Raw genomic sequence first — 72089 nt, 5'->3', positions numbered from 1 at the left:
GGTTAAAGGTGAGGGGGAGGTATAAGCGTGACGGTTGTATCCGTATTAGGGTTAGGGTTTGTGTCTTAAGATTTTAAACAAGAAAAAAATGTGTGACATCCCCATTTTCACTGCCAGAAAAGACCGATTTTGTTTATACTTTATAAAAATCAGAGCACCTATTTTAATAAAAATGTTGCGGAATTTGTTCCCAGTAAAACATGATAAATATGTTATCAAAGCATTTTCGAAGAAAATTATTTTTATTCATTGTAAAACATTTGGGATGTCATCGTCAATACAGAAACATAAGCATAAACAGAACTTACATTCATTACCATCGATGATTTATATATCCTTAATCTCTCAGTGTAATTTGACTTCATATCAACACCTGTGATATAAATAAACTTGAGTGGGTCAGGTTGGGAAACCTGGTGAGTACACAGAGTTTTCAACCCACAATAATATAATTATTATGTTTAATCATCAAACAATCAACCCAATTATGCATCCCCATTATCTTCTTTACTGTTAAGGATCTACCCTAAGAATAAGCTATTTCTCATTTATTCATTCCTAAGGAGTATCCAAAGGAATAGGTACAAAGTCCATCATCGCCAATGACACAGTTGTCAAGCACATCTACTAGTTCTATCACTTAGGCACAGCTACCAGAATTGTGACATTCGATGTGAGGTGCAGCTGCAATATGCACAGATAACACATAGTTTATATAAAATACTTCATATCTATGTGTAAGATGAAAGGAACCATGCACTCACCTGATAAGGTGGTGACTCTGAATTTAGACAACACTTCGTTATTCTTAAAACAATTTCTCTCGACAAAACCTAGTATCATTACCATAATAAAAGCTATATTAAAAAATAGCGTAGGCGTAGTTCACTTACAACGAGTTTTTCTCAAAACTGGGCTCCATTGAAGCAGAGTTTCTAAGTTGAAGGCTCTTCTTTTCGGAGCCATCAAGTGCTCTGGGGCTTCCGCCTCGTGCTAGGGAGTTACCCTAGGCTTTTTTTTTTGGGGGGGGGGGGGGGGGGTAGAGAGATGTTTTATAGAGAGAAAGAATTAGTTAAAGGTGTGAGGAAAAGAGGCAGCCCCGAGCCTCTATTTATAGGCCTCCAGGAGCGTCACCACATCGTGGTGCCTCTCACCACATCATGGTGTTGCGTAGGCTCCAAGGTTTCGCCTGGTGCTGACACGTGGCGTCGCACACATGGTGGAAATCAACCGATTTTCAAAAATTCATAAATTCCGCATACGAGCTCCGTTGTTGACATTCTTTTTTTCCACGCATAGGTAAAAATAAGATTTACAACTTTCATTTAAATTCCGTCGACTACTTCTTGACCGATCTTAAATTTAACAGTAGGAGGAGATTATAATGTTAAATGTTCACGTAAAATTCATCACTTCTACATACGGACTCCGTTTCATCTGTCTTTTTACCGTTGAGTTCCTATTAATGAGATCTTCAACTCTCATTTAGGTCACATAGGCCAAAAACCGCTCGAACTGAAATTCGAGTTTCGGGTCGTGCACTATTATGCCAAATGTTAGAAAATTCATAACTTCCTCATACGAAGTCAGATTTGGGCGTTCTTTATATGGACGCTCTTAGTTTAACATATTATACGACTTTTGTTTAGATTAATAAGGCTAAAAAGTCCTCTATCGTAAATTCACTATTTATGTCTCCCGGTGTCGTGCCGATTTTGCCGTAAAACTTAGACGGACCATAACTTCTTTGTTATAACTCGGATTTCAGCGTTCTTTATATGTACGAAACCCTTGTAACATATACTACAACATGATTAAGATTATTCCTTCTAAATAATATTCCATCAAAAACTCATCTTTGATGCTTATTGTCTCTAAATTGACTAGCCCGGATATGCGGGCGTTACAAGATGGGAAGTGATGGGTCTTAGTCCCGCCTCCACATATCAAACTTCATGTATTTTAACAATTTCAATCATTCCACCCCCCCTTCTTTTTCGAATGAATTCCATATTTTACTCTTTAGCCCCTGCTTCCAAAAAAAGCATTTAATGCAAGTCCATGTCACCATTTAACCCTTAACATCCAGAAAATATAACTATTAACTCCTGAGGCTAACACTGATAAATTATTATGGTTTTAGGGCTAAAATAAAATAAAACAAAATATTATAAAATATATCTCGGGGTTTTAGTGGTTATTATTTATTTATCTATTTATCATATTTATTTACTTATTTTATTTTATTTATTTTATCTTAGTTGGTTTATTTTATTTATTTAATTTCAAATGGAATGTTACATGAGAAAATGAGGTGATTTACGCCTCCATTTATTGATTGAATTGTAAGTATGCAAGGCGTACCTAACTAGTACGTTGGGCGTACTGCAATATGTTTGGGCGTACTGTAAGCTATGCTAGGCGTACATCGACAGATGTCACCATCCGGTAGCAAGGCATGGGAAGAAAGCAACGGTCCAGATATTGCCACGTTTCATCTTCGGAGCTTAACCCAAAAATTAATTATCTTCTAAATTCTGTAACATTTGCATACGAGCTCTGTTTTTGACGTTCTTTATATCCACGTGTAGGTAGTGATGTGATCCACAACTTTCGTTTAGACCCCGTTGACTAATTTTGAATTATTTTCAAAGTTATATTTTAACAGACTTAGATAAAGTCCGTTAAAAATTCATAACTTTGTCATTTGATGTTCGTTTTTGTCTGTTTTTATATCGTTGAGCTCCTATTAACAAGAACTTCGATTCTTGTTTAGATTGTGTTGGCTAAAAATTGATCGATCTGAAATCGATTTCCTAGCTGCATACTGCAATACCAAATCTTAGAAAAATCATAACTTCCTCTAACGAAATCAGAATTGGACGTTATCTATATGCACGTTCTCGATTTAACGTATAGTACGACTTTCGTTTAGATCGCTAATGCTAAAAAGTATGTTATCGTAAACTCACTTTTTACGATACAGAACGTCATGCCAGTTTTTTCATAAAATTTCGACGAGTCATAATTTCTTCGTTATAAGTCGAATTTCAGCATTCTTTATATATTCGGAATCCTTGTCACTACCACTTCAACTTTCGCCATAGATATTGGGTTCATCTTTTATTTTATTTTTTGATGCATATTATTATTATTATTTTATTACATCGTTATAACCACGTATATTGCACAAAAATACATAATACTCAAATAATTCCTCTTCATTGCTTCGAAATAGGTTAAAATTGTCGTCCATAACTATTAAATCTCTATAATAATGCTTAGCCAAGAAACGTGGGCGTTACAATATATTTCACCCCCTTCGGTATCTATCAACTTGTATCGGGTCTATTTCACCCCTACAGATAGCATATAATCATAACAATAAGAGTCACAGAGATAGCGATCACATAAAAGCATGACGGGAAATCGTCAAAAGGACAACTATCAACCTCTAAACATAATTTGGTTGGCCGGCGTTGGTGCCTTCGACCCATGTGTATATTGAAGGAAACTCACCTCTCGATCAATTATCAACAACTGATGCTCTCACGGTCAACTACACTGGTGCTACCCCACATGTAGATAATTATACAAGGTAAACCTTTAGCCTACCCTTCAAACCAAGAGTTGACCAAAAGTCAACTATGATCAAAAGTCAATGCATAAGGTCAACAGTCAACATTCCCATCAGCTCACCCTTACGTCATGACCTACTCTCGGGTCACGTCTTGAGAATGGACTCGAATCGTGTAACACTCCATTTCTGGTATGTAATTTAAATAAAGTATTTTTCCTTCTTAAGAGGTACTCGACGAGTCTATAGCCCAACTCATCGAGTAGAGGCAAGATTTGCACGCGTCTTTAGTAGGTAACTCGGTAAGTCCGCTAGTCTGGATGAAACCCTAAATCCCAGGGTTTCCACCGTATTTAAACGTCATTATAGCCTCCCACCCCACCCTCCAGCACCTTTAGAGCATTTCTCTTTAAAACCCTAGTCTACATTGTTGAGCTTGAGTGTTTTGTGATAGCTTGGGAGTTGTAAAAGAGAAGGAAGGAATGAGGATCAATAGAAGAGGAAGGAGATCCAAGAAGTAGCTTCCATATGCTTCATATTCTGGTAATAAAGTTATTACCTTGCTTATTCTTCCACTAAACCCTCTTTATTTCTTGTTTATGTCTCTTATGGAGCCTTTTATGATTCAAAATCAAGATTTGAGCTCTCCTTGGGATGGAGACCATAGATATGGATGTTATTGAGCTCTAGAAACTCAATATAGCTACCTTTATGCAAATATAGCCTTGTTTCAAACCCTAAGTGCTTAGTGTTGGATATTTTGGTGTTTTAGCCCCATTCTCGTGTGCATTCACGTAAATTTGGAAACTTTACGTGCAAAACCAGCCCTAGAAGCCTAAATCTATGAATTGGATGCACTGAGATTGACTAGAAGCGACTGTATAGTAGTGGCATGCAGGAGACTCGGCGAGTCCAAGTCGTGACTCGGTGAGTCCAAGGCAATCTTCTTGCCTCAAGAACAGACTTGACGAGTTGTTCATACAACTCAGCAAGTCATAGTCTGGACGTGTTCATATGATGAAGGAGAACTCGACCTAGTTGTTCATACAACTCGGTGAGTCAGATGAAGTTAGATTGGACGTTAGCTCGGAAGAAGAACTCATTGAGTTGTTGCCGAACTCGACGAGTTGAAGCAAGTAGAGGATTAGAAAAGGTGTTAGGGACTCAGCAAGTTGGCGGCCCAACTCGGCGAGTCCGGTCAGCTGAAAGTTGACTTCGACCAGGAGGTTGACTTTGACCAAAGGTAAATTAGTCATTTTACCCAGAGAACAATTATCAGTATCTGATTTAGTATCTATGGAATTTGTAGCCGGGGAGTTCCGAAGCAGCAGTAAGCCAATTTCAGATTTAGCATCTCAGTAGCCAGCATTACGAGGTGAATTTTCCTATCAGTAGGAACGGGTCTACGACCACAATGCTGACCCTTTTAGTTAGCAGTAGTTCCAGAATTTGGTCCGATACAGTTGCTTAGTGTGCTTGATATCTTTGTGATTCAAGCATGTCTTGTATTATGCGTTCCAGGCTTCGATCTGATGCATTATGGCTTATATGTGTTTATGCTAGTAGTTATGTTATGTCATGCTATGTTCAATTAACTTGCGTACTTCGGTTCGATGTAGATGGCAAGGCCCTGGTTAGTTCCGGACTTCGGTCCGATGCCGTTTTTGGACTTGAATCTGATGCAGTGGGCAAGGCCGACCAGTTGCTTTATATGTTATTGAATGGTATGTGGTAGATTGGGGGAGCTCACTAAGCTTTGTGCTTACAGTTTCAGTTTTTTTGGTTTCAGGTACTTCCGCAAGTAAAGGGAAGGGCTCGGGATGATGGCATGGCCCACACCACAGCTTCAGTTTATCCTGGGAGTTTTTATTCGGATGTTTTGATATGTTTGACATCAGTTGATTTGATACATTCAATTTTATATTTGAGACATGTGATTCATGGTTTTATTATATGATGATTAACTTCATGCTTTTAGTAATGTTTAAAAAAAATTGGGTTGTATTTTTGGGATGTTTCAAGTTGGTATTAGAGCCTTGGTTTGAGGGATTCGGGCACACTCTCGGGTGTGTCTGAACTTAAACTAAGGAATTGGTATATGGTTTTCAAAATAAAAACATTTTCAAAAGAAACTTTTGAAAAAGAAATTAAAAAAGAAAAGAGTTTTTGAAAAAGCAAAGAAAAAGGTGTGGTGCATGCGATCAGCCGAGCTCAAGTAAGTACTTGCAAATTACCCGTACAAGTTTATGTTATGATTATCAATTTCAGTTTCAGTAGAACAACATGCTAGAATAGGACTAAGGATCTAGGAGGATGCCTTATATGCCTGCTATATGTGTTTCAGCTTTATGAGGATTTCATGCTAGTATTGAGTAGACAGTAGTAGTGTAGCCTGTTTAGGTTATGCCTGATAGTAGGAGCATAGCATTGAATGCTAGTATAGTTTCTTGTTATGAGGATAGATTTGCTTGATTAGTTTCCATTATCTGAATGCTACTGGCTTTGTGCTTTGTTGGACTCGGAGTGATGGGAGTTAGCTATAAGGTGGATACGTTAAGTCACATGCAATCAACGTTGAATGATCTCAGAGTGTTGGATTTGACCCTATTATGCAGCTCTTGTTTGAGTCCTAACTATTATAGGGAGAAGTCCCATACTCGAAGGATTATCCGAGCCTCATTGCATGTGATGGTATCCATGTGGTGGCTAATTGGCATTACAATGAGGCCTTCAGCAGCTGAGGACTGGTTTTTGGGAGAGTTAGAGATTTCCCTAGGGCAAGCCTAGGATGAGAGTAGCAGAGATTATTAGCAGTAGAAGTGACTTGGCGGAGTCAAGGCAATTCTTGAGGAAAGTACGGATATATGTGGAAGGTAGTATGGGCCCATACTACTGGAAGTAGAGGATCCATACTTGAATCGGGGAAGGATGAGATGAGACCAGGAAACTTGTAGTAGTAGCGATCCCTCGAGATATATCATTGTTTCTAATGTTTTTCATGATGTGTTTTCAGAATGGTGGTTTTACGCCCTAGGCCAGCAGTCGGCAGTTCAGGAGCCGGAGAGGGATCAAGATCAGGCTCGGGGGCCGAGCATCTAGATGAACAGACCAGCGAGTTCCTCTCCTCAGAGGTTACTTGTATCATACTTGAGCAGACTCCTGTGATCTTCAGTTTGATCAAGGAGGGTATTTTGGAGCTGATGGACGAGAGGTTGAGCACATTCCGTGCTGAGGTGGCGACCATGATGGGGTTACATACCCTCACTTTCAGGGAGTTCAGAGCATGTGGAGCTCCAGACTACCATGGGGCGTGGGATTCCATAGCGAGTACTAGGTGGTTGGCAGATGTCGCCAATGCATTCCGCACCAGCAGATGTCCCGAGGGGGACAAGGTCAAACTAGCATCCTGTCCTCTGAAGGACAGGGCACGAGATTGGTGGGAGGAGATCGGGCATGTTATCGGAGATGACACATCTCTTTATGAGATGACCTGGGCTAATTTTACTACCATGTTTAGAGTCAAGTTTGCACCAGTTATTGAGGTGCAGCAGTTAGATAGGGAGTTTCAGGATCTCACTCAAACTACAAAGACAGTGGCGGAGATTACCGCCAAGTTCAGGGAGAGGGCTCTTCTTGTTCCTCAGTACACATCTGATAAGGAAATGAAGAAGGCCCATTATCATGAGATGTAGCGAAGTGATATCCGCCAATTTGTGAGTCGTTCCACTATAAAACATTGGATGATATGATTGCGAGGGCTCGTGAGAGAGAAATAGATTTGGAGATGGAGAAGAAGAGGAAGCTAGAGGCGGCATCTGGCACAAGGAGTTCGGGAAAAAATCCCAAGGTATCAGATCACGGATCTAGAGGACAACAGAGCCACAGTCGGTGGGCAAGTGTGGGAGATTGCACGATGGGGCGTGCAAGGCAAGGAGTCCCGGTTGCTACAAGTGCATCCGGACAGGGCATATGAGCAGAGATTGTACAACTACCACCACCACCACAACAACATCTGATTTGATTTGCTTCCATTGTGTAACACCCAAAATTTTCAAATAATTTTTCAGATTTAAAAACACACTTTCATTCATAATTATAATAAAAATATAAATGTATCACATAATCAATTCATAACATCACATCCCAAGATGAAATATGTAAAAGCTCCTAAAGTGTGTACTGATCAAGACGTCGCCTTCCCACGATCCTCACTAGTACCTGAAACACATAACATAACACTGTAAGCATGAATGGTTAGTGAGTTCCCCCACAATACCACATGCAAACACATATTAGCCACTCGAGGCTATAACTCTATTTGACCCTCTGGTCAATGTGTCTCAGTGGGACCTTCCGGTCCCATAACTTTGATGGGCCCTATGGCCCTAACTCTGTGGACCTTACAGTCCAAACTCTGTAAACTCTGTAACATACATAGCATAAAGCACACAGAAATCTCATCATGCAAAAACATACAAATACTCTATCACATAACTCTAATTACCACTCTAGGTAAAGTATAGTGAAAAGGCTCGCCTCGGGTAACTCGGTAATCTTGAACTCTGTAAAATCTGGTCTAGCCTCTGTCTAATCATATGAAATAAACACTCTAAATCAATACATCTCTCAAGGCTAGACTATTCCCTCTCTTAGTACTCTCAGAAGGGTAAAAGACCATTTTACCCCTCTCATGGCTCCAAGACCCTAAAGTTGACCAAACCCTAAAAGTCAAAAAAAGTCAACTCTACGGGTTACGTTGGGCGTACCCAGTGTCTTCACAGAAACGGGGTGCACGACCCCTTACGGCACGTGTATTGAAATTACGTGTTGCGTAACTCCCAGTTTCAGACTCTAAGCTTTTGGGGTCTTAAACAGTTAAGACCCACATCCAACTTCTATATCTGACCATTTCTAAGCCTCCTAATCCATAAAGTTGGTGACTTTAAGCCTTTGCATGGCTGGAAAAGTCACTATCACCCATAATATTCCATTTCCCAACTCTAGAGAGCTCATAACTCAAGCATGACCTCATATCAACGACCAAGAAGGAAACTTTATGGATCTATAACACAAATACCACTGAAATGGGACAGATCTTGGTCCATGGAGCACATTACACTCATAAAGTCTCCACCTTTGGGACTTTTAACCCTAGAAATGGTCCATGCAACATCAAACCAAATAAAGAGGAAAGTTTTGAACTTTATACCTCTAAATGAAGCTCCTTTCTCTGAAGATCTCAGATCCAACTTTGCACTTTAAGCCCTAGCCTCCACAAGCTCTTCTCCTTCTTCTTCACTAACACACCAAAAAACTCTTAGCTCCAAACACACACACACTCAAGCTATGGACGATGGAAGGCTCTCTCTTAGGGTTTCACTCTCTGATATGGAGGCTGAAAAATTAGCCTTAGCATCCTTTAAATACTGCACAAGCCAAACATTTAGGGTTTGCATCTGGACCCATTACAACCACCGTAACCCTGGGTACACCTAGCGTACCCAGATGAGTCCGCGTCCAAATTAAGCGCATGAGTACGCGCATCGTACCCTCCAGTACGCCCAATGTACTCATTTGCTACAAGAACTCTCTCAAGGGACCAATTTTGACAACTTGAAAAAATGGAAGGGTTTAATAGCTTTAACTGGATTTCAGGATGTTACAATTCTCCACCACTAGAACCAGACTTCGCCCTCGAAGTCTCATGCCGAAAACAGCTCTGGATGCTGCTCCCGCATCTCTGACTCTGTCTCCCAAGTCAGCTCGAACCCATTCCGATGCTACCACTGGATCTGAACCAAAGGCACCTCCTTGTTCCTCAGAACCTTGACCTTCCGGTCCAAGATCGCGATCGGTCTCTCAACATAATTCGGCCCTGAGTACACCTGGATATCCTCTAACGGCACTACCGTTGACTCGTCAGCCATACACTTCCTCAGCTGAGACACGTGGTAGGTATCATGAATCTGGCTCAACTCTGCAGGTAGCTCCAATCGATATGCTACCCTGCCCACCATCGCGATCACCTTGAACGGTCTAATGTATCGGGGCCCCAACTTGCCCCTTTTCCTGAATCGGATCACTCCTTTCCAAGGAGACACTTTCAGAAGTACAAAATCTCTTACCTGAAACTTGAGCTCGGATCATCACCTATCCGCGTAACTCTTCTGGCGACTCTGAGCTATCAACAATCTCTATCTAACCTACTGTATCTGCTCTGTCATCTGAAGTACTAACTCAGTTCTACCCAACACTCGTTTCCCAACCTCTCCCCAACAGATGGGAGTCCAACATCTCAGCCCATACAATAACTCAAAGGGAGGCATACCGATACTCGAATGGTGGCTGTTGTTATAAGAAAACTCAACAAAAGGCAGATACATGTCCCAACTCCCTCCAAAGTCCAACACACATTCCCGAAGCATGTCCTCGAGCGTCTGAATCGTCCGCTCACTCTGTGCATCGTGTGTGGGTGGTAAGCGGTACTGAAATGCAGCTTAGTACCCAACTCCTCATGGAACTTCTTCCAGAACCTGGAAGTGAAACGCACATCTCAATCTGACACAATCGAGATCAGTACACCATGTCGCGATACCACCTCCCTCACATACACCTCTGCCATCCTTTCTGTGGAAGAGCTCTCACTGATAGCAAGAAAATGAGCCCTTTTCGTCATCCGGTCGACGATCCCTCAAATTGCATCGACGCCTCTCGCAGTCCTCGGCAATTTGGTGATAAAATCCATGGAAATCTGTTCCCACTTCCACCGGGTAACCTCAAGTGGCTGCAACTTGCCATGTGGACAATGGCGCTCGGCCTTAACCATGTGACAGGTCAAGCACCTCTCTACAAACCACGCCACATCCCTCTTCATACAGGGCCCCCAATAGTCTCTTTTCAGGTCTAAATACATCTTAGTGGCCCCGGGATGGATTGAAAACCTTAACCTGTGCGCCTCCTCTATCAAAATGGCATGCCGTGCCCTCAAATGGCACCCAAATCCAGCTGTGGAAGGTCATAAGCCCCCAACTATCAGCAATGAACTCAGATATCTGTCCGATCACCCACTCGCACTTGCGGTTTTTTGGTCTCATGGCCTCTACCTGGACCTCTCGAATGCTTTCTAACAACGGGGTCATCACTGTCAACCTCAAACAAACATATCGTAATGGGGCACCCTCTGCCCTACGACTTAAGGCATTGGCTACCACGTTAGCCTTGCCTGGGTGATATAGGATCTCATACTCATAATCCTTTACCACGTCCAACCATCTCCTCTGGCGCATATTCAGATTGGGCTGATCCATCAAATACTTCAAGCTCTTTTTGTCCGTGTATATAATACACCGAACCCCATACAAATAGTGATGCCAGATCTTGAGGGCGAACACTACTTCCCCCAACTGCAGATCATGGGTGGGATACCTCGTCTCATGAAGCTTCAGCTACCTCGAAGCGTATGCTATCACATGCCCTCTTTGCATCAGCACCTCACCTACTCCCGATATCGACACGTCACAATATACCACAAATTCCTCCATTCCCTCTGGAAGGGCCAACACTGGGGCTTCACACAATTTCTGGCGAAGTGTCTCAAACGAGGTGTGCTGCCCTAGACCCCAATTAAATGCTACACCCTTCCGGATCAACTTGGTGAGAGGAATCGCAATCTTGGAGAAATCTTTGATAAATCTCTGATAATATCCGGCCAGCCTGTAACAGCCCGAAATTTCAGGTATTTCTTTAAATTATTTTTGGGGCATATTTAGGAGGGGACTCGGCGAGTTGATGCCTGACTCGCCGAGTAGGACCACAGTCTTGGTCACAGATACGCGACTGGACACGACGAGTCCAATAGGGACTCGGCGAGTCGACGCTGTTCAGCTGAAACCCTAGCCGTTTTGATTCTGAATCGTATATAATGTCTTTAGGGCCGTCATGTCTCGTCTTTTGGCCGATTGAAGATACCTTAGGAGTTTGTGGGCATCTGGAGCAAGGGTGAGGGCTAGAGGAAGCTTGAAGAGGTTGTTAGACAAGGAGAGGCAAGGTGGTGATCAAAGGAGGTCCAAGGGGTCGAGTTCTGAAGGTTGGGGACACAGGGAACACGTTTCCAGGTAATCTTCGGATCATATCTGTAGCTTTTACGTTGTATGCGAATTTAGGGTTTAGGAAACCCATTTAAGGAATTGTTAGATTATAGTGTTGTTACAAGTGTTTAAAACCCCTGTAATAGTATATGTGAAAGTCCTTGAAGCCCCATATCTATATACTACGGAATCATGCGAGATACAGGAGGCAGCGGATTGACTGCATGGCGAGGACTCGCCGAGTCCAATGATCAGACTCGGCGAGTAGCTTGAAGATTCACTAGGACTCGCCGAGTTGTTCTTCAGACTCGGCGAGTAGCTTGAAGACCTACTGGAACTCGTCGAGTCGTTCTTTAGACTCGGCGAGTGGGGTCGGGGTGTCTAGACTCGCCGAGTTGCCTTTGCACTCGACGAGTCCGGTCAAGTTGACCGTCGACCTGTATGTAATTTAGTAGGGTCGGTTGTCTTGTTTGATAAGATCATTAATTAAGGTATGTGGTATTATAGGGAGCCTGCAGATTAGCGGATCGAGTGCGAGTAGCTCGAAGGGTTTATAGCTTGCATACTACGAGGTGAGTCTTCTCACTATACTTCACCCGGAAGGGTTTGACTGTGTGACCGGAAGGTTGTATGTGTTATATTTATGCTATGTCTAGGGAGGTAGATGCTTTGTATGTGATGTATGCTTATATGTGATGTATGCTTATACGGGCCGGAAGGCGTGACTTATGTGATAGAAAGAACGGTATGATGTATGACTTATGTGTTATGTGTGATATGCTATATGTGCTATGTTTATACTGTTATGGGCCGGAAGGCAAAATACTATGGGCCGGAAGGCAATGTAATACGGGCCGGAAGGCGATATGTTATGGGCCGGAAGGCGATTATGTTACGGGCCGGAAGGCAATGTTATGTGGACCGAAAGGTCCGGGCCGGAAGGCGTATGTGGGTAAGTCGTATATTGGGGAACTCACTAAGCATTTATGCTTACTAGTTGTGTTTTATGTTTTCAGGTACTAGCGATGACCGTGGGAAGGCGCCGGCGTGACACGTACACACTGCCATTGTTGAAGAGCTTGAGAATTTATTATTTATACTTTTGAAATAGATTTGAAATAAACTCTTTTGTTGAATAATGATGTTTTATTTAAAATGAAAATTTATTTGAAAATTTGAGCTGTTACAATTGGTATCAGAGCCTTGGTTTGAGGGATTCGGGTGTACTTTCGGGTGCAACTGAACTCAGACTGGGGATTTGAGGAAAAACCTTTTTAAATAATAAGGACACAACATTTCATAAATGGTAAGGCGGTAAAACAAGGATGGAGCAGTGTGTACGATCAGCCAGCGCCCGAACGGTAAAGATCCCCAGAATACCTTACAATGTTATATTATGCACTGAATTATGAATTGTTATGCATGCTAGAAGACTAGGTATACATGATAGGACTAGAATGGCCTGTTTGGTGATGCCTTGTCTAGGGAGATTGCTTATATGGGATGTTTGGTAGCATACAAGTAGATAGTGCATACTAGAGGTAGAGTACTCATTATTCGGGATTTGGGGAGGAAGACTTGGGACGAATACTGATACGGTGTGGTCGGTAGTATTGGGCCCGTACTACCGAAGACACCGGACCAGTGGAAGACCCAAGTAAGAATCCCTGGAAATTGGAGGCTGAGTAGGGCGCATATCGAGTACCATTGTACTTGGTGGAGTCTCTGATGGTTTTATGTTGTATTTCAGAGACATCATGGTCATCACACGCAATGGGGCGAGTTCGAGCGGTGCGAGTGACGAGGAGATTCGTCAGATTATTCAGGAAGAGGTAGCTACGGCGGTTCGGGCTGAGATCCCGGAGATGTTTGGGTCTATTAAGACCACTCTGATGGAGGAGTTTGAGGAGCGGTACGCCGCACTTACTGAAGCTGCAGTTGCTGCCGCTACCGCAGCTGTGGCTGCTGCTAGGCCGCAAGGGGGTGATTCATTACTATTCAGGGAATTCAGCAACACGAAACCCCCTGAATTTGATGGGATGCAGGATCCGATTGCGGCTATGAGGTGGATCGCCGACATCGAGGGGTGCTTCTATACTTGCTCATGCCCGGAGCACTTGAGGGTACGGTTCGCCTTGAACCAGCTCCGTCGGGAGCGAAGGATTGGTGGAAGTTCGTGACGGCGAACTTCACTCAGGCAGAGATTTCAGCGGTGACATGGGAGAGGTTTACAGAGATGTTCAGGGACGAGTACGTTCCCCCGGTGGAGAGGGAGCGATTGATTCAGGAGTTCTTGACCCTTAAGCAGGGTACTGATTCCGTGGCGGTGATCACACAGAAGTTTCATGAGAGGGAATTGTTCTGTCCTGAGCTGGTATCTACAGAGCAGTCGCGGATGAGCCAGTATTTGGGCGTTTTGAAGAGGGAGATCCGGGAGTTTGTGTCAAACTCCACCTATCGTACTTTCACTGAGCTTCAGGCGAACGCCAGGAAGCGCGAGATCGAGTTGGAGACTCAGGCGAGGGAGGAGGCTGAGTCTCGGCAGGTGGATCGACGGCCGGCTCAGTCTCAGCCGGCAGCCAAGCGGACTAAGTTCGCTGATTCGAGAACGGGAGGTCCGAAGGGTCGCACTTGCGCGAAGTGCGGCAGGAGTCACGAGGGGGTGTGTCGAGCTGGTGGTTGTTACAAGTGTGGCAAGGAGGGACATATTGCCAGGGATTGCCCTAAGGGGTTTATGGTTTGCTTTCACTGCAACCAGACAGGCCATCGGAAGGCCGAGTGTCCGCAACTTCGTCAGGGAGCTACACCTACTACCCGGACTACTGAGACCCGACCGGCGAAGGTCGAGGCCCCGAGGGCTCGCGGGAGAGCCTTTCAGCTGACTGCGGAGGAGGTCCGCGCTGCGCCCGATGTTGTGGCAGGTATGTTATCATTCACGTATTTACTTAAAGGTCGAAATGCTATGCTTATGTTAATGTATGTGTAGGTACTTTCCTTGTGAACTCTATGCCTGCTCTAGTGTTATTTGATTCGGGTGCGAGTAGATCGTTTGTATCGTTAGCTTTTAGTCAGCACATCGGCATTAGTCGTGAGCCGTTAAGTCGGCCTTTGAGCGTTTCTATTGCGGCTGAGAGGGTGATTTGTGCTACGGAGGTTCTTCGGGGATGTGTGCTAGAGATCTTCGGGGTCGCGTTTCCGATTGACCTCATTCCTATTGCGATGGGGGATGTCTGTGTCATCGTAGGCATGGACTGGTTGAGCCGATTCAGCGCTGTTATCGACTGCGAGCGTCAGCTGGTGACTATACGAGACCCTAGTGGGGGAGTTCTTACGGTATACGGCGAGGGTACCCGTTCGGGAGCAGCTTTTTGTTCGGCCGCTAGGGCGAGGCAATGCCTACAGCGGGGATGTAACGGTTTTGTGGCGTATGTGATGGATACGCGGGAGAGTTCCGAGAGACCGAAGACACTGAAGGAGGTTCCGGTGGTGCGCGAGTTTCCAGATGTTTTTCCCGAGGATTTGCCGGGAGTACCTCCTGCGAGGCAAGTGGAGTTTGGTATCGATCTAGTTCCAGGGGCTGCGCCTATTGCGAAGGTGCCTTATCGTCTTGCACCTCCAGAGATGCAAGAATTGTCCTCGCAACTTCAAGAGTTGTTGGGGAAGGGATTTATTCGGCCGAGTAGCTCGCCTTGGGGAGCACCGATTCTGTTCGTCAAGAAGAAGGATGGTTCACACCGGATGTGTATCGATTACCGGGAGCTGAACAAGGTGACGGTCAAGAACCGCTATCCGTTACCGAGGATCGATGATCTATTCGATCAGTTGCAAGGGGCATCTTGGTTTTCCAAGATTGATTTGAGATCAGGGTACCATCAGGTAAGAGTGCGGGATGAGGACGTCCAGAAGACAACATTTAGGACGCGGTATGGGCATTACGAGTTCGTGGTGATGCCTTTTGGGCTCACCAATGCCCCAGCAGTGTTCATGGATCTCATGAACAGGGTATGCAGGCCGATGCTGGATCGGTCTGTGATTGTATTCATCGACGACATTCTGGTGTATTCACGGTCTAGGGAGCAGCATGAGGGACATTTGAGGGAGGTCCTTGAGGTACTGAGGTCGGAGAAGCTATATGCAAAATTCTCCAAATGTGACTTCTGGTTACGGGAGGTTCAATTTCTGGGGCACGTTGTAAATCAGGCAGGGATATTGGTCGATCTGGCCAAGGTGGAAGCGGTGATGAGTTGGGAGGCACCGAAGTCACCTTCTGAGATCAGGAGTTTCCTTGGGTTGGCGGGGTACTATCGAAGGTTCATTAGGGACTTCTCCAAGATCGCGGTGCCGCTTACCAAATTGACCCGAAAGGGTGTTACATTTTCATGGGGACCCGAGCAGCAGACCTCCTTCGAGACACTTCGTCAGAGACTGTGCGAAGCACCAGTATTAGCTCTCCCGGAAGGGATGGAGGACTTTGTCGTATATTGTGACGCATCGATTTCAGGACTGGGTGCAGTGTTGATGCAGAGGGGTCATGTGATAGCCTATGCATCGAGGCAGCTGAAGCCTCACGAAGCGAGATATCCCACGCATGACTTAGAGTTGGGGGCAGTAGTGTTCGCCCTCAAAATTTGGCGTCACTACCTGTACGGGGTTCGTTGTACCATATACACGGACCATAAGAGTTTGAAGTATTTGATGGATCAACCCAACCTAAACATGCGTCAGAGGAGATGGTTAGACGTGGTTAAGGATTATGACTGTGAGATCCTATACCACCCAGGCAAGGCTAATGTGGTAGCCGATGCATTGAGTCGTAGGGCGGAGAGCACTCCATTGCGGGACGTATGTTTGAGAGTGACGGTGATGACTCCGGTATTAGATGCTATTCGTGGGGCACAGGCCGAGGTTGTGAAGTCTGGGATGCAGAAACAGGAGCGGGTCGTCGGGTTGATTTCAGAGTTCGTTATGGATGGACGGAGACTTCTGACATTTCAGGGTCGGATCTGGGTACCATTCGTGGGCGGTACGTGTGTTACTTTGATGGAGGAGGCACACAGATCGAAATTCTCGATCCATCCCGGTGCTACGAAAATGTATTTGGATTTGAGAAAGGAGTACTGGTGGCCTTGCATGAAGAGAGACGTTGCCTGGTTCGTTGAGAGGTGTTTGACCTGCCGTAGGGTTAAGGCCGAGCACCAGAGACCGCACGGTAAGTTGCAACCCTTGGAGATTCCTGAGTGGAAGTGGGAACAGATCACGATGGATTTCATCACCAAATTGCCGAAAACTGCCAGGGGAGTCGATGCGATTTGGGTGATAGTGGATAGGCTAACAAAGAGTGCACACTTCCTTGCCATTAGCGAAAGTTCATCAGCAGAGAAGTTGGCAGAGTTATACGTGAGAGAGATAGTATCTCGGCATGGAGTGCCGACCTCGATTGTTTCGGACCGCGATGTACGTTTCACTTCCAGGTTCTGGAAGAAATTCCATGAGGAGTTGGGTACTAAACTGCATTTTAGTACCGCATACCATCCCCAGACCGACGGTCAGAGTGAGCGGACGATTCAGACATTGGAAGACATGCTTAGGGCGTGTGTGTTAGACTTCGGGGGTAGCTGGGATGCGCATCTGCCGTTGGCTGAGTTTTCCTACAACAACAGCCATCATTCGAGCATTGGTATGCCACCTTTTGAGTTGTTGTATGGTAGGAGGTGTCGGACTCCCATTTGCTGGGGAGAAGTGGGACAGAGAGTGATGGGCAGTACAGAGATCGTACTTCAGACGACCGAACAGATTCAACGAGTGAGGCAGAGGTTATTGACCGCCCAGAGCCGACAGAAGAGTTATGCGGACAGACGTCGGTCCGAGCTCGAATTCCAGGTCGGCGACTTCGTTCTCCTAAAGGTTTCTCCTTGGAAAGGGGTAATTCGGTTCAGGAAGAGGGGCAAATTGGGGCCCCGGTTCATAGGTCCATTCCGGGTAATTGCAAGGGTAGGACGGGTGGCTTATCGGTTGGAGTTGCCAGCGGAGCTGAGTCAGATTCACGATACCTTTCACGTATCACAGTTGAGGAAGTGTATAGCCGATGAAGCGGCAGTGGTTCCGTTAGAAGATATTCAGGTAGATGCGAGCCTGAATTACGCCGAGAGACCAGTAGCTATCAGGGATCGGAAGATCAAGGTTCTACGGAACAAGGAGATACCTCTGGTGTTGGTTCAGTGGCAACATCGGAAGGGATCGGAGATGACTTGGGAGCCGGAAAGAGAAATGCGGGAGCAACATCCGGAGTTATTCGCAGAATGAGACTTCGAGGGCGAAGTCTAGTTCTAGTGGGGGAGAGTTGTAACAGCCCGAAATTTCAGGTATTTCTTTAAATTATTTTTGGGGCATATTTAGGAGGGGACTCGGCGAGTTGATGCCTGACTCGCCGAGTAGGACCATAGTCTTGGTCACAGATACGCGACTGGACTCGACGAGTCCAATAGGGACTCGGCGAGTCGACGCTGTTCAGCTGAAACCCTAGCCGTTTTGATTCTGAATCGTATATAATGTCTTTAGGGCCGTCATGTCTCGTCTTTTGGCCGATTGAAGATACCTTAGGAGTTTGTGGGCATCTGGAGCAAGGGTGAGGGCTAGAGGAAGCTTGAAGAGGTTGTTAGACAAGGAGAGGCAAGGTGGTGATCAAAGGAGGTCCAAGGGGTCGAGTTCTGAAGGTTGGGGACACAGGGAACACGTTTCCAGGTAATCTTCGGATCATATCTGTAGCTTTTACGTTGTATGCGAATTTAGGGTTTAGGAAACCCATTTAAGGAATTGTTAGATTATAGTGTTGTTACAAGTGTTTAAAACCCCTGTAATAGTATATGTGAAAGTCCAGGAAGCCCCATATCTATATACTACGGAATCATGCGAGATACAGGAGGCAGCAGATTGACTGCATGGCGAGGACTCGCCGAGTCCAATGATCAGACTCGGCAAGTAGCTTGAAGATTCACTAGGACTCGCCGAGTTGTTCTTCAGACTCGGCGAGTAGCTTGAAGACCTACTGGAACTCGTCGAGTCGTTCTTTAGACTCGGCGAGTGGGGTCGGGGTGTCTAGACTCGCCGAGTTGCCTTTGCACTCGACGAGTCCGGTCAAGTTGACCGTCGACCTGTATGTAATTTAGTAGGGTCGGTTGTCTTGTTTGATAAGATCATTAATTAAGGTATGTGGTATTATAGGGAGCCTGCAGATTAGCGGATCGAGTGCGAGTAGCTCGAAGGGTTTATAGCTTGCATACTACGAAGGTTGTATGTGTTATATTTATGCTATGTCTAGGGAGGTAGATGCTTTGTATGTGATGTATGCTTATATGTGATGTATGCTTATACGGGCCGGAAGGCGTGACTTATGTGATAGAAAGAACGGTATGATGTATGACTTATGTGTTATGTGTGATATGCTATATGTGCTATGTTTATACTGTTATGGGCCGGAAGGCAAAATACTATGGGCCGGAAGGCAATGTAATACGGGCTGGAAGGCGATATGTTATGGGCCGGAAGGCGATTATGTTACGGGCCGGAAGGCAATGTTATGTGGACCGAAAGGTCCGGGCCGGAAGGCGTATGTGGGTAAGTCGTATACTGGGGAACTCACTAAGCATTTATGCTTACTAGTTGTGTTTTATGTTTTCAGGTACTAGCGATGACCGTGGGAAGGCGCCGGCGTGACACGTACACACTGCCATTGTTGAAGAGCTTGAGAATTTATTATTTATACTTTTGAAATAGATTTGAAATAAACTCTTTTGTTGAATAATGATGTTTTATTTAAAATGAAAATTTATTTGAAAATTTGAGCTGTTACACAGCCCCAGAAAACTCCTGATCTCCGAGGGGGGATCTCGGTACCTCCCAACTCATCACCACCTCGAACTTGGCCGGATCGACCAATATTTGTTCTGATTGACGAGGTGTCCTAGATACTGGACCTCTCATAACCAGAAATCGCACTTGGAGAATTTGGCGTAAAGCCTCTCCGATCTCAAAACCCTGAGGATCTCTCTCAAATGCTCCTCATGCTGCTCTCTAGATCTCGAATACACCAATATATCATCAATGAACATGATTAACGAACGATGCAACATCGGCCTGCACACCCTGTTCATGAGGTCCATGAATGTCGTCGGTGCATTAGTGAGCCCGAAAGGCATCACCACGAACTCGTAATGCCCATAACGAGTCATGAATGTTGTCTACTGGATATCCTCATCACACACCCTCATCTGATGATATACAGACCTCAAATCAATATTAGAGAACCACGACGCTCCCTGCAACTGATCGAACAAATCGTCGATCCTCAGTAAGGGGTAACGGTTCTTGACCGTCAGCTTGTTCAACTCCCGGTATTCAATGCACATCCGGTGTGAACCATCCTTTTTCTTAACAAAAAAAGGATCGGCGCTTCCCACGGCGAGCTACTCGGCCGTATAAACCCCTTTCCCAGCATCTCCTGAAGCTGCGAGGATAACTCCTGCATCTCTGGAGGTGCAAGGCGATAGGCGCTGCTCCCGAAACCAAATCGATACGGAACTCCACCTGCCTCTTGGGAGGCACACTCGGTAAATCCTTGGGGAAAACATCCGAGAACTCACGCACTATCGGGACCTCATCGACCGACCATGGTCTCTCTGCACCTACTCTCGTATCCACCATATACGCCATAAACCCACTACAACCCTGCTGTAGACTCTGCCTCGCTCTTGCGGCTGAACAAAATGTTGACCCAGAACGGGTACCCTCACCATAAACTGTATGAACTCCCCTACTAGGGTCTTGTATGGTCAGCAGCTGTCGCTCGCAGTCGATAACCACTCCAAATCTACTCAACTAGTCCATGCCCACAATGACATAGACATCTCCCATAGCAATCGAGACCAAATCAATCAGAAACTCAATGCCGAAGATCTCGAGTACACATCCTCAAATCACATACGTGGCATACACTGCTCTCTCATCAGCTATGGAAACTAGCAAAGGTCAACTCAGCGCCTCTCGACGGATACCGTTGTGCTGGCTAAAGGCTAACGATACAAAAGACCGACTCGCACCCGAGTCAAATAACACCAAAGCAGGAACATAACACACAAGGAAAGTACCTACGCATAACATAAAATATAAACACCATATAATAAACATCATAGTAATTATGTGAAAGAATACATACCAACCACAACATTGAGCGCCGCGCGGACCTCCTCTGCGGTCAACTAAAAAGCTCTCCCTCATGCCTTCGGTGCCTCGGCCTTCACCGACTGGCTCTCTGTAGCTCGAACAGCAGCAGGGGCAGATCCCTGCAACTGCGGACACTCAGCCTTCCGGTGTCCGGTCTGGTTGCAGTAAAAACAGACTGCAAATCCCTTGGGGAAATCCTTAGCAATATGCCCCTCCTTGCCAAACACTCCCTCATGACCCTTGCCGCACTTGCCACAAGAACGACCCTTCTGGTTCCTTGATCTCAAATCGGTGGCCTTGGCCCACTTGGCTATCGGCTGGGACTAAGCCGGTCGCCGATCCCACCCCTGAGACTCCGCCTCCTCCCTAAACTGAGTCTCCAGCTCTATCTCCTTCATCCAAGCATTTTCCTGAAGCTCGGTAAATGTTCGGTATGACGAGTTCGCCACAAACTCTCGTATGTCCCTCCTCAGAATACTCTAATACCGACTCATACATGCCTGCTCCGTAGACACGTGCTCAGGGCAGAACATCTCCCTCCCGTGGAACATCCTGGTGATCACAGTAACAGACTCAGTACCCTGCTTGAGGGTCAGAAACTCCAGGGCCAAACGTTCCCTCTCCACCGGGGGAACGTACTCATAACGAAACATAGCAGTGAACCTCTCCCAGGTCATCGTGGCAAGCTCAGCAGATGAAAAGTGCGCCGTCACAAACTTCCACCAGTCCTTCGCTCCCAAGCGAAGCTGGTTCAGCACGAACTGAACCCTCATATGCTTTGGACATGAACACGTATAGAAGCATCCCTCAATATCATAATCCCATCTCATCACAGCAATCAGATCTTGCGTCCCATCAAAATCTGGTGGCTTCATGTTGCTGAACTCCCCGAATAACAACGAATCACCACCCTGAGGTCTGGCAGCAGCACCAGCTGCGGTAGCTGCAGCCTCAGTAACCGCCGCGTATCTCTCATCGAAAGTCTCAATCAGAGTGGTCTTCATAAACCCAAACATATCTGGAATCTATGCACGGACGGCCGCAGCCACCTCCTTAAGATTCATCTGGCGGAGCTCCTCATCGGTCACCCAGTTGGTCCCCAGTCTGTGGCGTGTCCCAACCATGATGTCTCTAAGATACAACATAAAACATATCATAGACTCACTCTAACATACACGCACTCAATAACTTGACCCTACTCGTTCTCTGGTACCCCAAGGATTCTTACTTGGGCTGCGCACTGCTCCGGTGTCTTCAGTGTACGAGCCCAATACTACCATCCACGCCACATATGTATTCATCCCAAATCCTCCTCCTAGGATCCCAAGTCCCAAGTACTCTACTCTCTCTATACACAGTCTACCCTCTAGCAGATCTCTCATAAGCTCCTCGTTGCCATCTATTCACTCCCAAGCATCTCCTAGCAGCAAAATCCCTAGGCTAAGGCATCATAAATCAGGCCACTCTAGCCCAAATAAGAATACCTAGCCTACTCTAGCAAGCATATCATATCATAACATATCGCATAACTCATAATATAAGGGTATTTTGGGAAATCACCGTTCGGGCGTTGGCTGATCGTACACACTGCTCTGCTCTGCTCTTTCAAAAACCTTTTACTCTTGAGGAAATTTTGTGAATTTTTATTTTGAAAACCTCTCAAATCCTCAGTTTGAGTTCAGATACACCCGAAGGTGCACCTGAATCCCTCAAACCAAGGCTCTGATACCAACTTGTAACACTCAAAATTTTCAAATAATTTTTCACATATAAAAACATACTTTCATTCATAATTATAATAAAAATATCAATGTATCACATAATCAATTCATAACATCACATCCTAAGATGAAATATGTAAAAGCTCCTCAAGTGTGTACTGATCAAGTCGACGCCTTCTCGTGATCATCACTCGTACCTGAAACACATAACATAACACTGTAAGTATAAATGGTTAGTGAGTTCCCCCAAAATACCACATGCAAACACATATTAGCCACTCGAGGCTATAACTCTGTTTGACCCTCTAGTCAATGTGTCTCAGTGGGACCTTCCGATCCCATAACTTTGATGGGCCCTCTGGCCCTAACTCTGTGGACCTTATGGTCCAAAGTCTGTAAACTCTGTAACATACATAGCATAAAGCACATAGAAATCTCATCATGCAAAAACATACAAATACTCTATCACATAACTCTAATTACCACTCTAGGTAAAGTATAGTGAAAAGACTTGCCTTAGGTAACTCGGTAATCTCGAACTCTGTAAAATCTGGTCTAGCCTCTGTCTAATCATATGAAATAAACACTCTAAATCAATACATCTCTCAAGGCTAGACTATTCCCTCTCTTAGTACTCTCAGAAGGATAAAAGACCATTTTACCCCTCTCATGGCTCCAAGACCGTAAAGTTGACCAAACCCTAAAAGTCAAAAAAGTCAACTCTCCGGGTTACGCTGCGCGTAGTAAACATGTACGTTGGGCGTACCTGGTGTCTTCACAGAAATGAGGTGCACGACCCCTTACGCCACGCGTATTGAAATTACGCGCTGCGTAACTCCCAGTTTCAGACTCTAAGCTTTTGGGGTCTTAAACAGTTAAGACCCACGTCCAACTTCTATATCTGACCATTTCTAAGCCTCCTAATCCATAAAGTTGGTGACTTTAAGCCTTTGCATGGCTGGACAAGTCAGTATCACCCATAATATTCCATTTCCCAACTCTAGAGAGCTCATAACTCAAGCATGACCTGATATCAACGACCAAGATGGAAACTTTATGGATCTATAACACAAATACCACTGAAATAGGACAGATCTAGGTCGATGGATCACATTACACTCATAAATTGTCCACCTTTGGGACTTTTAACCCTAGAAACGGTCCATGCAACATCAAACCAAATAAAGAGGAAAGTTTTGAACTTTATACCTCTAGATGAAGCTCCTTTCTCTGAAGATCTCAGATCCAACCTTGCACTTCAAGCCCTAGCCTCCACAAGCTCTTCTCCTTCTTCTTCACTAACACACCAAAACACTTTTAGCTCCAAACACATACACTCAAGCTATGGACGATGGAAGGCTCTCTCTTAGGGTTTCACTCTCTGATATGGAGGCTGAGAAATAAGCCTTAGCATCCTTTAAATAGTGCACAAGCCAAACATTTAGTGTTTGCATCTAGACCCATTACACCCAGCATAACCCTGGGTACGCCCAGCGTACCCAGATGAGCCCGCATCCAAATTAAGCGCATAAGTACACGCAACATACCCCCCAGTACACCCAGCATAGTCATTTGCTACAAGAACTCTCTCAAGGGACCAATTTTGACAACTTGGCAAAATGGAAGGGTTTAATAGATTTACCTAGATTTCGGGATGTTACACATTGCAACCAGAGGGGACATAAAAGTCCAAGTGTCTGAGTTTGGCAGTAGCGGGGAAGGTGGCGGCACCTGCCCCTGTACTTTGAGGATTAAATGTGGCCGTCAGGGCCGAGGTGAGGCACCAGTGGCGAAGAGTAGAGCTTTCCAGATGACAACAGAGGAGGCGTGAGCGACTCCTAATGTGGTGGAGGATATGTATTTTCCTCTTATCTTTTTATTGATATTTATTGTTTCTCATGGTTATATGTTTTTGTATAGGGTCGTTCTTAGTGAACTACATTTCAGTTACAGTATTGTTTGATTCGGGGGCCACCCGATCATTTGTTTCACTTGTGCTTAGCAAGAGGTTTAGTAGAGCTCCGGGGGAGCTAGATTGTACACTTGAGGTTGAGATAGCAGATGACAGGACCGTCAGGGTCGCGAGAGTACATAGGGGATGTTTGTTGCAGTTATTTGATGAGCAATTTCAGTAGACTTGGTTCCTATTCCCCTGCGAGGGAATGAGGTTATAGTGGGTATGGATTGGCTTAGTCCCAACGAGGATGTGATTCATTTTGAGCTACAGTTAGTGAGGGTTCGCACTCCCAGTGGGGGAGAGTTAGTGATTCATGGCGAGAGGCCACAATGCGGACCAGTCCTTTGTTCAGCAACAAGAGCGAGACGCTACGTTCAACAGGGTTGCACAGGGTATGTCGCCTATGTTATAGATGTCCGAGAGAAGGATAAGGTGACAGTAGACGATGTACCAGTAATGCGAGAGTATCCGGACGTATTCCCGGAGGATTTGCCTAGGATACCTCCGGAGAGACAGGTCGAGTTTCAGATTGACCTGGTACTGGGTGCGGCTCCGATAGCCAAGGCACCATATCGGTTGGCTCCTCCAGAGATGAAGGATTTGTCTACGCAGCTGCAGGAGCTGCTAGACAAGGGTTTCATTAGGCCGAGTAGTTCACCATGGGTAGCCTCGATCCTGTTCGTGAGGAAGAAGGATGGATCGCACCGTATGTGCATAGTTACCGCGAGCTAAAAAAGGTAACGGTGAAGAACTGTTACCCACTCCCAAGGATAAACGATTTGTTTGACAAGCTTCAAGGAGCATCTTGGTTCTCGAAGATTGATCTACGGTCAGAATATCACTAGATATGGGTCAGAAATGAGGATGTGCAGAAGACCGCCTTTAGGACCCGTTATGGTCATTATGAGTTTGTGGTGATGCCGTTTGTGCTCACCAACGCTCCAGCCACATTCATGGACCTCATGAACCGCATATCCAGACAGATGCGGGATCGGTTAGTGATAGTGTTCATTGATGACATCTTGGTTTATTCCAAGACTCAGGAGCAGCATGAGGACCACCTGAGAAAGGTGCTAGAGACGCTGAGGAGGGAGAGTCTGTTCGCGAAGTTCTCCAAGTGCGAGTTCTGGTTGCGCGAGGTGCAGTTCCTTGGACACCTCGTCAACCAGCAAGGTATACCAGTAGATCCGGCCGAGATAGAGTTCGTGATGCAGTGGGAAGTCCCGAGATCTCCATCTGAGATTCGGAGCTTCCTAGGACTGGCAGGGTACTACAGGAGACTCATCCAGGATTTCTCCAAAATAGCAATTCTGCTCACCCGACTGACCAAGAAGTCGGTGGTGTTTTGCTGGGGGCCTCGGTAGCAGGCGGCATTTGAGACCCTCAGACAGAGATTGTGCGAGGTGCTGATTCTTACCCTGCCAGAGGGAGTAGAGGATTACGTAGTCTAGTGTGAGGCTTTGATCACAGGTATGGGAGCGGTTTTGATGTAGTGAGGCCATGTGATAGCTTATGCCTCTAGACAGTTGAAGCCTCACGAGGCTAACTATCCGACACATGACTTAGAGTTGGGGGAAGTAGTGTTTTCCCTCAAGATATGGCGACATTACCTCTATGGGGTCCGTTTTACTGTTTACACGGATCATAAGAGTTTGATGTACCTCATGGATCAGCCAAATCTAAACATGAGGCAGCGCCGATGGTTAGACGTGGTAAAGGATTATGATTGTGAGACCCTTTATCATCTAGGCAAGGCCAATATCGTGGCCAATGCCCTGATTCACAAGGCGGTAGCAACCCCAACCAGGGATATATGTCTGAGAATGATAGTGACTACTCAATTGTTGGAGCATATTAGAGAGGCACAGGTTGAGGGACTGAAAGAGGAAAGGTAGAAGTGTGAGAGGATTGTTGGTCGAGTAGCTTCCTTTGACTATGATAGTCGAGGATTATTGACCCTTCATGAGAGAGTTTAGGTACCGTACTGGGGCGGAGTATGACAGGTGTTGATGGATGAGGCTTACAAGTCTCGGTTCTCCATCCACCCAGGGGTGACGAAGATGTATAGAGATCTTCGACCCGATTATTGGTGGCCCTGCATGAAGCGGGACGTAGCTTGGTATGTGGAGAGATGCTTGACCTGCAGGAAGGTCAAGGCGGAACACTAGAGACCCCACGGCAAAATGCAACCATTATACAATCCTGTGTGGAAATGGGAGGATATCAATATGGATTTCATCACTAAGCTTTCCAGGACCGCACGTGAATTGATTCGATTGGGGTCATAGTGGATCGGCTGACCAAGAGCGCATTTCATACCGATTCAAGAGAGTATATCGGTCGAGAAGCTAGCCGATATTTATGTGCGCGAGGTAGTGGCAGGACATGGAGTGCCTATATCAGTAGTATCATATCGAGACGTCCGGTTCACTTCCAGGTTTTAGAAGCGGTTTCATGACGAGATGGGGGCTCATCTTCACTTTAGCACCGCTTTCGACCCTCAGACGAACGGGGAGAGCGAGAGAACGATTCAGACTCTTGAGGACATGCTTCAGGCATGTGTTTTAGATTTTGGTGGCAGTTGAGATACGTATCTTCCATTAGTGGAATTTTCGTATAACAACAGTTATCACGCAAATATTGACTGACCTCCTTTCGAGATGCTTTGCGGGAGGAAGTCTAGGACCCCGATTTGTTGGGGCGAGGTTGGTCATAGGGTAATCGGGAGCACTAAGGTGGTGCTCAAGACCACATAGTTGATCCAGCAGGTCCGTAGCAGACTGTGGACTATGCAGAGTCGGCAGAAGAGTTATGCCGACAGGAGGCGTTCGGACTTGGAGTTTCAGGTGGGAGATATGGTTCTACTGAAAGTGTCACCTTGGAAGGGTGTCATCAGGTTCTAGAAGAGGGGCAAGTTGCACACCAGGTTCATTGGTCCCTTTAGGGTTTTGGCCCAGGTGGGTCGAGTTGCCTACCGTTTGGATCTTCCAGCAGAGATACCATTAGAGGATATTCAGGTTGATGGCAGCCTGAATTATATCGAGAGGCTAGTTGCGATCTTAGATCGGAAGACGAAGACCTTGAGAAACAAGGTGGTCCAGTTAGTGAAGGTGCAGTGGCAGCACCGAAAGGGTTCAGAGTGGACGTGGGAGACTGAGGAGGAGATGAGGGAGCACTATCCGGAGTTATTTTTAGGATCGGTAGCACCAGACTTCGAGGATGAAGTCTAAGATAAGTGGGGGAGAATTGTAACGCTCCATTTCTGGTATGTAATTTAAATAAAGTATTTTTCCTTCTTAAGAGGTACTCGACGAGTCTGTAGCCTAACTCGTTGAGTAGAGGCGGGATTTGTACACGTATTTAGTAGGCAACTCGACGAGTCTATATCCTGGACTCGGCGAGTCCGCTAGTCTGGATGAAACCCTAAATCCCATGGTTTGCACCATATTTAAACGTCATTATAGCCTCCCACCCCAGCCTCCATTATCTTTAGAGCATTTCTCTGTAAAACCCTAGTCCCCATTGTTGAGCTTGATTGTTTTGTGATAGCTTGGGAGTTGTAGAAGAGAAGGAAGGAAAGAGGATCAATAGAAGAGGAAGGAGATCCAAGAACTAGCTTCCATCTGCTTCATATTCTGGTAATAAAGTTATTACCTTTCTTATTCTTCCATTAAACCCTCTTTATTGCTTGTTTATGTCTCTTATAGAGCCTTTTATGATTCAAACTCGAGATTTGAGCTCTCCTTGGGATGGAGACCATAGATCTGGATGTTATTGAGCTCTAGAAACTCAATATAGCTACCTTTATGCAAATATAGCCTTGTTCCAAACCCTAAGTGCTTAGTGTTGGATGATTTTGGTGTTTTAGCCCCATTCTCATGTGCATGCACGTAAAGTTCGAAACTTTACGTGCAAAACTAGCCGACTAGAAGCGGCTGTATAGTAGTGGCATGCAGGAGACTCGGCGAGTCCATGTCGTGACTCGGCGAGTTCAAGGAAATCTTCTTGCCTCAAGAACAGACTCGAGGAGTTGTTCATACAACTTGGTGAGTCACATTTTGGGCGTGTTCATATGATAAAGGAGAACTCGATGAGTTGTTCATATAACTCGATGAGTCGGATGAAGTTAGATTCGACGTTAACTCGGAAGAAGAACTCGTCGAGTTGTTGCCAAACTCGACAAGTTGAAGCGAGTAGAGGATTATAAAAGGTGTTAGGGACTCGGCGAGTTGGCGGCCTAACTCCACGATTCTGGTCAACTGAAAGTTGACTTTCACCAGGAGGCTGACTTTAACCAGGGCTAAATTAGTCATTTTACCCTAGGAACAGTTATCAGTATCTAATTTAGTATCTATGGAATTTGTAGCCGGGGAGTTCTGGAGCAGCAGTCAGCCAGTTTCAGATTTAGCATCTCAGCAGCCAGTATTAGAGGTGAGTTTTCCTTTCATTAGGAACGAGTCTACAGCCACAATGTCATCCTGTTTAGTTAGAAGTAGTTCTGGACTTTGGTCCGATGCAATAGCTTAGTGTGCTTGATGTCTTTGTGGTTCAAGCATGTCATGTATTATGTGTTCCGGACTTCGATCTGATGCAGTATGCCTTATATGTGTTTATGGTAGTAGGTATGTTATGTCATGCTATGTTTAGTTAGCTTTCAGACTTTGGTTCGATGTAGAGGGCAAGGCCCTGGTTAGTTCCGGACTTCGGTCCGATGCAGAGGGCAAGGCCCTGGTTAGTTCCGGACTTCGGTTCGATGCAGTGGGCAAGGCCTAGTAGTTTCTTTATATGTTGTTGCATGGTATGTGGTAGATTGGTGGAGCTCACTAAGCTTTGTGCTTACAGTTTTTTTTTTTTTTTTTTTTTTTTTTTTTTTTTTTTTTTTTTGTTTCAGGTACTTCCGCAAGTAAAGGAAAGGGCTCGGGATGATGGCATGGCACACACCACAACTTCAATTTATCCTGGGAGTTTTTATTTGGATGTTTTGATATGTTTGGCATCAGTTGATTTGATACATTCACTTTTACATTTAAGACATGTGATTCGTTATTTTATTATATGATGATTAACTTCATGGTTTTAGTAATGTTTAAAACAAAAATTTTTGGGTCGTATTTTTGGGATGTTTAAAACCGGCCCCACTCAATGAGTCATCTCGATCACAACTCATCCAACCGGATTCATCAGATCGGGACAAGCTAATTTCTCACGCCGTGAGATTCCAATTCATCACGTTGTGAGACCTGTTCTGACCAACTTTTAGCATTAAACTCTTAATACTTTAAGATATTCTTTGGGACCTTCCATTGGACCTTACTAGACCCTAAGAACTATAAAAATCATAGCTTTTTAGCCATGCATGTCCAATGTATGAATTATATACTAACTAGGTCGAAAGAAAGGTAATAAGATCAAGATTCATGCTTCGAGTCAAAAACCAACACCAAAACTTAGATCCTAAACCCCATATACAGAAGATGTATCAATGATCCATAAAGTTGCCAACTTTATGGATCCCATGCATGCTACATAACCCAACCCTGCAAAGAAAGCTCCAAAACCTAGATCTAGCATGCAAGAGGCAAAAAGTTAAGAGTTTTATGACTTATAGAGATCCAAAGGCTCAACAAGACCAAGAGGTAGAAGCTAGATTGCCAAAATGAAGCACCACAATAGTCTTCTTCTACTTCAATTAACCAAAAACCACCAAATAAGGTCTTCAAGGTCACCAACAAAGGCCAAAGGTCTCAAGGAGGTCGAATCTACGGTTTACCGGAGGCTAGAGAGTGAGAGAGGATGAGGAAGGGAAACCCTAGCTCTCTCTCATTCCATTAAATACTCAAAAATTATGTTTTTAGGTCATCAGGCCTCATGATCACATCGTGAGGTTCAAGAATGCATGTCAAATAGTCAATGGGCACTCACGTTGTGACCGCTATGGCTCATGTCGTAACCCTACTTCCCAAATGTAAGAATGCAATAAATTAAGTATCTCAAGGATTCAGATGCTACAATTCTCCCCTACTTGAATCCGACTTCACCCACGAAGTCCGCTGTTGCAAATAACTCTGGATAATGTTCCCACATCTCATCCTTAGGCTCCCATGTCCATTTTGAACCCTTTCCTTGTTGCCACTGCACCTTCACCAAATCCACAACCTTTTTCCTTAAGACCTCCGTCTTTCGATCAAGGATCATCACCGATCTCTCAATATAATTCAGGCGATCATCCAACTGCATATCCTTTGTAACAACTAGTAAAAATGGGTCGGAGTTATCGAAGTAACATCATGACTTCCACTATAATTAGACCTATTGTATGTCACAATTGTATTATAATAAACAAATGAGGTTGTGTTACGCTTAATTGCTCATGAATTAATAAATTCTGAGCTCAGACTTATGTCTAGCGGTTGATTTCATTTTAACAACATGTATATCCTAAAGATTGACAGGTTTCGTGAAACATACTAAATTGTAACCAATTCAACGTGAAACTATAGTTATTGTTTACACTTGAATTCGGGTATAGGAACTTAATTTATGTGTATATTTTGAATCAACATGTTAGACATGTATGAGATGATTATAGGAATCAAGTTGATTTATTGTAAATTAAGACGACTGAAATAACGTAATTTTTATAAAAGCATATATATATATATATATATATATATATATATATATATATATATATATATATATATATATATATATATATATATATATATATATATATATATATATATAGGGTTAGGTTCATCTGAGACCACCAATATTTTGTGAGACCGTGAGACGCATTTTTTTTAAATTTTTTAGTTAATTCAAGTTCCGAAAATAATATTTAAAAAAAGAATTTTTGGATTTTCCATTTATTTTGCATTTTAAAATTATATTTTAGAATATGTACAATGTAATATTCTATTAGAATATTTCACGTATTTTTCAAAAAAAAAAAGGGGATTTTTTTATTTTTTTATTTTTTTTAGTTAATTCAAGTTCCGAAAATAATATTTAAATTTTTTTTTTAGATTTTTCCATTTATTTTGCATTTTAAAATTATTTTTTAGAATATGTACAGTGTAATATTCTATTAGAATATTTCACGTATTTTTTTTAAAAAAAATGGGATTTTTTTATTTTTTTAATTATTTTTATTTATTTTTAGTTAATTCAAGTTCCGAAAATAATATTTAAAAAAATAATTTTTAGATTTTTCCATTTATTTTGCATTTTAAAATTATTTTTTAGAATATGTCAGTGTAATATTCTATTAGAATATTTCACGTATTTTTCAAAAAAAAAAAAACGGGATTTTTTTATTTTATTTTTATTATTTTTATTGTTTTTTATTTTTTTTTAGTTAATTCAAGTTCCGCAAATAATATTTAAATTTTTTTTTGGATTTTTCCATTTATTTTGCATTTTAAAATTATTTTTAGATTTGGTCTCACGGTCTCACAAAATTAGAATGGTCTCAAATGAACCTGAACCTATATATATATATATATATATATATATATATATATATATATATATATATATATATATATATATATATATATATATATATATATATATATATATATATATATATATATATATATATATATGAAAACCTAAATACATGTACACATAAGATTATGTATTATGTATAATTTCTAAATACCAAATACTAGCATGACAATTGTGGCATCTCTAGTTCCAAATATCAATTTCTCTATATATCATACACATACATATAGACTAAACTCATAATTCATTGATGTATATGTATTGTGTGTATATGTTATTGCTTCAAGTACTTCAAAACCATCACCCACATGCATAAATCCTAATAGATACTGTAGTACACCTAAAATATCAAAGTAATGATCTATTAGGTACATGAGAATGTCTAGCTTCTAATCCTTCCCTCTCATTCTCGATCATCACTCCTCACACACACACACTATCCCTCACAAAGTGCACATGGGCCATATCTTGAAGAATTTGGCAATGTACTGTAAAATCTCCCCTAGATCACATAATTACCACAAAAGTCTTCCAAGATTAATAGAAAATATGTAAAAAAAGACCACTCAATAGTTGCCTTCAATTTTTCACTCCTTATTCACCACTTAAAGTCCTTAACTTTCCCTCTCTCTCTTTTGTAATTATGGGAACATACGTGGTTGCTGCCACCTCCACAACCCTTTCTCTTCCTCCTCCTGCCAAGCAACACAACTACAAACATCCCCTACGATTTCTGATGTCCCCCTCGGTCTCCACAGCCCTTTGTAAGGCTTGAACATCAGAAAAACAAAACAGAAGAAAAGAGACAACTTCCACCGAATCTAAACCCCCTCTCACCACCGATATGCCTTTTTTCCCTTCGTAATTCTGATGATCGGATTGCAAGGGAATTGTCTAGATACTGCTGAAGCGACCCTTGTGATTGTTTCTATCCTTCTCAATCTCTACAACCCCAATTGAAGGCCAAATACCCGGAGATCAGTTTCAGTCCCACCCTCCACCTTATCGGTCGAGTTCAAAGCTAAACACCTCCTCTTAAGTCGCTAATCCACCTTGAACCTTTTTCATTTTGTGTTTTTTTCGGACAAGAGAAGAGTAGCCAAGGGAAGCCACCGGAGCAGCCTCCCTCGCCCCCACAGAGGAAAACGACCACCACAGATGCCGCCGGGAAGTCAAGGGTCACCGATCTCGATGGACCCCCTTCTCCCTCCTCGCGATTTTTGATCCACCACTAGACGACCTCTCTTGCTGCTTCGTCTGTTCTTTTCTTGATCAGATGAAAGAGAGACACCTCCCCTTTTTCATTTGATGGATTAGGCAAAATCAAACTTTATTTGTGTTTAACCACTTGATCTGATCAGCCCCTCTTGTGTTAATGTTACCAAATATCTCATTTTATGATTTGTTTGACAAGAAAAACCCCACGATCAAAATCAACCCTCCATTGGTGGTTATTGTTCAAGTTAGCCCTTCAAATCTGAATACAAGATTTAAAACAATCATTTTGATTTAAAGCATTTCAAAAATAATCCCATTAGTTTGATTTGTTAGAAAATAGTCCCAAAAGCGTTTCAAAGCTCAAGAACTCTTGAACTTCGGTTTTTCATGAAAAGCTTCACCAAAACAAACAGTGATCGAGATCACGTGTCTATTAATTTTTTTGATGAGTTTCAAGCTTTATATACAAAATAGTATCATACTTTATTAGTGGTTGAAAGTTTATGAAATTAGAATCTAAAAATGTGATAAATCACCAATAAATCTATTAAGTTAAAGTTGATCGTTAAAAGATGATATATTTATACTTTACGTGAAATATGAATATAAGTATTACGATAAATCACAAGATTATAAGTAAATTGCTATAATAACACAATTTATATTAAGAGTCACAAAAATGAAAATGAACAAAAGTATTACTCGCATATAAAATTAAATTACATTGTCATATTCGGTAGAAAAGTCAAATTTATAAAACTGTATAATTAATAGTTAAAATTATTGAATTTTAACTTTTAATATATATATATATATATATATATATATATATATATATATATATATATATATATATATATATATATATAAAAGTTATGTATAAATGAATGTAAAATTTATTAATATATTTTATATTAAATATAAAAATACAACTCATTTTTACTAAGTTATGGGTTTCTATTGCAATAAATAACATGATCGACTTAATGTCGTCGGATTCGTTATTTGCGGAATATTATATTGTATTGATCATGTGAATTATAAATATCATGAGAATTGTTTGTTTCATGTTGCTTGAAACTTGGAAAATATTATAAAAGCGGTCCTTATACTATCTAAATTTTGTCATAACAAACAATAGAAATTTAGAAATCCATTAAGTCTTACGTATCTCAGATACTAAAATACTTCAATCAAATATTACTTCTAAATAACAAAATCATAAATATTTAACAATCTTATAATGTGAAGCTTAGGACTAGGATGCCTAAACACATCGTTAGGATCCAACACTCTAGGGTCTCCCTGTAGGTGTCACGTTATTTCTAATCCATATGAGTTAGGTTTGTTTCCTAAGCCATTTGGGCTATGTTAAAAGATGATATATTTTAATCGTTAGTCCACAAAGAACGATTAACGACAAGTATAAGTATCATATTATTGATCTTATACGGTTCGATCACCCCTTGGAGTTGCTAGCTACAACTAACATCTGACAAGAAAAACTTGGGCGGTGACGTTGAGTTTCCATGAACATTACCACATGCTATAACAAGGTGAATGACTTTAGCATGCCCTATTATGGAGCCGATGCAAAATATTTAGTGTCATTATTCGGTTTTAAGCTCATTATAGATCCCGAATTTGTTTTATTACTGTATAGAAAGGACATTTCATTTATACGGTGTTCTTATTCACTTACTCTAGTTGAAAGAGACTACGTAGTGAGATGATTTGGGATCCAAAATGATAAGTGTCAATACCAGAAATTAAGTCATATAACACTTAATTAATTGCATTACACGACTCAATAAGGTTTAATAACTTACATTTAATAAGTTATTTTTATAAACCATTTGTTTTTATATGAGAATATAATATTTATGTGGGAGGAGTCTTCCCCACTGGTTAAGTATGAGTTTCAAAATAAGTAGACAACACTTAATTAATGTCACAACACGATTTTACAAGATTTATAAATTCAAAATTTATAAGTTCTACATATAAACTATACAATTTCTTGTATGAAACTTTAAGATTAAATTTGGTTATTTTACGTTCTCACAAAGGGTAGCATAACTCATTTTTATATAATTTGAGATTCAAAATCTATATATAAAAATGCATTTTTTTATATAAGTGTGACTTACTTATATATATTTTGCCAAATTTCGTACTTTTGGATTTGAACGTATGATGTTTCTAAATGATACCAAATACACTTTTATAACTCACTTATTTTATACTTTTGATAGAAAAGTAAATATTTATAAATGATGGTCAACCAGCTAAATTTAATAAAACACTTTTGGTTATAAAAATATTTTCACAGTTGAGAGACCTGAAACATGCTATGGATCTGACTAAGCTCATCGGGTAGATCCAAGAGATAAGCAACCCTTCGGTCCAAAACCTTGAAAGGACCGATATGCATGGGGCACAACCTGCCTCTCTTCCCGAATCGGATGATACCTTTCCAAGGTGACACCTTCAGGAGAACCATATCCCCGACATGGAACTCCAAGTCTGACCAACATCTGTTTGTGTAGATCTTTTTCTGACTATGCGTTTTCTGAAGTCTACCACAAACCTGCTGAATCATCTCGATCGTCTTTAGTACCACTTCAATATTCCTCATACATATGGGTTCGTACACTTCCTCCCGTAGAGCATCTCAAAAAGAGGTCGATCGATGTTGTCATGATAACTTCTGTTATACAAAAATTCCGCTAACAAAAGGTGTGCATCCCAAGTGCTGCCAAAATTCAAAACGCACACACGCAGCATATCCTCCAATGTCTGGATAGTCCGCTCACTCTGAACATTATTTTGCAGGTGAAAAGTCATGATGAAGTGTAGAGGAGTACCCAAATCCTTGTGGAATTTCTTCCATAACCTGTAAGTGAACCGAACATCCTAATCAGAGACCACTGAAACCGACACCCCATGACATGCCACAACCTCCCAAATATAGATATCTGCCAACTTCTCTGCAGAGATGCTCCCCTAAATCAGGATAAAATGTGCACTCTTGTTAGTCGATCCACGATGATCCATATTAAATCCACTATGCACGCCGTCTGAGGCAATTTGGTGATAAAATCCATTGTAATGTCTTCCTATATACAACGGCTCCATTTTGTTGTTGGGTTACTGATGCTCAGGCTTGACTTTCCTGCAAGTCAAGCACCTTTCCACATATCATGCCACATCTTGCTTCATACATGGCCACCAATAACTAGGCCGAGAGCATCGGCCACTATGTTGGGCTTCCATGTGTGATAAAGAATCTAACAATCATAATCCTTTACCACATCCAACCACCTACATTGTCTCATGTTCAGATTCGAATAATCCATCAAATACATCAGGCTCTTGTGATCTGTGTAGATAATACAGTGAACCCCATAGAGGTAATGTCACCAAATCTTGAGGGAAAACACCACAACCCCCAACTCCAAATCATGCGTAGGATAATTCGCCTCATGAGGCTTCAACTACCTTGAGGCGTAAGAAATCACATGCCCCATTGCATAAAAAATGTACCCAAGCCCGTGACCGAAGCATCACAATATACCACAATGTCCTTAACACCCTCGACAAGGGTCAGAATCGCGCACCTCACATAATCTATGTCTCACAGTCTTCAAGGATTCATGTTACTCAGGCCCCAAAGAAACGTGACAGTTTTCTTTGTCAACTGAGTCAAATGAACCGCTATCTTGGAGAAATTCTAAGTGAATCTCCGATAGTAACCTGCCAGTTAAGGAAATTCTGAATATTAGATGTAGACCTCGGAGCCTCCCACCTTATCACCGCCTCAACCATGGCCGGATCAATCGGAATGTCGCTCTAGTTAACAAGGTGCTCCAGAAACTGCACCTCACGCAACTAGAACTCACACTTGGAGAACTTCGCATACTGTCTCTCCCTCCTCGGAGCCTCTAATACCTCCCTCAGATGCTCCTCATGGTGCTCCTGAGTTTTGGAATAGACCATAGTGTCAACAATAAATACAATCACAGACCGATCCAACATGGGCCTGCATACACGATTCATAAGATCCATGAATGCGGATGGAGCATTAGTGAACCTAAAAGGCATCACCATGAACTTGTAATGACCACAATGAGTCTGGAAGACTGTCTTATGTATGTCCTCCTCTATGAACCTCATCTGGTGATAGACCGAACACAAATCAATCTTAGAGAACCAAGATGCGCCCTAAAGTTGATGAAATAAATCATCGATCATTGGAAGCGGGTAACGGTTCTTCACCATTAGCTTATTCAACTCCTGGTAGTCAATACACATCCGATGCGTCCCATCCTTTTTCTTCACTAATAAGATTGGCACTCCCCATGGTGAACTACTCTGCGATAAATTTGGGTGCTACCGAACAATCAGTACATCATCTTTGGTCATATCACCTGTCTCCCGAGTATCCATCATATATGCTACAAACGCGGAACATCCCTGCTAAAGATAACGCTTGGCTCTGTGAAAGACCCCAACTTTCGTATTTTTGAAAGACCCAAACTTTCATACTTCACAATATTATTACTCCAAAACATGCTACTTGAATATTCATAAAAGCAATATTTTACATTGATAAAGAGATTACAAATTACTAGATACAAACCGACTATTACAAAGTGTTATATATATTACATAACTACCCAGGATATGGTAATTTATACAAACATAAAATGAAGTACAAAAGTACTATTACAAACTATTCTAAATCTTTCAACAGTATATGATCATACTAGTTACTTATCACATGCAACTATTAAACATTGATAGGGTAAGCGGTGACGCCACTACAAGAAAAAACCCTTTAATGACGCGCGAACAATGACACTCACTAATTTACGATACGCATTTTGATGTGTTCTTAAAAATAATGTCAGCCTTCCAAAATTTGAAGGATAGAAGACACGCATTTGTGCGTGCCCTAAAATTATTGTCCCACAAAAAAAATTTACAAACACGGAGGGCACCTAAATTGAATGGGCGTCGTCTACAAATGTCGCTTTATATTTTTTTCATTTAAACGCACGTTTTTAAAGAGGGATCCTCTAAAATTAGAAAATTCTAAAGTTTTGAAGTAATCTCCCTTATCTCTCATAAAATCGTACAGAGAGCCATTTTCTCCCTCCTCCTTCAATCTAACCCTAGACACAACCACCGTTAATTCGCAACGATGTCTTCCTTCTTCCTTGCTCCAAATTTGTGACCTTCTTTAAAGCTATCTTATCCTCCCCCACCTGGTACTACCATACTCGAAATCAATGAAACCCTACCGGCCCTTGATCATCAACAATCAACGCCTCCATCAACCAGCTAGGGCTTTTATGGGAGAACTCCACAAAATTAATCAAGTTTCATCCTCGCAGTGTCGGCGACTCCTTACGCTCACACACGCCTATGCCGACGATTGCGACTTCTTACACTCACGATGTTGGCGATTGGGGTTCTAAGTCCTGGATCCACCTTTTGTCTCCTATCTGTAAGTCGTTTTCTCCTCCGTTACTTGTTTCGAATAGATCGGTCTTCTTGTTGATTTGATTTAGATCAATCCGATTTATAATACTTGAGTTAATCTGATTTGATTTGCAAATGAATGTAACTAGATATGCAATTTGTGCTTTCTACCTGAATAATTTGAAGTTTGCTTGCCTGCATTTTTCTCGGTGGTTGTTTCTAATTGTTTCAGCGATTATACGCTTGTCAATTTGAGATCATCTTAGCTTTTGTTCATCTATACAATCAAGTTTTTGAGTGAGAAACATAAGCGAATTCTATACAGATCATAACAATAAGCAAGTAATTCACTCTTGAATCGCTGATATTTCAGATCACAAAGAACCAAATCTAGGTCACCTCAGTAGAAAATCTCTTCAAGTGAAATAAAAACTTTATGCATTTATCATTTATGACTGTCGGCTAATTATTCTTACCAGTAACATTACTTACTTCTAGATCCATTTGTTTATATTGTAGCTATATGTGATATTTTCAGCCCACTGTGCTTAAAGTCCTCAATTTCGTATCTGATTGGCTTGGGCAATGGCTGAAGGCATCATTCCTGAGGTGCATTCTCTCTCTCTCTCTCTCTCCCCCTCTCTAGAAAACCATAATCACCCTTCTGGTTTTCTGAACCAAGTTCATCCGCTCTTGCCTCCAGTCCTATCTTTAGTATTACGTATCTGAACACATGATTACATCTAATGGCCAGAGTTGGTGAAATAACGGCGGCAGCTGAAGTGGGTTCTCATGGCGGAGGTTCAGGATGTTTAAAGTTTTTGCCTTAGGAAAACCCATGAGTTTGTCGTTTCTTTTGATATAACAAATCTTTATATAAATCAAGAATCTTGATTCTTGATTCTAGGTGACATTCAGTGCCACATCACTTTCACCAGAGGTTCAGGATGTTATCCCTTCCGGACTTGTCAGAGAGACTCCATATTTGACTCATTTGATTTTCAACACGCATGATACTTTTTTTTCAAAACCTAGTCACTTTTTTAACATGTAAAAGGCTTTTCCTGCTTCTTTATTTATTTATTTATTTTAGTTATCATACGGAGCATGAGCTACTAAGATACATTAGTAAGCTGCAGTCAAAGGATCTGTCATTATGCCACAATATGATTCCTTTGGGATCTTGCACCATGAAGCTTAATGCAACTACAGAGATGATGTCTGTAACATGGCAGCCTTTGCAGATATGCATCCTTTTGCTCCTACCCAACAGGCATAGGGGTATCAGGTAATCAAATCTTTCTAATTTTGACTTACAATTCCAAATTATATTTCTGTTGACTTTTTTTTTAACCTGAGAGCAACATAAAAAAATATCTTGCAGGAAGTGTTCAAGAATTTGGGGGACATTCTGTGTACCATAACCGGATTTGACTCTTTCTCTTTGCAAGCAAATGTTGGAGCTGCTGGAGAATATGAATGCACAGGTACATAAACATTACACTTCTTGTGTCGTTTTAATGGAGCTAACAAAATTGAAACATCATATAAAAATTATTTGGTTTTTATTTTTTACAGGTTGGATTAACAAGTCCATGGTGGATTGGGGTTGATGTTTGTCATCTAAACCTTCACAAGACATTTTGCATTCCACATGGTGGTGGTAGGCCCGAAATGGGCCCCATTGGTGTGAAGAAACACTTGGCACCCTACTTGCCTTCACACCCTGTGGTAAGACAAAACAATATTTTTTTTTAGTTTGATGTTTATGTGTAATTAGAGTAATATGTTGTTAAGTTTATATAATTTAATTTGTAAATCTTGATTTAAAGGTTGCCACTAGAGGCATACCAGCCCCTGAGCAAAGTAAGCCACTTGGCACGGTTTCAGCAGCACCTTGGGGTTCAACACTTATCTTGCCTATATCATATACATAAATTGCCATGATGGGATCTCAAGGACTTACATATGCATACAGTATAGCTATCTTGAATGCAAACTATATGGCAAAACGTCTTGAGGTCTCAATTTCTTTCTTTCCCTATTCATTAAGAACAAATATATAATATTTTTTTTTTAATTATTGTTATTATCAAGTTCTCAATTTTTTTCCTTTGGGATTAATTACATTGCAGAGTCACTATCCCATTCTTTTCCGTGGTGTGAGTGGAACAGTTTCCAATGAGTTCATCGTTGATTTGAGACCCTTGAAAGTAAGATATAATATTATTTAGTCATCTTTTTTGTTAAGTCAAAAAGAAATAGCAACTAACTTGAATCATATTCATATTCAGACAAGTGCTGGAATAGAGTCAGAAGATGTTGCAAAACGTCTGATTCATTACCGGTTTTATGGTCTAACTATGTCATTTTCAATTCTAGGAACACTAATGACTGAACCCACTGAAAGTTAAAGCAAGGTATTTTTTGAAAAAAAAAAGAGTAAAGTTTCTTTAAAAGTTATAATGTTATTTTCCTTTCCTTTCATTTTATATAACATAACATGTGGAATTTTTGAGTTGTAGGCTGAGTTGGACAGGTTTTGTGATGCTTTGATCTCCATTAGACAAGAAATAGCAGAAATTGAGAAAGGAACAGTGAACATCAACAACAATGTCATCAAGGTAATTATAACAATAACTAAGTTCTGACTGTTTTGTATTATTTGTTCAAGAGTTATATTAGGGATAATGATGGAAATTAAAAAAATTGTAGGGAGCACCTCATCCACCCCAACTACTCATGGCTGATAGGTGGACAAAACCATACTCCAGAGAATATGCAGCTTACCCTACAACATGGCTTCGTGCAGCTAAGTTCTGGCCTACTACATGTTCGTCTCTCTCTCATGGATAAAATTTAATCTGAATAATTAAAAAGTTTTTTTTTTAATCCTGAATTGTTGATTGATGTGGTTAAAGATTGATTAACTATGGTTGGGTTAATTATGTGTGACAGGTCGTGTGGACAATGTGTATGGTGATCGGAACCCTTTAGCCACCACATGAGTATGAAGAGAAAGCTGAAGCTACTGCTTAAGAAATACAATTTTTAGCTATTGAATGATTGAATCAAACACTCTTTTAAAACTTTCAGATCCTAACAACATTAATAAGTTTAATATTGACACTTGACAGAACAGTCTTACTTTACCATTACATGTAATCTTATTTCAAATAAAAATATGGATGGAAATTTAAAAAAAAGAACTAGTTTCTTTTATTTGATTTGGATAATAACTTAACTAACTTTTGTGTGTCATCATACCCTAAAGCAACTACACCGATGGGATGCTGGAAACCCGGACTCTCACCGACGCTTGGTATCCCAACACGCAAATTAATTAATATGATAGTTGTATTTTTTATAATTTTTTTTTATTTCTCAATAAAAAATCATATATTATTCTTTTTACAGATAAGATTCTTCCATAAAATGGCATCAAGGCTAGCTCCTATCACTGGTGGTGAAAAACTGATTTCCGGTGTCCTTGAAGCAGAGCAACCTACTATCAGGTTGTTAAATGGATTTTTTAATTACCTTTTAGAGCGTTAAATCTTTTTATTTTTTATGTATTGTGAAATAAATTTTGGGTTTTCTCTTTTGTAGTCAGTTTCATGACAAATCTCGGATGGAGGCAAATATTGTTTTCCTCGAACAACATAAAGGTTATTTCTTACTTTACCATTTAATGTTATAAAGAAAAGTGCTGGAATACTTGAACCTAGAATTTAGAAGTTTATTTTATCATCAATGTCAGGAGATAACAGTCTTACTTTACCATTAATGTTATAAAGCAAACTAGTAAAAACTACAAGATAGGAAAAAAATGTTAAGAGAGTTGATTTAACATCAATAAACTTGATTCCTAATAAGAAATACGATACAGTTCATGAGAAGTAAAATGGAAGTCTGGATCATTTGATTCAAAGTTCATTGTTGTGAGTTAATGTACAAAAGAATTAGTAAAAATACAAAACTGTGGGCGAAATAGTCATTTTACGTGGATTTAATGGATATCTCAGTTTCAATTTAACATCATGTATGAGTTGACAAGAACCTAATCATAGTAAATATGTGTGCATTAAGTAAGTGCTACAATAGTAACATTGTAATAAAAAGCTCAGATTCAAAATTAGAAGTTTAACAATCAAGATTTCAAGAACATAATGATGGAAGCTCACTAGTTTGCAACGAATAAATAGATAGGATGCATAGAGATGAAAAGATCAGGTGAAAAAAACAGACAAACCAGCTAAATTGAAATTTACCACTGTGCAAGAGTTGACAAGAACATAATCTGTGCATGAGGAATCTTTAGATTTACAATCAAAAGGTAAATAATCTAGATTTCAAGTATTCCAGCACCTTGATAATTATTACATTGTTATGATTCACATATAACACTGTTTTCTAATATTGTTTTGGTTGAACTTGTTATTCCTCAAATTTTAACAGATTCTTGAATTGTGACTCACCCCTGCAGCTTTCTGAATGCAGGCTTATTTTGGTGCTGGATTAAGTGGAGTTCTGGCTTGGTGTGTGCGAGTGGGAAGGAACTAACCCAATGCCCTCGGAATTCTGGCACCTTCCATCTTTACTTCCTATGTATCCAGGTTAATCTACTCGTATTAATTCATGTCTCAAAGTGTGTATTCCAGTATCAGGTATCATGATTTGTGTATTTACAAAATTTTGAAATAGGGTCTTGTTCAATGCTTTAGCTGTGTTTGCTCTTAGGGAGATCAACTTATCAAAAGTAAGTTATTTTTTTCACCCTTTTATTTAATATTTTTGTGATTGAATGAAAGTCTTAATGAAAGCAATTGACAACCCTTTTTTTGTAAATGATGTTGCGATTGTGGGAGAGGTGTTGTGTTTTTCTCTGTTGCTAGGTAACCTTCTCAACAACATCATTCTACTTAAGGAGGTGAGTAATCAAGATTAAGGGAGACTTGTAATCATGTTTGGCATTCCTTTCCAGTAAGAAATAGAGTTGTATGATTATTTGTTAGTTTTATAGGAATGTATAACCCATGTTAGCAATGTATTATTTTTGTTTAACATTTGAATGATTCTTTTTATGACATTATAATTTGTGCAATTTATTTTATTTTTTGAGTTTGAAATTTTATTTTAAATTATGCAATGGATTGTATTTTTTGTATATGGTATTTTATTTCTATTATGAGAAATTAAATGCAAATTTAATTTAAAAATTAATAAATATATAATTTATTTTAAACATTTAAATTTACGATCGCAAAAATGTGTGCATCTTAATTTATGACATTGCTTTTCTTGACAGGGGCTTTCTTGATACGCATTGCGTGTCATTAACACGCGCGTCGTAAGGTCATGACACGCGAATGCGCGTCGTCTTCCTTTATGACAGGGCCTTCCTTGATACGTATTGCGTGTCGTAAACGTGCGTCGTCTCTCTTTATGACAGGGTCTTCCTTGACGCGCATTTGCGCGTTGTCTGAGCCTTTTACGATGCGCAATGAGCGTCGTAAAAGGCTGTTTTTCTAGTAGTGCGCTTAGTGAGTTCAATAATAGATACAATATAACGTTATGCCATATATATATATATATATATATATATATATATATATATATATATATATATATATATATATATATATATACATCAATATGGCAGAAGCAAAGAGGAACAACAAGATATATGTGAAATCATGTGACAAGCGTTCATACCAATCAAAAACTTTATTCAAAGATATAATTTTCAATGCTTGATATACATTAATAAAACTTTGGCCCAAATGGCATAGAAGACATGCAATTTCTGATTAACATCTTGTTAGATTTCAGGCTTATAGTCTTGTCTAACCATTTGCCAATGCCATATAATAGAAGTCATTTTCTTACGGAGACATACTCTACATGGCCAGATGCTACGTACCAGTACCAATGTGAATCTAAGTCCTTTCACTGATCACATGGTCAAAGGTATTACATTTGCTAAAAACATAGCGAATAAAATAACACAGGAAAATAACTCAGAATAATAACACTGAAAAGCAAATAGCACATATAACACATAACATACAATTATTCCTATATATTGAACTCATCTTAAATTAACCAGGGGTTAAAATAGTAATTTGGATAACACTTCGGCTTTAAATAGGACTTTCTATGTTGAAAATCGGGAGCTTAATTAAAATCCGGGATCTGCGAAGGTAGGGCTTCAAAACCGAAAAGATAAAAATTTCCGAGCTTCTCGGGAGCTTCGGGACATGTTTTGGGTGCTAAAATTGATACCGGGGCTTTGGGGAAAGTCAAAATAGTGAATATATGGAATTAGGGTGAAAAAGTGTCAAAATTTCAAAGTTACCCGGGAAGGCTCGTAGCCTCCCTTTATATATGGTCGAGGGTTCGGTCCTTGTGGCTGAGAAGAGTCCACGTCGTAGCTGCGAGGTTCGGTCAGGAGGGAGAATCATGGCTCATTCGAGCTTCAAACATTTGGCAGGAGAAGCGAAGGCCACGAGGCCGCTGCGAGGCTCGGACGTGGCACCGGATGCGAGGCTAGTAGGCGGGACGTGGCTCGCGTCGGATTGGCCACCGATGCGATACGTGTCTAGTTCTTACTGGACCTCGGCCTCCAGCGAATCAGAAGAGGACATGCGTTGGTCTCAGACTTGGGCCACGTCTCGGATACGTTGCTGCTTCGTGCGAGGTGATGTGGGTTGGCACTATTCATGCGAGATTTCTCGGAATTTGAGCCTCGAACTTCTAAAATCCATAACATTCGCATACGAGTGCTGTTTTTGATGTTCTTTATATGCACGCGTAGCTAAAACTACGATCTACAACTTTCGTTTAGACTTCATCGGCTAATTTTGAATTTATTTTTAATATTATTATTTTTAACAGACCGGGACAGGAAAATCCGTTAAAAATTCATAACTTCTTCATCCGACATCCGTTTTCGTCAGACTTTTTACTGTTGTACTACAAATGACGAGACCTTAGATTCTCATTTAGGATGTATCGGTCAAATATCGTTCGATCTAAAATTCGAGTTTTTAGTTGTCTACTGCTAAGTTGAAACTTCTAAAAATCAAAACTTCCTCATACGAAGTCAGATTGTGGCGTTCTTTTTAATGAATTTCTCGGTTTAACGAATACTAAGACTTTCATTTAGATCACTAAGGCTAAAAAGTAGTTTATCAAAAACTCACTTTTTACGTCATTCGCCGTCGTGTCAGTTTTATCGCGGATCTTCGATTGGTCATAACTTCTTCGTTATAACTCGGATTTCGACGAGGTTTTCGCCTACAAGTTTCTAACAAGATTATTTACAACTTTCAATAATAAAATGTTACTTATTTCAAATTTTATATTTTTGCTAAATTTCACTATTTGGCTTTTAATTGGAATCTTATAAGACTTCCAATATTTTCTGAGTGACTCTAAACATAGTTTTACTTCATTTCTAGTAAAAACCATCTGTTAGAACTCAACACTCAATTTCATAGAGTATTTCACAATTTTATTCATTACAAAACACGATTTCAAAATGTGTATGTTACAAATACCTCATCCTTTTGAGGATTTCGTCCCCGAAATTACATCGATTAAAATAAATGGGGATATTTTTCTTTTATCTCATTCTTATTCTCCCAAGTATAGTTTGGGCCTCGATGGTGTTTCCACTTGACAAGCACCAATTCTACTTCTTTTATTGCGTAGCTTAGTTGTTCTTTCATTCACGATTTCTTCAGGCTCTTCAACATATCTTAACTTATTATCCAATTTCACCTCGGATAATGGAACTATCTCATCGTAGATGCTCAGCCATTTGCGCAGATAACTCACATGAAAAACATCATGAATACCAGCCAAGTCTTCAGGCAATTCTAAGTTGTATGCTTGCTTTCTAATTCTTTGGATGATTTTGAAAGGACCAACAAATCTAGGACTCAACTTTTCCTTCTTCCCAAATCACATAAGGCCTTTCCATGGGGATACCTTTAGCATCACGAAATCACCCACTTGGAATTCTATAGGTCGCCTTCTCTTTTCTATATAGGACTTCTGTCGATCTTGGGTTGCTTTCATTCTTTCTCATACGATTTGAATCTTGTCGGTGGTGTCTTGAATCATTTTAGGGCCTCCAAGGATCTTCTGTCCTACATCACGCCAACATAACGGCATACGACATTTGCGACCATATAATGCTTCATATGGTGACATTTTGATTGAAGTGTGGTAACTGTTATTATACAAAAATTCGACAAGCGGTAAATATTTATCCTAGTTACCACCGAACTCCAAGACACATGCACGAAGCATATCTTATACTGTTTGGATTGTTCTCTTCGTCTGACCATCTGTTTGGGGATGATAAGCGTTGTTGAAAGCAACTTGAGATCCTAATTCACATTGCATACTCGCCCAAAAGTGAGAAGTAAAGCGAGTATCACGATCGAAAATGATCTTTAGTGGCACACCATGTCTTGCAACAATTTCATCCAAATATACTTGTGCGTATTTCTCCATTGGAGCCATTTCATGCATGAAGAGAAAATGTGCACTCTTAGTCAGGCGGTCGATGATTACCCAAACGCTATCATGTTGTCTAGCAGTCTTTGGCAATTTGTAATAAAATCCATGGACAGCTCTTCCCACTTCCATACAGGAACACTAAGACTTTCCGGGGTTCCATAAGGATTTTGGTGCTCTGTTTTGACTTGTAAGCATACTAAGCATTCCTGTACATATCTTCCAATGTCTCTCTTTAATCCAGGCCACCAATAATCAGCTCTTACATCATAGTACATTTTACTTGTACCAGGATGTATTGACAGCTTAGACTTATGAGCTTCATCTAAAATCTTCTGTCTTAATTCATCAATCTTTGGAATCCATAGCCGATTCTTAAATACTTTTAATCCTTGTGGATCATCAAGTAAAACATCAGCATAATGTACCATTCCTTCCTTCTTCACATTTTCTGGCTTTAAGGCCTCAACTTGCCACTTATCTAGTTCATCAAGAATAGTGAACTTCACCGTAGTGTGAGTAATAGTGTAACACATACTATTATGATAAACCTTCCTGCTAAGTGCATCTGCAACCACATTAGCCTTTCCAGGATGGTACAGGATTTCACAGTCATAGTCTTTGATCAGCTCCATGGCTCGTTGTTGTCTCATATTCAGAGTTTGTTGACTGAATATATACTTGAGACTCTTGTGGTCAGTAAACAATTGGCATTTCATACCAAAAAGGTAATGTCTCCAGAGTTTTAGGGCAAATACCACTGCAATGAGTTCGAGATCATGGGTGGGATAATTCATTTCATAATCTTTAAGTTGTCTTGAGGCATAGGCGATTACTTTACCACGCTGCATCAACACACAACCGAGTCCCAATCTTGAAGCATCGCTATACATGGAGAAATCATCATCACCTTCTGGGAGTGATAAGATTGGAGCATGAGTCAAAAGATCTTTTAGAGTTGAGAAAGCTTTTTCTTGAGCTTCAACCCATTCGAACTTCACTTCCTTCCGTGTAAGACTCGTGAGAGGTACGACTATATGAAAAAAGTCTTTAATGAATCTCCGGTAATATCCCGCGAGACCTAAGAAACTTCGAATTTCGGAAGCATTACGGGGCACTTCCCAATCTTGAATGGCTTCAATTTTGATAGGATCTACGGATACACCGTCAATAGAAATAACATGGTCGAGAAATTGAACTTGACGAAGCTAAAATTCACATTTCGATAATTTAGCATAAAGTTTCTCCTTTCAAAGAAGTTCTAAGATTTCACGAATATAAACGACATGATTGGCTTCAGACTTGGAATAGATTAGAATATTGTTAATGAATACGATGACAGACTTATCGAGCATTGGGCGGCATACTCAATTCATCATATCCATGAATACAGCAGGAGCATTTGTCAAACCGAATGGCATGACAAGGAATTCGAAATGCCCATAACGAGTATGGAAAGCAGTCTTCGGTACATCTTGCTCTTGTACTTTCAACTGATGATAACCATATCTCAAATCAATCTTTGAGAAATAGCTAACACCCTGAAGTTGATCGAACAAATCGTTGATGAGAGGTAGTGGGTACTTGTTCTTGATGGTCACCTTATTCAGCTCACGATAATCAATGCACATTCGCATCGATCCGTCCTTCTTCTTGACAAACAATACTGGAGCACCCCAGGGAGAGGTACTTGGTCAAATAAAGCCTTTGTCAAGTAATTCCTGCAGTTGGATCATCATTTCTTTCATCTCGGCTGGCGCAAAACAATAAGGAGTCTTTGCAATCGGAGCAACACCAAGCACAAGGTCAATTCGGAATTCTACTTGTCTGTCCGGAGGAAGTCCAGGCAGATCATCGGGGAAAACATCAGGATATTCGTTAACAATGGGAATATCATTTACAGTTTTATTCTCCTTTATTGAGATGTCAACTGTATAAGCCAGATAGATAGGACAACCTTTCGATATGAATTTACGAGCTTTAAGGAAAGAGATTATTTTTAAGATCCTTTGTTCACCGTAGACATGAATAGAATCTTCCCTTCAATAGGAATGCGTACCATCTTTTCGTAACACAAGAGTTCTGCATGGTTCTTTGACAACCAATCCATGCCGAGAATAATATTGAAATTGGGCAAAGAGATAGGGATTAGGTTAGTAAGAAAATTATAGCCTTCAATTTCTATGACACAATCCCTATAGATTTTATCAGAAAGTAATGATATACTTCCCGCAGTATCTACGTGAAATGGTTGTGCGAGTGCATAGCAAGAATTTTGAAAAGAATGCACAAATTCATAAGATACGAAAGAATTTGAGGCACCAAAATCAAATAATATGTGAGCAGGTCTAGAGTTGAAAAGAAATCTACCTGTCACAACATTCGGGTCCTCACGTGCTTCCTTTGTGGTAATCTGGAATGCACGGCCCTTAGTTTTTGGCACCTCCTCCTTTTTAGCTGGAGTATTCTTTGGTTGTTGGACAGGGACTTGACTTCTTGCCGATTGTTGAACAGAAGTTTGACTTCTCATCCCTTGGCTGGTAAGAGTAGGGCAAAAACGCTTCTTATGGCCAGTAATACCACATGCATAGCAACTCACATCCTTCCTTGGGCAAGGTGGCTTTATATGACCCGTTTCTCCACACCCATAACAGACAATGGATTCCTTGTCTATTTTGCATTGACCCGGATGTTTCCTTCCACAAATGTGACATGAAGGCAATTGAATAGAAAAATATTGTGACTTGCCGCGGCCACGAAAAGCACTTTGAGATTACGCTTGCTTGCTAGGATCAGTTCGAACAGATTAAGCTGGTGGAATAATGGAAACATGAGTAGTTCTTTCAGTACGTGGATGCTTTGGAACAGTAAGAGTGGCACTACGTATCTCTAAGTCATGCTCACGCCTTCGAGCATACTCAACAGCTTTATCAAATGACAGAACATCCCGATTCACAACGAAATCATGGATTTTGTGTCGTAGTCCCTCCATGAATAAGTGAATTTTCTCGTCTTCGGTTGGAATATACTTCGTAGCAAACCTTGCTCTTTGATTAAACTGAGTTTCATACTCATTCACAGTCATTCCTCCTTGTTTAAGCTCGAGGAAGTCGTTCTCCAATCCTCTCCTTATATCTAGAGGACAATACTTCTCTAGCACACGAGTCTTGAACAACTCCCAGGATAAGTTCTCCTGGTCACATTCGTTGAGAGCTTGATATGTTGCTTCCCACCAGACTAAGGCTTCTCCGATGAGCATTGCAGAAGCATAGATAGCCTTATCTTCATCATCCAAATGAGAGACACGAAATACTTTCTCGGTGTTCTGAATCCAAGTTAGAACAACTAAAGGATTAAGGACACCAGAAAACTCCGTAGCACCACTACTCTTGAAATCTTTGAACGAGGGACGCTTCACCTTTCTGCTTGAAGATTCTCCAGTGACTTTCTCTTTTCCTTTATCACCATTCTTTTTGTGTTCTTCGAGATTCTATCGAATAACACCGGTAAGTTTACCTAAGAGTCGCTCCTCACGAGGAGATACTAGAGTATTCACTTCCTCGGGTTGAGGATCTCCACCAACCTCAGGGTTATGGCTACTTACTTGTTCAGCCATCGATCTGAAATACAGAGTAAGATAGTATTTTAGAATATTAGGGTTTATTATTACCTAATACTTTTACTTATATATTTCCTATGGTTTGTATCCCTAAACTTACAATGATTAAGTTCATATATTGAACTTCCTATAGTGTAAGTCTAAAGACGAATCCGTGGAATTTAGTTTGCTTAAACTACTACTCTGATACCATGGTTGAAAGACCCCAACTTTCGTAGTTTTGAAAGAACCAAACTTTCATACTTCACAATATTATTACTCCAAAACATGCTACTTGCATATTCATAAAAGCAATATTTTACATTGATAAAGAGATTACAAACTACTGGATACAAACCGACTATTACAAAGTGTTATATATATATATATATATATATATATATATATATATATATATATATATATATATTACATAACTACCCAGGATATTGTAATTTATACAAACATAAACTGAAGTACAAAAGTACTATTACAAACTATTCTAAATCTTTCAACAGTATATGATCATACTTGTTACTTATCACCTGCAATTGTTAAACATTGATAGGGTAAACGGTGACACTTAGTGAGTTCAATAATAGATATAATATAACGTTATGCCATATATATACATCAATATGGCAGAAGCAAAAAGGAACAACAAGACATAAGTGAAATCATGTGACAAGCGTTCATATCAATCAAAGACTTTATTCAAATATATATTTTTCAGTGCTTGATATACATCAATAAAACTTTGGCCCAAATGGCATAGAAGACATGCAATTTCTGATTAACATCTTGTTAGATTTCAGGCTTATAGTCATTTCTAACCATTTGCCAATGCCATAGAATAGAAGTCATTCTCTTAAGGAGACATGCTCTACATGGCCAGATGCTACGTACCAGTACCAATGTGAATCTAAGTCCTTTCACAGATCACATGGTCAAAGGTATTACATTTGCTATAAACATAGCGAATAAAATAACACGGAAAAATAACTCAAAGTAATAACACTGAAAAGCACATAACACATATAACACATAACATACAATTTCTCCTATATATTGAACTCACCTTAAATTAGCCGGGGGTTAAAATAGTAATTTAGATAGCACTTCGGCTTTAAATATGACTTTCTATGTTGAAAACCGGGAGCTTAATTGAAACCGGAGCTCTGTGAAGGTAGGGCTTCAAAACCGAAAAGATAAAAAAATCCGGGCTTCTCGGGAGCTTTGGGATGTGTTTCGGGTGCTAAAATTGATACCGGGGCTCTGGGGAAAATCAAAATAGTGAATATATGGAATTATGGTGAAAAAGTGTCAAAATTTCAAAGTTACCCGGGAAGGCTCGCAGCCTCCCTTTATATAGGGCCTCGAGTTCGGTCCTTGTGGCTGAGAAGAGTCCACGTCGCAGCTACGAGGTTTGGTCAGGAGGGAGAAGCGTGGCTCATGCGAGCTTCGGACATTTGGCAGGAGAAGCGAAGGCCACGAGGCCGCTGCGAGGCTCAGACGTGGCACCGGATGCGAGGCTGGTAGGCGGGACGTGGCTCGCGTCGGATTGGCCACCGATGCGAGACGTGTCTTGTTTTTACTAGACCTCGGCCTCCGGCGAATCAGAAGAGGACACGTGTTGGTCTAGGACTTGGGCCACGTCTCGGATACGCTGCTGCTTCGTGCGAGGTGACGTGGCCTGGCACTATTCATGCGAGATTTCTCGGAATTTGAGCCCCAAACTTCTAAAATCCATAACTTTCGCATACGAGCTCCTTTTTTGACGTTCTTTATATGCACGCGTAGCTAAAATTACGCTCTACAACTTTCGTTTAGACTTTGTTGGTTAATTTTGAATTTATTTTTAATATTATTATTTTTAACAGACCGGAACAGAAAAATCCATTAAAAATTCATAACTTCTTCATCCGACATCCGTTTTCGTCAGACTTTTTACCGTTGTACTACAAATGACGAGACCTTCGATTCTCGTTTAGGACGTATCGGTCAAATATCGCTAGATATTTAGTATTTAAGACTTGAGGTTAGAAATTATTTTGCTTAAAAGTTTGAAGTTCAAAATAAAATTCCAAACAACCTCTAATTAATCTTAAAATATATAAGACTTGAGGTTAGAAATTATTATACAATGAAAAAAAAAATTTGTCATTGATATTTTGTCTATAATTGAACCTTGCGGTAACTTGAAAATTGAGTCAGGTTGCAAGTAATAGCCGGTTTTGATGGTTTAACTCAAAAAAAAAAAAAAAAAAAAAAAAAAAAAAAAAAAAAAGGATTGATTTTTTTTGTAAACACAACCAAAATATAGAGACTTTTATGCATATTTCCCTCACTTTTAATATTTGAAGAGAGTGTTTTTTCTTTTAAACAAGCCAAAATATAAGGATATTATGCATAATTCTCTTACTTTTAATAATATTCCAATTTCCCTCTTTTAGGTTGAGAATTCAAGTCCAAGGATATATGAATTTAGAAGTAGTTAATAATAGAATAATAATAGAATACATTTGCCCTTAATAAAACTATGAACGGTTAATTTATGTGTTATACATTAAAAAGTAATCGTTGACACGACTATACATGTGGCATTCACATGAATGAGTCATAGCCAAATTAGAGAGGAAAAAAAAAACTTTTTTTGGTTTATTTCGAAACTACGTTTTGTGTAAACCATATGAACTAAAGACCAAAGGTATCAACATCAAGGTATCAGAAAAAGTAAATACTAAATATGTGCATTTAGCAAATATAATTATTTAATGATATCATACAAATTAGAGCAGTAGAAAGAAAATAATAATATTGATTTTTTACTCATGTCTATATGGACCATGATGGAGCTTGCATAATTGCTCGTAAAAAAAAAAAAAAAAAAAAAAAGCCAAGTCAAAATCTCAGATTTCATTAATTAACTAATCACCACAAAAACACTTATATAGCTGCTCATTTCCTATTGCTATCATCAAAGGCACCTCTCGTCCACGGGTCGGATCCTGAATCCGAAAACAAACTTGGATTCTCACTATAGTTTGGCTGGAATGACATTGTTGATGATCCAACCATCGATGCTGAAGAAGAAGATTGGTGGGAAGCATAGTCTGTAGCATTAATATTGTTTTGATGATAAAGAGTTGATGCGAAGTAAGGCAGTTGGGCATCATTGCTGGAAAGAAGCTGAGCGTATTGAAGAAAGTCGGGATAGCTGGTGGCTATGGTATGATTAATAGGGGCCTGTGGTTGAGATCCCGGTGAGATTGCAGGAGCTGGGGCGGCAGCAGCGGTGGAGCTGGTGGTGGTGCTTGTTAGAAAACGCAGCTCAGAACGGCCTTGAAAACGCTCAGGGAAATTGAGTTTGGCCTTGGAGCCTTTGAACTTGAGTGCAGCTTGATCGTAAGCAAGAGCTGCACCCTCAGCAGTTTCGAAAGTACCTAACCAAACACGTGCGCCTTTGTTGGGATCTCGTATCTCTGCTGCCCATTTTCCCCATGGTCTTTGTCTTACTCCTCTGTAATGTCTTCTCACTGTTGTTTCTTCAAGCAATTAATTAGAACACAATAAATAATAAAACATTAGTAGTCTTAATTAGTTTATTAAGTTAATTTCATACCATGCATGCATGAAGAACCATAACAAAAGTTTCATTAGTTATATCTAAGTGCTAAGAATGATATATATGTACATCACCGAATAAAAGATGTCTATTTATGTTGACGTGTTATTATTTTATTTTTTTTAATAAAAAGATCTGCAGGAAATAGGAAACTTTCGATTTCCTATGCTTAAGATGTCGTTGTACAATTAACGGGAAACAATAAATTGTATAAAAGAATGTATGTCTTTTATAGGCATCACTATCAAGTATATATAATTTTTTAATGAGAAAAAAACAAAGAAATTGCATTGCTTTTAATGACAATCTGGCACAAGAAAAATCAGCAATAATTGATTCCATTTAATGGATAACATGAATATATAGGTGGATGGTAAATACGTAAAACGCATATAAGATGTATATCATAACTGTTCTTACGAAAAATATGTATGCATGTCTAAGCCAGATTATGCTCGTCGACCTCCATGAAACTTGATTGATAACAAGTATAGGAATGAATTTCAAATTAATATGTTCATGATTTTTTTTTTTTTTTAATTCCAAACTAGATACTTAAAAAAGTTTTTGTGAAGATTTACCGATAATGATACTAATAAATTAATAGATCTTTAAAAGTTATAGGTTAACTATTTTTCTTGTTTAGAGCTATAAGTGGCATATCTAATCCACTTTTGTATTCATCTACTCATAAATAAACAAAGAAAAAGCAAGAGGGAGAGATTGGAAAGTGAGGTTGTCAAATAGATAGAAAATGACTAAATAAGGAAAATGATAGACTGATGGTTCTAAATTTAAGAATATTGGGTAGGTGAGATGTATATCGATTGTAATTCAAACGAAAATGTTCCCATTCTAAAACCCCATGTGGCATCAAGTCATCAACACCACATCTCTCTCTCTCTCTCTCTCTCTCTCTCTCTCTCTCTCTCTCTCTCTCTCTCACACACACACACACACACTCACAATAGTCATTGATGAAAAAGAATCAAAGTTCGAATTTTGATGAAATGTGTTTTGATTTATAAGCATTTTGATCATGTTAAGTGATACAACAAATTTGCCTAAAAGTAACATCGTAAAGCAAAAGAGAAAAAGAAAAGAGCACGATTAAGTAATTAAGTTGTTTTTGAATCTTGATAAATCTAAGTGAAAGTGATTGCAACGAATATTTATGTCATGAAAGGGTCTTGTGATAAATATGCGAGCATGTGAGAGAGGAAGAAGGCGAGTTCTACACGTAAAGTAAAACTTGAGGTAGGTAGCTAGTTCATTGAACCTGACTACAAGCAGCTTGCAGCTTACACCCAAGTGGATAAGACCTTGAATGTATGCGTTCACATGAAACTAATTATAGAAACAAAATCTACCAAGCAAATTAAACACTTGCATTATCTTTCATTTCTGAATCTGAGTCTAAAACCGTGACTTCTTCTCTCTGTGTGCTTGTGTATTAGAGTATGCAAAGTCACGAGCATACATAAGAGAAAAGTAATGCGGCGGATGCTTTTAGGGTTTAGTGAGATATAGAGGTATAGAACATTTGAACGCTGCTTTAGGGAAAATAAAAAGAACAACGTTGTATATAGCGTAGAATTACTAAGCTTGAAAACAAATAAATTAAGTATCAGTGTTGTTTATTGGTTGTTGATGATGAGACGAAATGAATAGATATACTGAAGAAGTAAAGTACCTGGTTGAATAGGTTGTTGATTTTGTAAGTGAGGTGTTACCATCGTTGACGGAGGAGGTAGAGCTGAGTAATTGGGGATGAAATCACCGTAAACATCATCCGCAACAGTTGCACCTACGATCTGATGATGAGGATGAAGGTTAGAGGTAGTGGACCACTCGTGCCTATAGCTACTACTTTGACTTTCATGGTCACGATCTACTTCTTCCCTGTAGATGATCTCATCACCCTCATGCTCAGGCTTCTGCTCCCACATGGAACGTCCACTATCCATGTCTTCTTCGATGATCCACTTTCAATTACTAAATTTTCTGGAGTAAAATTAAATTTAGAAGGTTGAGAACCTGGATATGCTTATACTAGGTTGGGGATACTATCGGTGAAGATAGGTGCATCAAAATTATATGAAACATCTGGATCTCCTTCGATTTCAGTAGCACAAAGAGGTGCATATAAATACTCACACACGGCTACTGGTCTCCTTCAATTTATTCAATGGAGGCTTTCATCAAACCTAAAACTCAAATACCACTTTCCTATTTTATATATATATATATATATATATATATATATATATATATATATATATATATATATATATATATATATATATATATATATATATATATATATATCCGTCTACCCGCGCAAAGCGGCGAACGGCGAATAATTTGATCTCTTTAGAGTTAAAACCATTTTACGTTCACTTCGAGAAATGAATATTAAATGATATCTATTTTTTAAGAGCATTACCATATCATATTAACGAGGTGTTTGGCTAAGCTTTTTTAAAACATCTTATTAGGTTCCACATCACTATAAGTTAAAAAAGTGTTTGGATTAAAATAACTTATTCCGGTGGGGAACCTCTAATACTTCATTTTTTCATAAATTACCCTACACTTACTTATTAACTTATAAGCTAATAAACTAATAAACAATAAGTTGTTTTGCCAAACACCCCCTAAATGGTTATTATTTCCATTTATACATACCCAAACCACTTGTACTGTTTATCGTCCTTTTTTTTTCGTTTTCCTTAATCCCTTTATTAATTTAATGTCCTACTATGTAAAATGCTAAAATATATAAATAATAGTTTATAAAAATAAACCTTTAGAATATCAGGTGTTGTGATTCAAAAGTCGATAAATAGGTCTTTGAGAAGACCAAAATGCTCAGGTGTCAACTTGTTCATTGTGATTTTAAACCAAGTTTGGTCACAAATTAAAACATTTTCAAAGATGGTATGTAATTCAAGGAATCATATTGCTTTAAGTTCTCGAAACCTTAAAATATTGAACAAAATCTATATAGAACCTTATAATAAAGACAATAATCACCGTAATCAGGAAGTCCGTGTGATGAAACTTGATATTATAACGACCAATGATGAAAAATGTTTCATTTTTAGACTAAACAAGATGAAAAATATACAAACTTGGTTGAGTTCTTTAAACCTGCAAAGCCAACACATTAAAGAAACATAGTAAAAACCTTTTTAGGAACAAACCTGATATAATAAAGACTTCACCCAATATATTTATAAGATAAAAATACAAAAAGTTAAAAATGATGAAATCAATTACAAGTAAGGATTAAAATAAAAACCTATTAAAAAAAGAGTCATCTGCAAAAAGGATATTTGAATCAACATGTATTTTCTGATGGTTTCAAATTTTGAATTATCCGAAATTCAAGGAAGGAGATAGAATTTGTTGAGAAATATAAAGATTCAAAACACAGGTTAAAATTTAATATTATTTTATTGATGATTACTTGTACTACTAGCTTAATGACTTGAACGTCTTAAAAAAATAATATTATTATATTCAATCTATTTTTAAAAATAGTGAGATTTCTTTTATAAGATAGTATATATATATATATATATATATATATATATATATATATATATATATATATATAGAGAGAGAGAGAGAGAGAGAGGAGGGTTCAATTGAGAAAAAAAATGTTGAGAAGGGGAGAATCATTCTCAACCAATCATTTAATTAACATTTTAACTTAAAATACACGGTGGCAAACTTGTAAATATGATATGATATCCTTCAATCACAGATATGTAATTGTGGATAATTTAATAACAATTCAAATTTATTACTACTCGATCGTTCATCATCTAAATTTCTTCTCCAACGTTCAATGATCATCCATATTTCTTCAATTAAATCATCAATCAACATCATGTAGTGTTAATCAATCATCCATCTTCGTCTAAAACATGTTCATCAACATCATTCAACAGTAGACACTACAAGAAAAAAGGCCTTTTACGACGCTCATTGCGCGTCGTAAAAGGCTCAGACGACGCGCAAATGCGTGTCAAGGAAGGCCCTGTCATAAAGAGAGACGACGCGCTTTTGCGCGTCGTCTATAGACGACACGCATTTACGACACTCATTTACGACGCGCAATTACGACGCGCGTTTACGACACGCAATGCGTATCAAGGAAGGCCCTGTCATAAAGGAAGATAACACGCATTCGCGTGTCGTAACCTTACGACGCGCGTGTTAATGACACGCAATGCGTATCAAGAAAGCCCCTGTCAAGAAAGGTCATGTCATAAATGAAGATGACACACATTTTTGCGTATCGTAAATTTAAATGTTTAAAAAAAATAAATTTATATATTTATTAATTTTTAAATTAAATTTTCATTTAATTTCTCATAATAGAAATAAAATACCATATACAAAAAATACAATCCATTGCATAATATAAAATAAAATTTCATACTCAAAAAATAAAATAAATTACACAAATTGTAATGTCATACAAAGAATCATTCAAATGTTAAACAAAAATAATACATTGCTAACATGGGTTATACATTCCTATAAAACTAACAAATAATCATACAACTCTATTTCTTACTGGAAAGGAATGTCAAACATGATTACAAGTCTCCCTTAATCTTGATTACTCACCTGCTTAAGTAGAATGTTGTTGTTGAGAAGGTTACCTAGCAACAGAGAAAAACACAACACCTCTCCCACAATCACAACATCATTTACAAAGAAAGGGTTGTCAATTACTTTCATTAAGACTTTCATTCAATCACAAAAATATTAAATAAAAGGGTGAAACAGTAACTTACTTTTGATAAGTTGATCTCCCTTAAAGCAAACACAGCTAAAGCATTGAACAAGACCCTATTTCCCTCTTCTTTTAAAGTTTCCAGAATGTTTAGAATGCTCTCCTTACCTTGTTATTTGAAGTGTCGGGGGGGAAAAAGTCCTCACTTTTGGTTCCCTATCAGATGCAGCATCAAGAACAGAGAACATGATCTCACCAAACATAATCAATAATCAGATTGAATTATATATTATGAGTAAGTAATAAAGTACATGTAACACAATAAAGTATTATTATGGAACTTATGAGTTCAAATATTATTTTTTACACTCAGATGCCAAAATATTTTATGTTATTCTTCTACAAGTTGAGAACCAACTCAAACATGAAAGATAATAGTCCATCTGGCAACTTTTGATGACATGGCAAATGAAATTTCTCAGAGATAGAATAATACCTGTACTATTAAAATGATGGCAACCACAACAGGTGGTCCAATAACTACAGCCAAAAACATGCCTTTAATCATGTCTGGAAAGAAAAGAAAGATTGTTTGCTGCAATCATAAATCCCATGTGTTACAAACTTATATCCAAAAGAACATAACATAATTGAATTCCATTTTTTGTAGAAACAAAACATACAATGAAATGGAATAGAGAACTCCGATTCCATTGTAATTCATACCAGGAAAATCGGCATAGAAAGCGGTCATTTAATGCATAAAAGTTCTGAAAAAGTTGACCTGAAAAATTTACAAAATAAATTATTAATTATTATATTATCTTACCAAACAGAAATGTTATCTTAGATACAGATACAAAGTTGGTATGCATATATTAAAACAAAAGTACAGCAAGATACTCGGAAAGAAAGGATATTCAACAACTGTTACTTATGCTACAATTACTACATAATCATCAAAAACTTGAATCTTGAAAGCTTCTACCTGATAGATGATTAAGTACCATTAACGGGCTAAATATTGTTGATTAGGGGAATGAAATTCATATTGCTTAAGAAGCTGTCTCTTCCTTTTGGTAGAATTTGATGATTCTAAAATGAAAACCCTAAAAGAAAAATACAAATAATTCTAAATAAGAAACTATTCTTTAGAAAATTAGAAAACTTAATATACTAAAAACTAATTTCTTTCATTCCCATTCCATTTGTTTTCTGATTCCATCATACTAAATAGTACATAACAAAGATACAAATATTAATCAAGAAAAACAAATATAAAAATTTAATCATACATGATATTCTCTACTTTAGAAGTATCAAACATTGCATGGCCAACCACTTTCACCTCCACCTTCACATTACCATTCCATTCCCATCTGAAACTTATTCAAAACACATAAGAATCAACGTTTTCCTTCACATCTAAATCAACTTGATCCTTTACATCATAAGGTGTCACCCAGAACAATAAAAGCAGGATTACAGTCAATGTTCTGGTTTTTAAAACCAAGGTAATCGGACCCAGAACATTAAAATATGCAATTAACTTAAAGTAGAGGTGTTTAAAATAAAAAATCAGATCAACATATGTGGGTGAAAGTCTAGAATTATCATATATGTCAAAACAAAAATACTAACTGAAGCATAAATCAGATGATGAGGGAATACCCCTCACATAGACATAGTAGAGAGACCCTTAATTAGGAAAAATGAAGACTTAAGCTTATGAACTCGAAATCCAAACATAGTTGCTTACAATAAGGAGTACTCCTCGCACACTAATGGGGTTCCTAAATCATACAATTAATCTCATAAATTAAGCTAGATGCAGATGGGGTCATTAAATTGAACAAACCTTATCAAAAGTATTCTAAAATCAAAGAGTAATGAAAATGGGCGAGACCTGTTGAGGCGTCAACCTTCTGTGGTCCCTCAAATATTCTTAATTTACCATGAAGCCCATCCTAGGTTGACTTTTCTGAAATAGGTAAAAGTAATTTATTAAGAAAACAAAATGAAGCGATGATAAAATACAGATAAAACCATGATAACATAATAGAATAAGTCATCTAGGCATTTAATCAAACACCTGGTGGGCGGCGGCCAAAACAACAAACATGTCAGTATTATCTCCAAATCCTCATGGATTTTTACCGTATCAACGGTATTTGGAAATGGAACAGAACAATACTAATGAATTTAATTGGAGAAAATTGAAAGAATATGATGATTTAGTGATTATACAGGGGTAGAGTAATAGATGAGGACCGGGTATGAGGCCGGACCATTAAAGACATAGAACCTTTCAACAATGGCAAGTGTTAACAACCATCGCACCTATCGATCTACAGGTCCAGAAATTCGAAGGTCAAGGGAATCTAACTGAATCCGCCAAGAAAGTGACATGGATGGAGTAGGACAATCGATTGAACCTAAACCTTCAAACCATCAACAAAATCAACCATATTGCAGGCGATCGTTGAGGATACAGAGGTGGTTAGATCCGACAATGGAACATAGAAGACGTAGACGAAAGCAGAAATTTTCCATCTCCAATTTCAAAATTTTGACGCCCCTTCTTGAGTTGACGTCCCTCTGCCAGAAAAAAAAAACAAAAAGAAAAATCATTTATGATGGACACGTAGCAAACGAAGATGGAATTGGGAGCAAACAAAGATGGAATGGAAGGCGGTGGTGGAGGAGATGAGTAGTTGAGACGGCAACACCACCATCAACGTTGGGAGGAGACATACCAAACAGACGGACGGTGAGAAGGTTGCAATCTTAGAGTGTGTCGATGTTGCCTGCTATTGCCCTAGAAATGGAATTCAATTATGTGTGTGTGTGTGTGTCTAATAATCATGAACCTCCAGCTCTCCGCTGTCTTCTTCACCTTCTCTCTTGGCACCAAACTTCACTATTTCGGTCGCACAATTCTCCACGGCGGCGCCAAATACAGAGCCACCTAACCATCTCAATGTGGTTCCTAGTCGTGTCGTGGCTGTTCGCCCCTTTTCTTTTCAACCCATCCGGATTTGAATGGCAGAAAATCGTTGAAGACTGGGACGACTGGTCAGCGTGGATCAGAAACCACGGTGGAATCGGTGTTCCGGCGAACAAAAGCTGGGAATCGTGGTGGGAGGAAGAACAGGACCACCTCCGATTAGGGCTTTTTCTAACAATTTCAACATCGAAGAAACAATGAAGAACAGGACCACCTCCGATTAGGGCTTTTTCTACTGCTACTTCTTCACCATCTTCTATTTTTTCTGTATTTAGACTTGAGAGTATAATTAGGGCTTTTTCTAACAATTTCAACATCGAGTGGGAGATATGGTGGTTCCAGTAGGTAGAAGTGAGGGAAGAAGTAAGCAGCAGTCAATGTCGGGAGGGGGAAGGAAGGAGCGTCCAGGGCAAGAGGGAAAGGAGAAAAAAAAGGAAGGCGGGATTTTTAATTTTTTCAGAATTTCATTTCCCCCTACTGTTAAAGGATGGAACGCGCGTTCCATTAAAAATTATAAAGCGACATCCTTAGACGACGCACATTTTATTATAGGTGCCCTTCGTGTTTTTTTTAGACACTGATTTAAGGGCGCGCAATAATGCGTATCTTCTATCCTTAAATTTTTTGAAGAGATGACATTTTTCTAATGTCACTCTCCTTTGCGTAACATAGATCAATGAGCGTCGTATTTTGCGCGTCGTAAAAGGCCTTTTTTCTTGTAGTGAGACCAAAAAAAAATTGTTTTCGGTTCCTTCAACTATGCTTGAATACGATAAAATCTTCAACATCTACGATTAATTTTACTCCCAGTATCATCAGATCAATATCATCGATAATTAACAGCAGTTTCACTTCATATCATTCATTCAACATCGATCATCAAACCAAACTTCGAAATTAAGGTTAGAAAAACATCAAATCATTTATTTTTGAAAAATTTCATATAATTCTCTATCAATCTACTAGTTTGTAAGTTTTAAATAGTCAAAGTATCATGTTTTGAGCATTTTTAAGAAAGCTTACTTGTATGCACTCTAACTGTTTGATGAAATGTATAAACTAAATTACCATGTTATATTCACATATGAATATGTTTCCGCACCTTAATCAGTATATGATTATTAAAACACAAAACAAATATACAATTTTATATGTTATTCATATGTGAATAACATACAAAAATTATATATATTTGTGAATATATCTTGTAATATGCATATGTTAATATCCTGTGTAATATTCATATGTGAATAAACTGTGTAATAATCACATATGAATATATCATCTAATATTCATAAGTGAATATAGCATCTAATACTTACAAGTGAAAATATTATGTAATATTCACAACTGAATGCATCGTTTAACATTTAAATATGAATATCATGTATCATATTCACAAGTGTATATATTATATATTATTTATATGTGAATATATTGTGTAATATTCATGAATGAATATATACCATGCAATATTTAGATGTGACTAGAATGTGTACTATTCACAAGTAAATATACCATATAATATTCACATGTGAATCTATCATATAATATTCATATGTAAACATACTATGTAATATTCATTTGTGAATATATCATATAATATCACATATAAATATACAATATAAACAACATATATCATATAATATTCACATATGATTATACCTTCATATGTGAATATACCATGTGATAATTAGAATGTGATAAATCGCTATTATTATGAACTAAAAGTATATTTTTAATATTTTATGTGTATTCATATGTTTTTCAGACATCGTTATAACTCGATAAAAGAATAACATTTCAACCAATGGTTGGTTCATATCTCGGTGGTTGACGATTGGTTGACGTAATTGAAAATATATCATTGACGAAGGCAATATATTTTTATATTCACGTGTAAATGTTATATAATTTAATATATTCTTCATTTTGATCGTATTAAATTCAAATACAAATGATATTCATTAACCAATACAATGTTGTTTATCTTAGTATAATGTTGATTTTACATATAAAATAATATTGTTACATTATACAAAAAAAAAACTATGCACAAACCAATTCTTAAAGTGTATTATTTATTTTTATATATAAAGGTTGTATTCACAAAATAAATAAGTCAACATGTATAGTTTATTCACATAAATAAAAATAACAGATTACAATAACGATGTTTTTACTAGTGGGATTGAAGTTAGTAACATCTATGAATAATGATGATGTCATCACTAGTAGGAATGAAAATTTAGTGACATCATCAAAACAATTTGCCGTAATGAAGTTTAGTCTCGGAATTGGACAAAATTCGCATATTTGATGTAAAATGGTGCGATTTACAAAACTCATAGCTTTGCCATGACGTACGGTGTTTTTCGGCCATTCGGGACGGTTTAGGGCCTCAAAATGATGTTTTTCTATATTTATAATTTTCTGAAGAGAAAAAAAGTTATCATTTATTCACAAATGAATATAACATTAATAAAAATATATATGCTTATATAATTATTTTATTAACCTAAAAAGATTAGTTTTATGTGAATAAATATATATTCTTATCAAATATTTTTTTATCTTTAATTTTATATATTTTGCAGTCCTCGGTTTTATTAACAGTTTTATTCATTTGTGAATAATACATATATATATATATATATATATATATATATATATATATATATATATATATTCACATTTAATTATTATTATTATTATTATTATTATTATTATTATTATTATTATTATTATTATTATTATTATTATTATTATATATATATATATATATATATATATATATATATATATATATATATATATTCATTTGTGAATATTACATACGTTTACATGCGGATATAATTCTTATATGTTATTCACATATGAATTACAAACTTACTTAGGACCTTAAAATGACGTATTACCTGTATTCATTTATGAATATTACTTGTATTCATTTGTGAATATTACATGTATTCGCATGTGAATATATTATTCACATATCAATTACATAGTTACTCTGTGTTTTTAAAAGATATACATTGATTCTCGTATAAAGGCATATTCACTTGTGAATATTACGTGATATATTTAGTTTATGCATTTCATCGAACTGTTGGCGTGCAAATAAATTAACTTATATAACCATGGTAAAAAAATTCACAATTGAAGCCAATAATTACAAAACAAATCAAATACTATCAAAACAGATTAATAATCAATAGGTTTATATCAAAATTTGTGAAAAAAAATGTATAAAAAACGAAGTTTTTCAAACTTGAAAAACGATTTTTTTTAAAAACTTCAAATATATGGTTATGTTGATGAACTTTCGATTGCTACCTGTTGTTTGATATTGGAGAAGGTTCCTTTGATGAAGTTTTGATGATCGGTGATTACTAAATGATGTGACATCGATAAATGTGGATTATTTTAATGATTTTGCTTGATGTCAACGAAACTGGACAAGATTGAATCATGAGTTACACTTAATAGTACAAATAAATGTTTTTAATGACAAATCACAACATTTTGATGAATAAACGAAGATTTTTGATGAAGAATTGATGTTTTTATGAAGTGTCGATTTCTTTTTTTATGAAGAACATGTGATTTTGATAGCGAATAAGTAGTAGAACGTATGATGTTGATGAAGAACACAGAGGAACAATCGAGATGAATGAATAACAGATGGTGTTGATGAAGAACAGATAAACGATCCAGAAGAAATGGTATCTGTGATTGAAGGTTAATAAATCATATTTACAAATTTGTCACCGTGTATTTTATGCTAATATGCTAATTAAATGATTGGCTGAGAATGATTCTCCCATTCTCAACCTTTTTTATTTTCTTAATTGTACTTACCTCTCTCTCTCTCTCTCTCTCTCTCTCTATATATATATATATATATATATATATATATATATATATATATATATATATATATATATATATATATATAAGTTCAAATAGGAACCCGAAAAATTAAGAACCATTTAATAACCAATTTCACTAAGGATATTTTTGCCATTCAAACAATAACACTTAAAATTAGATTTATACTCATTGTCTCTCAAAGTCATAAATTCACAGACTCTCATACTCTTAAACCTTTCTACCAACTTTCAAGAACACACAACCAACATTACATATCGCTGCTATTGGAGCTGCCATTGTCGATGCCGCCGTCACCACCGCCATTGACGTTAATTGAACGTCCATCTTGTCTTTCCCTCATTGCTACCCTACTATCGCCACCTCCCTTCTCTGTGATGGTTCCAAATTCTGAAAATAAGGCGACCACAACCTTTGTCGGTGACCACTACCACCATCGACGACTACAAAACAACACCGACAACTGCCACTATTTTCTTTCACACGGGATCTGGCCAGATGTTATGTTGATCTGAGTATTTAGTGATATTTCACAAAGGTTTTTTTTGCTACTATTTCATCATGTTGTCGTTGGATCCACTTCAGATCTTTTCTCTTATCGGTGTTGTCATTGTTAATCATAATTGCAACCTACAAGTGCTAATCTACTCAATTTTGTTCTAGAACTCTTGAACTCATTTTTTTTCTCTGGTAGTTCCGTTACCGTTAAAATCTCAGTCGTATCCATGCCAGATCTGTTTCATGAGCAACTCATCCCTCTCTCTAACTCGCCTCCATCTTTTTTATCTGATCTCTAGTCAAACACCACCAGATCGTCATCTCATATTTACAAATTTGTCACCGTGTATTTTATGCTAATATGCTAATTAAATGATTGGCTGATAATGATTCTCCCATTCTCAACCTTTTTTATTTTCTCAATTGAGCTTACCTCTCTCTCTCTCTCTCTCTGTATATATATATATATATATATATATATATATATATATATATATATATATATATATGAAAATGACTATGCACACACCTAATATAGTTGGAAGACTCGCATGAAAGTCATATTCTTGACTGACGCTTTAGATTTCCCTTTAAAATGAGCAAAATACGAATGTTACGATGCCTTAGTATTTGCTCGTATTTTTGAAGTTTCATCGTTAAAAGTTTTTATCTGATTTATCATTAATACCAAAAGAACATTGGCGTATAGTTGATAAGAAACAACCAGATAATATCATATCGACCGTAGCATATAAAGATATATTGTTTGAAAATTTCATTTTAAACACCTTAATGTTCTTGCCTTGTTATCATTTCATAAGTAGATCAGTCGGTATAACAAGTGTTATTACTAATGGATCTTATTTTTTAAAATTCATAATAATGATTATAAACATAAATATAAGCTATAATTAAAACATGGTAAAGATAACTTAATTTATAGGTTATTTGACCAAAAATTGGACATTACACAGGCAGAACTTTGAAACCAAAAGCTCCATTTATCGGGGTTCTCTTGCACTCCAAAACTTCGCTATTAACACCTAAGAACTTCGCTACTAACACCTAAGAAGTACTAGAATCGGGCCTTAGGACCTCGGGTGAGTTTGGGAGAGAAAGGAAAAGAATTGAGCACAAAATGAAGTAGATAGCGTTTCTATTTATGGAAAAGAATCATAGGGCCCATTGCATCCTGCCACGTGTCAAAATCTAAGCGGTTGGCTTGGGGGCAAAGGGTTCAACCAGATTGTGCCAAATGTTACTCATCTGTGATGCCACATATTGTGATCTCGACAATCCGAATTAATTATTTTTTCTAAAATTCACAACTTTCACATATGGACTCTATTTTCGATGATTTTTATATCTACACGTAGCTATCACCGAGTACTACAACTTCTCTTTATACCTCTTTGGCTAATTTTCACTTTATTTTTCGTGTTATGGTTCGAGGAGGCTTAGACTATAAATAACGACACGAAATTCATAATCTCTACAAACGAATTCCGTTTTCGGCTGTCTTTATATCCCCAACTTTGTATCGACAAGTACTGAAACTTTAATTTAGACTCTATCGGCTAATTCTCATTCTATTTCAACTTTACAAATCTGAGCAGATTTCGTCTGCGTTCTGAAATTTATTGACCAAGTTTCGCTTATATCATTCACATATGAGTTCCGTTCTTGACTGTCTTGATATCGATGAATTCATATTTACAAGATATTCAACTCTTGCTTACATTGTTTTGGCTAACAATCAACCAATTTTAATTTTGATTTTTGTGTCACAAACTATTGTACTGTGTGACACTCAAAATTTTGAAAAGTTATAATTTACTCATATGAAATCAGATTTTGTCATTGTTTATATTGATGCATACCTATTGATGAGCACTTTGACTTTCATTTACATCATTTTGGATAAAAAGTAACCTATCTTTGGTTCACTTTTTATGACGCACCTTGGTGTATCAGTTTGAACGCGAAACTTAGATAAATCATAACTTCCTCATATGGAGTCAGATTTAATCGTTCTTTATATCCACGTGCTCATGATAATGACTACTATAACTTTTATTAAGATTATTTATCCTAAATAATATCTTATTTTTAATGTTTATTTTATCATTTAATGATAAATTCTATATTAAGATTTTCTACAAATATTCTGTACTCCTAATACTTGTCCACTTAATGTGTATATGATCATTATTTATTATATCATAACACATACGAAGAACAATTATTTTAATTAACGATTTTAATTGTTCTATAAAATGTATAATCATTACGATTATGTATGTTATGGGTTGTGCCCGATTATATGGGTTGGGTCTGATTATGCATGTTATGGGTTGGGCCTGAATGCATAGGCTGGGCCCGAAGCATGTTTATATGTTCAGGTACATTTGGTTCTAAGGAAAAGAGCTCGACGGGATTGCATTACATCTACCGGTGTTCCACATTTCATGATTTGATTTGTACTCTAATAACTATTTTATAGATGTTTATATACGTGATTTAGGATTTGGAATGAATGAAGGGTTGTTGAGGTTGACTTCAAGAAAATTTTTTACTTAATATTTTTGGAAAGTTATAAGTTGGTATCAGAGCCTTGGTTTGAGGAATTTGGGCACACTATCGAGTGTGTTTGGACTCAAACTAAGGAATTGGTAAAAATATTTTAAAGATAAATGATTTTTCAAAATGTTTAATAAAAGAAAAAGGGTGTGATGCATGCAATCATTCGAGCTCAAGTAAGTTTTCCTAAAATAGCATATATGTTGTTATTTTTGTTTTGATTATATGTGGATTGCATGCTAGATTAGGGCTAAGGATATGCTTGGTATGTCATGATAGAATGCTTGGTTAGGATAGATGCCTTTATGCATATTATGTGATCTGGTAGGGAAGCATGCTAGTGATTAGAGATCTTCAGGAGTATCTGAGATAAGACAGTCTCATTATGCGGTGTCTAGTTTTCGTCATTAATGCTCGAATCATGCTTGCTTCATGGTTTAGGAGACTTCCATTGATGTCTGTTAGCTATTAAGCGTATACAATATGTTGCATACCATAAGTATTAAACAATCTTAGGGTGTTAGGTTCAGCTCTACTGCGAGCTCTTGTTTGAGTCCAACTTTCATAGAGTGAGACCTCACAGTGGAAGGATTGTTTAATATTTGTAGTATGTGATTGTATTTGTGAGCTAGCTAGGGGACGTCAATGATTGTATCTTTTCATACATTGTTTAAAAATGTGATTAAGTCAACTAATTAAGAAAACAGAGTGAGAACACATCGATCTAAATAAGATCTAGTTTCACCACATGTATTCCAGAATAGCACTAAGAGTTTGAGTACAAGTGAAAAGCTAATACGAAAGTTAATATACCCTCTAAGTACCTATTCTATTTATAGGGTACTCCCAGAATCAATACTACTAGGACTATACATCAAAGTACAAAACAAATTGATGCGTAGTAAATACATTAACATAACGAAGTCATGTAGACCTTCGTTATTTACAGACTCTTCGGTTAAAGAAAATTACCAATTCGAATTCTCACAACCAATATAGACCCAAAATCTTTTATAGCTGATAGCAGAGACAGGGAGGTGGGAAGGAATTCTAAGGGAGCCTAGGAAAATATAATAGCTTGTCGTGTGTGATGTATAGCAGGTTTTTCAGGGAGTTATTAAGAAAGTAACTTAGAGGATTCGTGATAAGTCTTGAGGAAGGTACATATAGGCGTGGAAGGTAGTATTGGGCCTGTACTACTAAAAACATATAATCTGTAGCCAAGTCAAGGAGAGTCTTGATGATTTTGAGAAACTTCTAGAGTGTGAGTTTCTTCGTATGTATTTTGATTGTTTACTTGTTGTGTTTTAGTATGGTGATGACACATGCTGGAGCGGGAGGTTCAGGATCTGGTTCCTGTTTGGGCACTAGTGTTGAACCAATCGATGAGGGCTTACGCGAGTTCATCGTGTCAGATATTACGTGAGGTATCCTTGATGCGACCCATATGATGTTAGGGACGATAAAGGAAGGGATCATTGGGATGATGCCGGAGCACTTCCAGACCTTTCGAGATGAGATGTTTTCTGGACAGTTTGGAGCATGCACCCTCATGTTCAAGGACTTTCAAAGATGTGAGGCACCAGAGTTCTTCGGGGTGAAAGACCCATTACCAACATGTGATTGATAACTAGCATGGAGTGTGTCCAGATGGTGAGCTTCTTCCCCAAGGGGTCGAAGGTTAGATTCGATGCACGGTGTTTGAGGGAACGAGCTCGCGACTGGTGGGAGGAGGTTAGCTATGGAGCACCAACTATTGAGGCTATGAACTGGCCTAATTTTGTGACCAAATTTTGAGCAGAGTTTACACTAGCGATTAAGGTGTAATAGCTGGTGAGGGAGTTACAAGACCTGCACCAGACGACTGAGATTGTGATGGAGATCACCACCAAGTTTCGGGCCAGTGCTTTAATGGTTCCATAATATGCCGCAAACGAGGAGATAAAAAAATTATCGATGCCACAACATGATGAGAGTAGATATCAGGGATTTTTAGCTTTTTAGCTTCTCATACATTGGAGGATATGATAGACAGAGTCTGGGAGTGGGAGATTGACTTGGAGCACCTCGAGAAGAGGCAACCAATACATGGATAGGAGGCGGCTTTGGTAAACCAAGACAGGCCAAGGGGAAAGTATGGATAGATGTAGAAGGTAGTATGGGCTCATACTACTGAAAGCATAGGATCCATACTTGACTCTTAGGGAGCTACGGGGAACCAAGAGTGGCAGAGTGTGAGACCTCTCGATGCTATGTATGACCCTGACGATTGTGTGTTTTGTTTCAAAATGCTGGTGACATGTCATGGAGCAGGAGGTTAAGGGTCTGGGTCAGGTTTAGGTACGGGTTCCAAGCCGGTTGATGATGGATTGGGTGAGTTCATTGCTTTCAAGATTACGAGAGGCATCCTTGAGGTGACCCTGGTGATTTTCGGCTCGATCAAGGAGAGTATCAATGAGCTGATAGATGATCGCCTTAGGAAATTCAGGAATGACATGGCACCTAGCCAATCAGGGACTCGCATGCTCTCCTTCAAGGATTCCAGGGGATGCGGAGCACCATACTTCTATGGGGTGAAAGATCCCATTGTGGCGAGACGTTGGATCGCGGACATTGATTATGCATAGATGAAGAGCTTCTACCATGAGGGTTCGAAGGTCAGATTTGTTGCTGGTTGTCTGAGGGAGCAAGCGAGAGATTGGTGGGAGGCGTTTAGTGATACGTTAGGGGCCCCATCCATTGAGTCCATGATATGGTCGGATTTTGTGTACAGGTTTCAGGCGGAGTTTGCACCGGCTATGGAGATTCAGTAGCTGGCCAGGGAGTTTTT

General features: G+C 38.9%; 1 protein-coding gene and 1 pseudogene across 2 annotated transcripts; one reads left to right on the top strand and one right to left on the bottom strand.

The window, feature by feature from the left end:
- Positions 1 to 40232: 40232 nt before the first annotated feature.
- On the top strand, positions 40233 to 41786 carry LOC145035316 (glycine dehydrogenase (decarboxylating) A, mitochondrial-like; annotated as a pseudogene).
- Positions 41787 to 53694: 11908 nt separating this feature from the next.
- Positions 53695 to 56747, bottom strand: LOC145034958 (uncharacterized). Of its 2 annotated transcripts, none has more exons than XM_078983534.1 (2): positions 56224 to 56747; positions 53695 to 54450 (listed from the first exon to the last, which is right to left on the bottom strand). In XM_078983534.1, the coding sequence occupies exons 1-2, from the start codon at positions 56495 to 56497 to the stop codon at positions 53864 to 53866; spliced, it is 861 nt and encodes a 286-aa protein (XP_078839660.1). In that variant the 5' UTR covers positions 56498 to 56747; the 3' UTR covers positions 53695 to 53863. The 2 variants fall into 2 exon arrangements, with proteins under 2 accessions (XP_078839660.1, XP_078839661.1); XM_078983535.1 differs by having other exon boundaries at positions 53695 to 54441.
- Between the last annotated feature and the right edge of the window lie 15342 nt (positions 56748 to 72089).

This window comes from Lactuca saligna, chromosome 3 (genome assembly GCF_052625555.1).
Source record: "Lactuca saligna cultivar CGN05327 chromosome 3, ASM5262555v1, whole genome shotgun sequence".
Taxonomy (NCBI): domain Eukaryota; kingdom Viridiplantae; phylum Streptophyta; class Magnoliopsida; order Asterales; family Asteraceae; genus Lactuca; species Lactuca saligna.
The sequence above is the reverse complement of the archived record's forward strand: the minus strand, read 5'-3'. Positions and strand labels throughout refer to the sequence as shown.

What these genes read in the sequence shown, in the direction of transcription:
- LOC145034958 (XM_078983534.1), bottom strand. Translation starts at nt 56,497, where the DNA reads ATGGATAGTGGACGTTCCATGTGGGAGCAGAAGCCTGAGCATGAGGGT. An exon ending in TCAACAACCTATTCAACCAG is followed by an intron (nt 54,451 to 56,223) that starts GTACTTTACTTC and finishes AATTGCTTGAAG; the next exon opens with AAACAACAGTGAGAAGACAT.